This window comes from Hemicordylus capensis, chromosome 1 (genome assembly GCF_027244095.1).
Source record: "Hemicordylus capensis ecotype Gifberg chromosome 1, rHemCap1.1.pri, whole genome shotgun sequence".
Lineage (NCBI taxonomy): Eukaryota > Metazoa > Chordata > Lepidosauria > Squamata > Cordylidae > Hemicordylus > Hemicordylus capensis.
The window spans coordinates 124,864,892-124,935,093 of NC_069657.1; the positions used below are offsets into that span (position 1 = coordinate 124,864,892).

Here is a 70,202-nt window from a genome sequence, read left to right on the forward strand (position 1 = left end):
GTGGGTCATAAGAACAGCCATGCTGGACCAGGCCCAAGGCCCATCTAATCCAGCATCCTGTTTCCCACCAGATGCCACTAGAACCCACAGGCAGGAGTTGAGGGCATGCCCTCTCTCCTGCTGTTACTCCCCTGCAACTGATACTCAGAGGCATCCTGCCTTTGAGGCTGGAGGTGGCCCACAGCCCTCCAACTAGTAGCCATTGATAGACCTCTCCTCCATGAAGTCATCCAAACCCCTCTTAAAGCCATCCAGGTTGCTGGCTGTCACCACATCTTGTGGCAGAGAATTCCACAAGCGGATTATGCGTTATGTGAAAAAGTACTTCCATTTGTTGGTCCTAGATTTTCCGGCAATCAATTTCATGGGATGACCCCTGGTTCTAGTGTTATGGGAGAGGGTCCCTATCATGCATACAAAGCATCCCAAGCCACACACCCTACATCTGTTGTCAGATGCAAGGGGGCAGGGCAACCTATCTACCCCCCCCCATCCACATGGCCCCCCTTCTTTTTTCTTTTTGAAAAGATACCTTGCCCCGTTGTTGCTCCTGCCTCCCTGGAAACCTCCTAGTGAACTGAGGAGGCTGCCCCGCCACTGCTGCTGCTGAGCCACCACCCCACCGATATTTCTCATCTTCACTGCCAGGGGTTGTGGGGTGAGCTGAGCGAAGCAGGTCACCCCCTGTGAAAAGCAGCAGCGAATGCTGCGGCTGGTGGGCCTCTTCTATGCGCCTGTGCAGTTTGGGTATGGGTGTTGCATGTCCATGAAGCCACAGGCATGTGACGTCCATACTCAAACTGTGCAGGTGCGCAGGAGAAGCCCACCCGCCACTGCCACGGGGGGGGGGGCTGTTCCACTGCTCACCCCTCACCCCGCAGCAGTGAAGATGAGAAATATTGGTGGGGTGATGGGCAATGGCAGGGTGGCAGTGGTGTTGCCCCCCCCCAGATCACTGGGATGCCTCCCAGGAGGCATCTGCTTGTAGGCCCCTTGTGGGCCCGCTGACCCCCCGGGCCCAGGGACATTTATCCCCCCTTGTCCAATGGACACCAAGCCTATGGCTGGATGGTCAAGAATGCACATTGACATTCATTTTAAGCTTCTCCGGCAGCCACAATCCTGAACCAGAGATCGAACATAGGATTGTTTATTTGTTCTTCCTGTATCTCCTTAGCCTTCATTTCCACACAAAGACAGGCGATAAAGCTCTGTCCTATTCTGAATCAGCCTTGGATTTCTCCCTTCAAATTGCACTTTGGACAATGGCCGAGTTCTCACTGAGGCAGTAAACCGGCAACTCACATAATGGAGTACTCCTTTGTGACAAAAAGTGGGTTGTGGTACTCCTACACAAAGAAGACTAGCATGCCAGGAAACATCTGAACTAGAATCTCTCTCTTTTGGCCTTTAGACTTCCATGTGTTTTTGTATTTATATGGAAGAGCATTCAGGCACTGTGAGCCCTCACCTGCATTCTGAGGTAGTACAGTCCAGACACACGTTTACCACCTCAGTGAGAACTAAGCCAGATTAATGACACTGGGAGCGGGGTCTATAATGTAAGAGATTCATTTAAACAAGGTCCTAGGTCTTCATGTGGGTGATAACCATTTGCATTAAAACAGCTGCCAGAGGATGGATGAAGCACCTGCTGTGGAGAACAGCAGCTGGAGTTCATTTTGGGTCCAAAGGGCTGGGGCCAAGCAGACGGGCTGCATGTGCACTAATCCAGTACCATCACCACCTCCACCAATGACAGGTGCCCCCTTGAAGAGGGAAAACTATTTGGGGAGGAACCCAAGTTTTATAAGAAGAACAAATCCCCAGCTGGCTTAATCAGCAGAGCTCCAATTACTTCAAGGGAATTACAGTGACTTCCACAAGTGAGGATATGACCCATTCCCCTCCAGTTGCTGCCTTGGCTCATTGCTATCCATTGTGCTATATTATTTCATATCCCTCTTTGATGTGAATTGGTGTGTGTTTTTTTAAATTATTTGTTTAGAACAATTGACGATTTTATAACTAGAATAATATGTCCATTCTAGACTAGTTAGTATTGTTATGCATTGCTGCTCAGTGGCTGGCCTCTAATTGTGAACTCCTTTCCCCTTTGAAATAAGGGTACAGTCTCTTCCTTTGCCTTGCAGCCTGGTTCACAAGGATATTTTGAGTGAATAATCCTATGCACACTTTACTGGGAATAAGACCCATTGAACTCAGCGGGCCTTACTTCTTATTTACATGGACATAAATGTGGCAAAGAACACCTGAGTGAAATATCGACATGTAAAATATTCCCTTAGAAGAATAATGTGACCTTGGTAAGAATGTGAACATCAATCCACACAGAATTTAGCAGTACCATGTTCGTATACAGACAAATTGAAAATCAGGAAGAATTCCTGGTGCCAACTTTTTAGATGGCATCTGTAGCTGTGCAATTTTAAGTGCAATTAAAACTGCAGTAGTTGACAGGTTGTCCCCATGCTGTGAAAAAAGTCACCCACTAATTCCTGAATATGCAGTCATTAGTTATTCTGTGACCAGCCCATGTAAACAACTGATTATGTCCTTCCCCTTTATCTCACTTGTTGGCTGCACAAGCCACCCTCCGCCACCAATGCTCTTCCACCTCTGGCTTTTCAAAGAAGACCACTCTTCCTCTTCCACTCCCTTCCTGTGGCTTTTGAAAAGCCAGTGGCAGGAAAGTAGAGGAGGAGAAGGGTGGCGGCGGCAGATGCATCACCACAAGCTAGAGTTTGGGGAAGTGTTATTTTTCTTTCATAACAGATTAGAAAACGTAACAGGATAGAAACTGGAGTCCCTGAATTCAAGATTTTCCATATGACACCTTGCAAAGCAAAGCAAAAGGTGCCTACAAATGCTGTTTTGTTCCAAGAGTTCAGTTCCCCGGCACAGCATCCCTCCTGTGGTTTTTGTTGCTAGTACTGTATTTACCTTATGTTTCTTGTTGTAATGTGAGCCTTTTCATGACAGAAAACCTTTTTCTTTCTTTCTTTCTTTCTTTCTTTCTTTCTCTCTCTCTCTCTCTCTCTCTCTCTCTCTCTTTCTTTCTTTCTTTCTCCATGCTAACGTTTTTGAGCACTTTTGTTGAAAAGCAGTATATAAATATAAATAGCAGTTTGACTATGTACATTTATGTATTTTTTTGTTTTTTATATGTCTATCCCACTCTTCCTTCAAGGAACCCAGAATGGTGTACATGGTATCTCACAAGAACCCTGTGACATAGGTTAGGCTGAGAGATAAATGACTGGCCCAGAGTCACTCAGTGAGTTTCATGGCTGAATGGGGAGTTGAACTCAAGACTTCTGTTTGTGGTATTCTCATTTTGAAAACAGAGGCAAAGTAGAAAGCCACTAGCTCTTCAGTCAGTCATGGAATTTCTGCTGCTACTTTCAATCATATGAATCTCTCTCTCTCTCTCTCCGTTCAGTCATGTCCGACTCTCGGTCACTCTATGGATCAATGCACTCCATGCCGTCCTATCTTGAACAGCTTCCTTTAGTCCGCCATGGTCATTCCAGTGTCATTTTTTATAATATCCAGCCATCGAGTACAAGGCCGTCCCATCTCCTTCTCCTGCTGATAATTCCCAGTATAATTGTCTTTTCGAGTGAGTCAGCTCGCATGACATAACCAAAATATGTCATTCTGTGTTTGGTCATCTTAGCTTCTAGCAATATCATTGGTTTAACTTGATCTAAACCTTCCTTATTTGTAATTCTCACTGTCTATGGGATACGCAACAATCACCTCCAGCACCACATCTCAAAAGCCTCCATCCTTCTCCTATCTGCCTTCTTCAAAGTCCAAGTTTCACAGCCATATGAATCAGTGGTGCATAATATCCCCAGCGTTTTCAAGTGTTGGGATACCACAAAAAATAGAGAATGTTCTGTTCTAGGCTCATGTTATGAGCCCGACATGCGGATATATGTTTTATACTGAAAGTGCATGTACCAATGTACTGTATATTGTGTCACATTAAGCCTGAGGGAAAGGACATTAAATGGTTTAAATTTCACAGGCTTCTATATATAAACCACTGGTTTCAGATTATCCAATAAGGCTCTTGATTGAGAATTCTGGGCACAATCCAGCATGAACATGTCTTGTGCGAGCTATAATGAAATGGTTAAGAATAAGATAAACGATAAACCCTACAATGAACACCAGCATCAAACATAAGAAGTCCTCAAATGTGAATCAAGCAAACCTGTCTTGGAAAAGTGCTGCTGTGGATACCATAGTATAGCAGAAAGGAGTTAGAAGGCAGGAGGGTCACATATACATTGATGGAGGCTGAGCTGTCAGTGACTGACCAGGAGAAGGGTCTTGGGGTTGTGGTAGATAGCTTGTTGAAAGTGTGTGGCAGCTGTGAAAATGACAAATTCCATGCTTGGAATTAGGGATGTGTACGGAATGGATTTTCTGTTCTGTTTCAAGCTCGAAACAAAATGTGGACTGCTGAAAGTGATCAACCCAGTTGTTTTGATGGAACAAAACTCGAAACATTTCCAATGCTTTGGCTGTAGGGAACAATGGGGAAACTCAAAACACCCCATTGTTCCCCATGGGTAGCTCCTGCTTGCAGCCATGGCTGGCACACTTTGGGGGGTGGGGTCCCAGTAATGCACAGTGCATTATTTGGGCTCCAGGGGTGGGGCGACCTGGCGCATCCTGGCACCCCAACCCCAGAACTGCTGGATGGGCCACAGGGAAGCCACTACTTGTCTGTGTGGGCAGTCTGCCCACCCAGGGAAGGAAACGTGACTGTCTGCGGACTACCCCAGATCTCTTCTCACTGATCATAAGAAGAGCTTCCCTTTTCTAGGATCTGCTTCCAGTCATGCAGAGGGAAACCCTGAGGAGCAAATTCTGACTTAGTTTTGTTTTTTGTGGGGAAAAACTTCTGGGAGGAGATATGGATTATTAGGTTCAGTGGGAGAATTCAGTAAAATGAGCAGGGTCTCTTCAAATGCTTAGGGACCCTGTCTGCTTCATTCTTTGGCTGTTTGTAACATCACAGAATCACAGTATCTCAGGTTTCTACCATAGACTCTAGCAGGTAGCCTCCTGGAAGTTCTCATCTCTGGAATGGAAGTGTGCATTCACATATCAGCCAAATTTACCTGAAGTCCCTGCGAGCTTCCGAGAAGCCCTTCACACACAATTCTGGTTTTTCATTGTGCATTTGAGTGTAGCCCGATTTATATTTTAAAAATCCACTTTTTGTTTTTAAAAATCCACTTTTAAAAAATCCACTTTTTGCATCAGTTTTTGGGGGCAACTTCAAACTCTCAGTAAAGCCTTGCAATAAACCCACAGTAAAGCCTGCTGTCTGGAAAAGCTCCTGGAGCCCAGAGTGAGCTTGTGTTTATTGTGTCACCAACCCAAAGCCAAGACTGCAAAAACCATGAGGAGAACCACCTTGCTTTGCTAGATGCCAAGTCTGTTGTGATGAAGCTAGTTGACGGCAGTCCCAGGATAGGATGTGAGGGTGGTCACTGTGCCCCCTTACCACCACTGCACGTGTGTGCCACTGAGCACACTACCCTGAACTAGCCATGCCCCTTCCGCCTGTGCATCAGCACGCTGACACAGTGGGTGTCACCAGTGCTGGAGGTCGACATGCACTCCCGGCCAGCCAGCCAGCATTTTCTTCACCAGCCTGACTGGGTGTTTCTTTCCTCTCCCATGCAAGCTGGTAAAAAAGCTCCCACCAGCTGGCTGGGCCACACATCCATGGCCTGCATCAGCAACACCCCCTGCACCAGCGTGCTGATGCAGGCAAAAGGGGCGTGCCCAGCAGCAGCACATGACAGTATCTTTGGGGGTGTACTGTGGGGTAAGGGGTGTCCTGGGGCAGCAGGGGATGTCACCAGACCCCTGTGGCCCAGAGACATGCCCAACAGTGGCCGTGCCACTGCAAGGATGGCTTTGCTGTAACATTACCACTAGTCCATCTGCTGTTGGCTTGAGCTATGACTGATCCTGAAGTATTTACATTACAGGAAAGTTGACTCTGTGAAGGCCACCTTACTGCCTTTCCCCAGCTCTTCCCTGCCATGTATTGTAGCAGGAATGAGGCAGATGATTGGGGAGTGAGCCAAAAATGGCATAGGTGAGAGAAATACTCAATGATGCTACCTCTCTCTGTTATCCCTGCTAAGATAAGATGCACCTTTAGAGCAGTGATTCTCTTACATTTAGCAGGGGGAGAGCAACTGTTCCCATCCAACCCAGCAGAGAACCCCTTCAGTAGCTGTTGTTGGTGTCTACTGTTACAAACTATTGAGTCAGGGTCTTTGGTCCCAAGGCTTGTGGGATGCTGCGTGCAACTTACTGGGTTATAGTCCCCACTCTCGGAACTTATGGGGCACTACTCCTGACAACAGAGGCTCTGCCCGACCCAAATGGGCTTCACCAATAGGGGTAGTTTCACCCAGTCTTGTGGGATCCCAGAGGACCCTGCCAATGCAGCCAAATTAGACTATAGCTCCAGGCTTATGGGGACATGCAGGGAGTCTTGCTCCTGGCAATGGATGCTCAGAGCAGCCCAAGAGACTAACAGGGCTTCACCCATTGACTCTTCTAATGTGGGAGGCATGGTCAGTGTGGGTGTGTGAGGAGACACAAGGAACCAGACCAGGGATGTCTTTTGTATTTTGCTTAGGAATCAAATGCAAAGGGTCATAGAAGAAATGGGATCCTGGCAAGCTAAGGCTGCTCCTAAATAAATGCAAAGCTTTCTAACAGGGAAAGGGAGAGTGAGGACAAGAGAAGTTCATTACCAAGGGGCAGGAAACCAGTGAATGGCCAGTTCACTGTACTTCTGGCAGGCAAGATGCTGGGGTGCAAAGACAAGATGGCATGCATGCAACTACAATGGAGAGGGTTAAGAGATGTCTTCTGGACCTGCCCTCTGATGCTATGGACCAAATCCCCAAATCTTATACTTTTCTCAGCCTTTGATGGTCTTGCGGGGGTCAGCCCTCATACCCGTCAATACAGTTATGCCAACTCTGACACCAATCCTGTGTGTTCTGGTTTCCGAAAATATTATTCCTTTCATCCCCTCTCATCCTGTCAGCATAACTGGATCTTCATCATTGTCCTATTCTCCTGTTCCCCATGTCTCAGTACAGGATGTTCAAAGGAGTTGTCACTTACTCCACAGCTCAGGTCTTTGGCCTTAACATAAGAACAGCCCTGCTGGATCAGGCACAAGGCCCATCTAGTCCAGCATCCTGTTTCACACAGTGGCCCACCAGATGCCTCTGGGGAGCCCACAGGCAAGAGGTATGTGCATGCCCTTTCTCCTCCTGTTGCTCCTCTGCAACTGGTATTGAGAGGCATCGTGCCTCTGAGGCTGGAGGTGGCCCACAACCACCAGACTAGTAGCCATTGAAAGATCTGTCCAGCATCAATTTGTCTAAGCCTCCTTTAAAGTCATCCAAGCTGGTGGCCATCACCACATCCCATGGCAAATAATTCCATAGATTAATTATGTGCTGTGTGAAAAAGTACTTCCTCTTGTCGGTCCTAAATTTCCCAACCTTCAGTTTCACAGGGTGACCCCTGGATCTAGTGTGTGTGTGTGTGTGTGTGTGTGTGAGAGAGAGAGAGAGAGAGAGAGAGAAATTTCTCTCTGTCCACCCTCTCCACTCCATGCATAATTTTATACACCTCAGCCACGTCTCCCATTAGTCACCTCTTTTCCAAGGTAAAGAGCCCCAGATGCTGTAGCCTAGCCTCATAAGAAAGGTGCTCGAGGCCTCTGATCATTTTGGTTGCCCTCTTCAGCACCTTTTCCAGTTCTACAATATCTGCACCACAAATCTATGGTGCACCCATATCTGGAGTACTGCGTATAGCTTAAGCTGTACGCAGTACTCCAGATATGGGCACACCATAGATTTGTGTAAGGGCATTATAATATTAGCATTTTTATTTTCAATCCCCTTCCTAATGATTCCTAGCATGGAATTAGCCTTTTTCACAGCTGCCATGCACTGAGTCGACACTTTCAATGAGCTGTCCACTATGACCCCAAGATCTCTCTCCTGGTCAGTCACCAACAGCTCAGATCCATATGTGAAGTTGGGTTTTTTTGCCACAATGTGCATCACTTTACACTTGCTTACATTGAACCGCATTTACCATTTTGCCCACTCTCCCAGTTGGGAGAAATCTTTTTGGAGTTCCTCACAATCTGTTTTGGATTTTGCTACCCGAAATAATTTAGTGCCATCTACAAATATGGCCACTTCACTGCTCACCTCAACTTCTAGATCATTTATGAACAAGTTAAAGAGCACTGGTCCCAGTACTGATCCCTGGGGGACCCCACTTCCTACCTACCTCAATTGTAAAAACTGTCCATTTAATCCTACGCTCTGTTTCCTGTCCTTCAACCAGATCCAAACATGAACCTGTCCTCTTATTCCACGACTACTAAGTTTACTCAAGCACATTTGGTGAGGAACTTTGTCAAAAGCTTTTTGGAAGTCCAAGTAGACTATGTCAGCCGGATCACCTTTATCCCCATGCCTGTTGACACTCTCAAAAAACTCCAAAAGGTTAGTGAGGCAAGACTTTCCCTTGCAGAAGCTATACTGGTTCTCCTTCAACAAGGCCTGTTCTATATGCTTAACAATTTTGTCCTTAGGTATGCTTTCCATCGATTTACCTGGCACCGCTGACCATCCTGCAATTTCCTGGGTCCCCCCTGGATCCCTTTTTGAAAATCAAAGTCACAGTGGCTACTTTCCAGTCCTCTGGTTCAGAGCCTGATTGTAGGGACAAGTTACATAATAATAATAATAATTATTATTATTATTATTATTACATTTATATCCCGCTCTTCTTCCAAGGAGCCCAAACCGGTGTACTACATACTTAAGTTTCTCTTTCACAACAACCCTGTGAAGTAGGTTAGGCTGAGAGAGAAGTGACTGGCCCAGAGTCACCCAGCTAGTACTATGGCTGAATGGGGATATGAACTCGGGTCTCCCCAGTCCTAGTCCAGCATTCTAACCACTACACCACACTGGCTCTTTTGCTAGGAGATGGGCAATTTCACATTTGAGTTCCTTCAGAATTCTTGGGTGGATGCCACCTGGCCCTGGTGATTTGTTAATTTTTAGTTTTTCAGGACAGTTTAGAACATCTTCCCTTGTTACCTCAAACTGGCCCAGTTCTTCAGCTGCTAAACCTGAAAAGCTCAATTCTGGAGAGGGTATACGGACAGTATCCTCCGTTGTGAAGATAGATGCAAAGAACTCATTCAGTTTCTCTGCAATCTCCTTGTTCTCCTTAATAATCCCTTTCATGCCCTCATCATCTACATGGCCAACTGCCTCCCTGGCAGGTTTTCTACTTCTGATATATTTAAAGAAGTTTTTGTTATTCCCCTTGACACTTCTAGCTATATGTTCCTCATTTTGCACTCCTTCTTGTCCCCTTGCATTTCTTTTGCCAGAGTTTATGTTCCTTTCTGTTCTCTTCATTTGGGCAGGACTTCTGTTTTCTAAAGGAAGTCTTCTTCCCTTTTATAGCTTCTCTGATTCTACCATGCTGGCGTCCTCCTGAACTTGGTGGTACCTTTCCTCCTTCTTTGTATACATTCCAACTGTGCATCTAGAATTGTAGTTTTAAATAAGTTCCATGCTTTCTGGAGTGATTTGACCCTCCTGATTTTCCCTTTCAACTTCCTTCTTACCAGTCCCCTCATTTCTGAGAAGTTTCATCTTCTGAAGTCCAATGCATCTGTGTTGGACTCCCTTGACAATTCATCACTTGCATATATGCTGAATTGGATCACACTATGGTCACTGCTACCCAATGCCTCTGCAATTCTGATATCTCACACCAGGTCCTGCACACCACGCAGGATTAAATCCAAAGTTGCCATCTCTCTAGTTGTTTCTTTGACTAATTGTTCTAAGGCACAGTCATATAGCACATCTAGAAATTTGTTCTCTCTTTCATTACCTGAAAGTGAATTTATACAGTCTATGTGTGGGTAGTTTAAGTCACCCATTATTACTGCCCTGTCTGTCTTTCTTGCCTCTCTTATCTGTTTCTCCAACTCCAGGTCACTCTCAGCGCTTTGATCCGGAGGGCGATAGCACATCCCTAGTAATACATTTCCTTTCAGTCCTCGTAATGTTACCCATAATGATTCTGTGGAGGACTCTGGTCCACCTAGGTTTTCTAGCTTATTGGAATCTATCCCTTCTTTGATATACGGTGCCACTCCTCCACCAATCCTCCCCTCCCTGTCTCTTCTATAGAGTTTATATCCAATAATAATCATGTCCCACTGGTCCTTATAGTTCCACCAAGTTTCTGTTACATCCACTATATCTATATTTTCATCAGTAACCAAGTACTCGAGCTCACCCATCTTGGCTTGGAGGCTTCTGGAATTGGTATATAGACACCTATACGGCAAGTCCCTCGCCTGGTGTTGGCGTGTGCTATCCCCCTTGCCATCATTTGACCTATTTGGCAAGTTGTCATGTGTTTCTTTCGCTCAACTCCTGGCTCTATTCTGTCCCCTTCTGGTTTATCAAAAACATGCTCACCCTCACACCTTAGGGGATTTTGCTTGCTGAAGCAGTCACCACTCAGTTCCTGCCGGCAATCTCCCAGGCATCATTTTAAAAGCTGCTCAGCGAGCTTCTTGATTTTATGCACCAGCAGTCTGGTTCCATCTTGGTTCAAGTGGAGCCCACCCCTTATGTACAGGCTTCACTTCCCCCAAAATGTATCCCAGTGCCTAATGAAATGTATCCCAGAGCCTAATGAACTCCTGGCACCCGAGTCTCATCCACACATTGAGACCCCTCAGCTCCACCTGTCCCACTGTTCCTGTGCGTGGAACAGGTAGCACTTCAGAGAACACTACCCTGGGGTCCTGGACTTCAGTATGCTACCTAGCAGCCTAAATTTGGCTTCCAGGACCTTCTGACTGTATTTCCCAACATCGTTGGTGCCAGCATGCACCACGACAGCAGACTCCTCCCCAGCACCGCCTAACAGCCTACCTAGACACAGCGTGATGTCGGCAACCTTCACACCAGGCAGGCAAGTAACCATGCGGTCTACATGCAGGTCACAGACCCATCTCTCTATGCCCCTAATGATCGAATCACTCACTACTAAGAGGCACCCACCCCCTGGAGGAGTATCCTCTGTGTGAGAGGATATGGGTGCATCAGCCAAGGAAGGGGGTCCCTGCTAAGGGAGTGTTTCATTCTTCCTCAGACCAATGTCCTCCTTCCCTGAAACTCTCATTCTCCATGACAGCAGAAGCGCCATCAGCCTAAGAGTGGAATGCCTCTACCACATCCTCTCTATCTCATCCACATTGTATTTATTTATTAATCAAATTTGTACACCGCCCCAAACTTTCGTCTCTGGGCAGGCATACCTCTCTGCCTCCCTGAGGTTCTCCAGGTCAGCCACCTTGGCTTCAAGGGAACAAACTTTTTCCCTGAGAGCCAAGAGCTCTTTGCACCGAGCACACACCCACAACTTCTGCCCTTCAGGCAGATAGTCAGGCATGCAACACTCTGTGCAATGCACTGGGAAACAGCCCCTCCCCTGCTGGCATTCTACCGTCATAATTAGTTTTATTCGCTATTTAGAGTATATGGGGCTTGAAGCTATGTACTGGGTACAGTGCTCAGCTAATTAACGATTTTTATTTTTGTCCTCCAAGCAAATTACAAAAGTTGGGTAGGACTCACCTTATTCTTGCACTGGGTGTCTCCCCTGTGATGAATTGATTGAAAAGCACTAATTGTCAAACAACCATTACTTCCCTTCATGGCCCTTTGGCCACCAAGCCTTTAAGGGCCCTTCAAAATTGGGGATTTAGGAGCGAGAAGGGTAAGGGGTAAGGTTACAATGGGACTGATTTACCATATAGAATGCATATGCCAGGTATCCAAGACATGATACATTGATATATATATATATATATATATATATATATATATATATATATATATATACACATACCATGGATATAAAGGTTACGGGCTTACCCTCATTATCTCCTAAGCTATGTCTCTAATACGTAAATATAACTAAGAAGAAGCTTGGGGCGCCACTAATTTAATGCTCATATACTGTGGTTACAATCTTGCAAGGCCACTCATGAATCTTTCAACAGGTTCAGTGTCCAATATCCTTGGTATAACTTCCGCTCCCACCAACTGCTGCTGACACAAACAATCCTGTGTTCACACTCAAGATGAGCATTTGAAGGTTACAATAATGGAAATAATCAAACAAAAGCTGAGACAGCAAGAATACCCATGAGAGCTGGGGGTGTGCATAACACTGCCTTGTTTTGGGACAGGGGACCATCTATTTGATTTATTATTTATTTTTCTATGCAAACTGTTTTGGAAAAGCAATATGTAGACCTTATGTTGAAAAGTGATATAAAAATATTAGTGGCAGTAGTAGTGGTAGTGGTAGGAAATTTCTTTAAGGCAAGAAATAAAGGGAGGGTTCTGGACCTCTGGGAGTTAGTTCTTAAGCCTGCCTCATCACTCTTGTCCAAGCTGACTTCTATACTGCCTTTGAATGGAAAGCACCGGAACCACTACTTTGAGGAACTTGACTGACATCATTGACATATTACTCTTAAACTGGGACCTTGGGAGAGTGGGAATAAAAGCATGTATCTAAGTGGCAGGGAAAATATTTTCTGTTGTTATTTTAATGGATGTGTTCTTGGTTGTAATCATTTGTAGCCCATGCAATGTACCCATCTGGTCCACATATTCATATTTTTTTTATTTTAGAAAAAGCATCCTAGCATCCTAACGTGATTACAAATCTGGTGATTCATAAGACTTTCATACTGCCTTTGACTCCGAGTTTTTTTTGTTTTTTTTAAATCTCTGCACCATAAAACTGAGCTTTGTAGAGCAGCTGCACATCTTCTGTGCCAAGTGGAGATGCGGTAACTAATCCAGAAAATGAACAGAGCAACCGTCTTGCAGGATAAGTTCTTGAAAACAGGCAGCAAGTTCACATGGGTGTTGAAATAAAATATGACCCCAAAAAATTTATCCTTTCCCTGAAGTTTAGCATCAAGATTGTGACCCTCCTTGCCTCTGCACTATTCTGCAGTGCAGTATTTCAGAGGCTATTCAAAAGTAGACTTTTCCACACTTAAACACAATTATCACAGGAATTGTGCAACAAGGAATAACCTGTCATCATCAGGGTTTCAGACTTTGTTCTGACTATAGCAGAATGAAATCAACAGTGTTCACTCCTGATCAATTTGGATTGATCTTGCATTGCTATGAGGCCAGTACACAGCCAGCATGAGGATCTGTGCTAGTACAAAGGTGCTCTGTGGATTATATATAAAATATTTGGTTACAAGCATCTCAAAATTTGCAGTGGTCTCCAGGCAAAAACTCAGTGGAGTTTAATAGGGTTTTTGCCAGCACCATCCTTTGAGGATAATGGCATAATTCGGCTGTAATCATGCTACCATAAAAGCTTTTTTTGAAATAGGTGGTGGTATGCATATTTAAGACAGATAATCCTGGAGAGAACCTATCTAGGAGTCTACACCAACTTGACAACTCTTAATAATTTTAAAAATGCATACTTACACATGAATTTCAATACATACTTGCAAGTATATGTACTGAGTGCCTGTTACTATAAGGAAATAAAATATAATCCTAGCTATAATATATGTTCTCATTTTTATCATCTCAAGGGAGTATCTTAAAAGTGTGCAAAGCTGTTTGAAGGAGACTGTAAAAAAGATCCCATTCATTTTCCCCATTTGAATTTGGATATTCACAAATGTCCTGTGATTGTTGATGGAATCATTGCAATAATTAGAGCATATAATGGAATAAAGATTTACACAAAAATAATTATGAATGAATTGATGAGTACTATGTTTTAAAAATGCATTTAGTTCAAGCAGAAACTCAGTGAACATAAACTTATCAAATTTGAAAGCTATTTAATCACACTTCACTGTTCAAATTCAGTTCACTGACTTCTGAATATGCCTGAGGGACCATTCCTTTAACAACAGTTTGGGAAAACTACACTCATTATTACACATGATAAAGTAAATAGGTTACCACAAAACACAGGTTCTCAGCAATTCCATAAGGCACCGCCACCTCCCCAAGATTTTTTTTATTAAGCTAAGATTGATCAATTGTCAAAGAAAAGAGCCAAAAGCTCTGGCCTACAGTGTAAAATCATGGTCTCAGCTTAGAGACAAAGAGGCCAAAACAAAAGGGAGCAGAGTTATATGAACCAACAGTATGCTTCAGCTTCATATAACTGAGATTGGGTAGACTTAAGAGAATAATAGGTGATGGCCTCTGTGTAATGACAAACTAATACTCCCACTAGCAAATATCCACTTCCCCGAGGAGCTCAATTCAGACATTATGCTGTACAAGTCTACAGATGTCTGTACACTCATAAATGTTGGTGTGAATGGCTGTATTTGTGTTCATTTTAAAAGTGAACCTGGATACAGACCCTTCAAAGGCATAATACAGATAGGAAGTTTACCTGCATTCAGCATAACATGTGGATGACTGTACCTGTGTACAGATCTGTACCTGTGTACACCGTACACTAATTGTACAAGTGTTAAATATAATGTGTGAATTTACAGAGATCTGACATAACTGGCCCTATCTACCCCCAGTACAGTACTGCCAGTGACTGTTGCTGGTGTCTATCTTGTGTTTCTTTTTAGACTGTGAGCCCTTTGGGGACAGGGATCCATTTTATTAATTAATTATAAAATTAATTGTAATTAATTCATCTATGTAAACTGCTTTGGAAACTTTTGTTGAAAAGCAGTATATAAATATTTGTTGTTGTTGTTGACTTTGAGAACCTAATAGGTGGCAAAACCCAGAGGCTGCTATTCTAAACATTTGTGATTTGTAACCACTAGTGATTTGGCATCGCACCCTAAGTACTTATATGCTGATGCAGCAAGAACCAGCCTGTAAAAACAGTCTTAGCATTCCTTAACAACATGTTTCTGTTATGGGTTAGAAAAGCTTTATTGCTTTAAAGGAAGGTATGCAAAAATTTGTTTCCTAGTAGAATCCAAATTTTATGCCAGTAAATAACCTTGTATATTGAATCTGTTTCACACTAGTAGTATGCTTTAGATACCAAATAAAGAAAAGATGTGCCATAGAGTCATGTGGTTTTCTTTGGTAGAATACAGGAGGGGTTTACCAGTGCCTTCTTCCATGCAGCGTGAGATGATGCCTTTCAGCATCTTCCTATATCACTGCTGCCCGATATAGGTGTTTAGTCTGGGAAACATACCAGTGGGGATTCGAACCAGCAAACTCTTGCTCAATAAGCAAGTTACTTCCCCTCTGTGCCATTAGGTGGCTATGATTAGATACAAAATACTGGCTATTCCCACAATCGACGGAAAGCGGGATAAGGGAGTGTAGCCCTCTTCCCGTCGATCGTGGGAACCACCAGGCTTACGGTCGAGCCCAGTGCTCCCAAGGTGGCTAGCCCGCCTAGAACACACTCCCTTTAAACGAGGTTGATGGAGCGAGTGCTCCATTAACCTCATTTTGTTGCTCATGTTTCGCTGCAGCGAGCCTCCCAGCCTCGTGGGTCTCTCCAGTATGTCATGCGCACTCACGCGGGGCATCCTGGAACTTCTGGGGGCCATTTGGCCGCTGATCCCCGCCACCCCTGCTGGTTCCATGGCAGAGCCGGCAATCATGTGGGTGGCCAATCTGGCCACCCAGGGTTCTGTGTGGCTAAAAAGCCGCATGAAAATTATAAACTACAGCTTCACTGTGGCAAACCAGGAGAAGGTTTCTTGCCCTGGACCTCCACCAAGTTCATTGGAAAATCCTATGACAGAGCAAACCAGTCTCCTATGAGACAAAACTAACTTAAAATCCTTTTAAAGAGTGTGTAGACTGAGAAGGCACATAGGTAGGGATACAGAATGGAGCTCGTTTCCAGCCCAGATCAAGTTTAAAAAACAAACAAAATCTATTTTATTTAAGTAGATATAAAATGCATGAGAGTTTACAGGCAAAATGGTTGAAATGCACAAGCAAGGTCCCTTTCTTCCGGTCTGGTGTTAAACAGGAGGCTCAGTAGATCTTAGGTCTAAAGTTGCTGTTCAGAAACCAAAAGCTTGCATCATGGTGGAGCCATGCAGCCTGGTCTCAGCTAACAATGCTAAACTAACACAAAAGTAACATTATGGAAGCAGCAACCTCAAGAGTCCCTCCGATGACAAATCCTACCTAACTCACCTTCACAGAAAAGCTGGCTGTTTCCTTTTTAGGGAAAAGTTTGCAAATATGCAGTCTAATGCAGGAAGAAATACATCCAGGTAGTAATTGCAATCTTCCTCTTGGAGACAGGCAAATCATCCTAGGATCCAATTGCTCAACACTTATTTCAAAAGCTTAATGTCTTCCCCTGATAACAGAAGGTTTTCAAACAATAGAATCAATCATTTGCTGATGTTCCAGTGCTTAAGAATACTTTGAGGTTTTTAGGGAGACACATGGAGATCACCTGATATGCGACAAGGTAGTACAGTAAAAGACAGGAAATACACAGGCCAGGCCAGCAGAGGCGTAACTAGGGGAAACGGCGCCCGGGGCAAGCACTGAAATGGCACACCCCCCCCGCGCCCCCCCGCCCTCCCAACATACTACATTATACTTAGGTTTTTCCTCACAAGCGCCCGCCGCCGCCGCCAAGCCAGGCCACTGACTGGCCGCCAGGCGCCAGCAAAGCAATGGGGGGGGCACGGGCGGTGCGGAAGGGACCGCTCGTGGGGGAGGGGGCGCCGACGCACTCCCTTGACTGCTGCAGCACTGCTGCACTGAGCAGGAAACATTTGTATTAACAAAAAAAATTCAAAAAACATTTTTTTAAAAAAAATTTGTCATGGCGGCGCCCCCCACGTGACCAGAAAAGATGGCGCCCGGGGCACGTGCCCCCCCTGCCCCCCCTATAGTTACGCCTCTGCAGGCCAGGCCAGGCCAGAATGGCTTTTAGAATTGAGGGATTGGGCTGAACAACGGCCCATTCCGTTACATTCACATTTGTTCCAGAGTCTTTAACTGTACAGTGCTGCTCAATATGCTCTTCACCCTCCACAATTAAAAATAGCTGAGGAAGCCATTACTTTTCTAAGGAAGAAAGCCAATGCAATAGATTGACATTAATGCTGATGCTCATATATTTAAGAAAGCAACCTTGGGCCTAGAGTCTTGCAGCCAGAGCTTGGGCTCATTTATGCATTGCATTTTTAAAAAAGCAGCTATTGGCTCAAACTAAATTTGCCTGCATGAAACTAATAACGTAAGCTGAACTATGTGTACAACATGTACCAGTGATTCCTTGAGGGGGGTGAATCAAGCAAATCATTCATGTGCAATGATATGCACTGATCTGACAAGTGCTCAGTCAAATTGATTTAATGTTAACATGACCAGGGGTCTGAGAACCAGAAAACTGGATGTAAACCACTTCACACTGTATCACAGAATTTTAAGGTTTAATTGTAAGGAAGTTCATATATATATATATATATATATAGAGAGAGAGAGAGAGAGAGAGAGAGAGAGAGAGAGAGAGAGAGAATATGTATACACACACATATTCTTTCTTTCTCTCTCTCATTCACTTGAACACAAGGGTGTGTGTGTGAGAGACTGGGACTTACTGGAGAAACAGTAAGTGGTTTCCTAAGGTCAGTAAAGAAGAGAAATGCAAAGAGCAAAATCTGGAACTACAGACCACTGTCATGGCAGCCACAATGGTGTCCATCAAGCCATATTAATACAGTATGTCATATATATAGCACTGTAACTGTAGTTGAAGCAGGGTACCTTAGTTACATTAACTAGATGGAGGTTTTAGCACAGCAGTCTCTGATTTTGGACCATACATGCTGATAGTCTATTGAAATTAGCAGCCACCAGCACTGGAACTGATGTTGTACCTGTCTAGCTTGTTGCTGTCCTTGTGCATGCCATTCACAATTTTTGCCTGTTGCATTGACCTTGTGCTCCAAGGCCAATGAAAAGTATCCAGTAGTTACTTTTCCTCAGGATGGCCTTGCACACAAAGTGGGAAGCCAGCTGTAAAGGTTATGCAGACTGTGTTGACATCACCATAGCGTGTGACTTGTCAGCTCTGTGGGGGACCAGTATGGGCTGAATGCCCCTGCAAGGGAAAGACAGGAATCAAAGCGCTATTTATGAGGTTTGACCATTCCCAAGCTAAACTTCTAGACATGTCTGTAGTATACCAGGGAGTAGCACTATTGAGACAGAAGGCAAAACACCTGCATTGGTTGTGTCCAGTGGTTCCTCTAATTTTTTCCCCCATCTCTGTGTGGAATGAGTTTTGTTCTGGGTGGCAGTATCAAGGCACTGTGTGTGCAGATGCATTCATAGTGGGGCCTTTTCTAATTCAACCTGAGCGAGATCTAAAATTAACTGAGCAGACATCAGAAAACTTGTGAGCGTGCGCACGTGCACACCCCTTAGAGAGAACAATGGTTGTGTCTAGACAGGCAGAATACTGTGGTAGTTTTTGTTGCCTCATGGTAACTGGGGAGTACAAGAGGCACCATAGCAGCTGTGGGAGGAAGCTTCCCCACCAGACAAGTAGCTTGCGCCATTGCTGGATCCCTGTAGTAACTTGAAGGAAAGGAACTTCATCCATCAGTACAAGCAAATATACTTCAAACCAAAGAAAGTGCTTTTCTTTATTTACCATCTTCATCATCACCATCATTGTCAATCAATATACATAAGTATATCTCTCTATATAATGAATAATGCCACATGGGCTTACTTTGAGTACCCACTGCTGATCCCATGTGCGGCAGCTCTCGCGAGAGTTTGAAGATGTGCCGGATAGTGACGGGGATGATAGTGATGGGGATGGGCAGCCAGCCGGAGGGCCGGGAGCTAACAGCAGCGGCGGGTGGGCAAACAACGGTGCCAGACATCAGGCGAGCGAGGAGGCAATGGTGGCAGAGGCAGGCGGGGACTGGAAGGAAACTGCGGCAGAGGCAGGCGGGTGGGCAGGCAGGCAGTTGAGGAAGAAGGAAACGCCAAAGGGGGCAGGTGGCCGGGCAGGAGGGAGGAAATGGGGCAGATGGGAGAAAGCTGCAATGGTGATACAGTTGGGGGGGGGCGGAGAAAACTAGAGGCACAGATTCTTTGAACCCATCCGGTCAATTATAGCTACACCCCTGGTAGGAAGAGAACAGGGGCTGAATTTGTGAAATAGGCCTTGGTGCCAAACACTAGAAAATGTAGTCTTTACTCTGCACTAGTAACAGTCTGGGTGAGAAGAACACACATGGCATAATTAAGACTAACTACATATGTAATATTCTGGAAGAATACATTGAAGGAATTGAATGGAAAGGAGTGTCTGTGTTCACAGACTGGCTCTTTAAGTGGATCATTCAACTGTATTAGCAGAACTTTATCTGGGGACCCTAACACTGGAGTTCTTGGATGACTTGTAAGCAGGATTCTTGAACTGCTGGATATTCAGCTCAGAAAATCATCATCATTTCTTTTCAGGTAAGGGTGCATAGGATTGCAGTCTTTGCGTCATTTGTCAAACTGTGTAAGATATAATAAGGGGCTTTCTAAGGTACAGTGGTTCATGAAAGGTGGGGTGATGAGAAAAAGCAAAGTTCCGAGGGAAAGCAGCTCTAAACGTGCCTCTTCAGGCCCTCGAGGGATTCTGTCAAGGCCAGTTAATCACCTCCTCTGGCGGGAAAGGGCGTTCTGCAGACTGTACGCGGCGGCCAGGTGCGTGCCAGGTGCCAGCAACCCGCCCAGCCTCAGCGGCTTGACCCGAGAGCTATATATAAAGCTGTGGGAGAGGCCTCCGAGCGCGCGCTTCTCTCCTTCGTGAGCCGCTTCCTGGTCGCCTTCAAAGCTCGAAAAGGCTTTGATGTCCCAACTTCGGTGAATTCCTCTGTGACGCGGTGGGAGACGACAAAAGTCGGCTGAACTCGGGTTCCCAGCCGTGCCTTGCCTTCCCGAAAGAGGACCGCGGCTGTTCCCTTGGACGGAAGAAGAAAGGCCAGCAGTGAGACGGCGGCGGGCCGCAGCAGACGCTTGCCATGGCCGAGCCCAGTCCGAAAAGGCTGAAGAGTGGCCTGCCCTTATGCCCCATCCACCGACAGGGCAGAGCGCTGATCAAGCTGGCGAAGCAGAACTTCCCGGCCGTGGTGGAGGAAGGCCTGTGCGGGGCCACCAGCGCCCTGCTCGAGGTCTCCTACGTCTTCCAGATGCTGGTAAGGCCACCGCGCACCGCCAGGGCGCAGCTCTTGGCTGCAGTCTTGCACCGACGCGCACCTCTTGGGCGGCAGCAGTAGCAGCAGCAAGCAGGAGAGGGGGCTGCCGCCGCCACCTTTCACCCGATCTGCCTTTGCACAGATTCCTCTGACGACCACCCACCCTCGGTGCCCCTCCCCACCTGAGAATCGCCTCCTCCGCACCACGGCGCCCCTCCCCACCTGAGAATCGCCTCCTTCTCCTCTATACCGTCATGCCCCTCAACTGGGTGCTTTCTTTCCCGGTTTTTTTTGGGTGAATGGGTGGTTTGCACATGTGACATGCGCCATGTGCCTCTCTTGGTTTCTCCTGGCAACAAACTCGCAGCTGAATGTGTGACACGAAACTTTACTGAAAAGCATGATGATGCGAGATGATATGAAAGTTCTAGCTGGGACGGCTCATTCACAATGGATGCAAGCTATCGGCTGAGGCTTCAGCCTTCAAGAGATGAATATGCATCTGTGAGCTTACCCTTATTTTCTAAAATTCAAGCCCTCTGACATGGGAATCCTTCTAGCATCTGTATTATGTCTGCATGGTCCATCAGTGGCAAGGGAGAGGCACTTTGTGCATGTTTGCGGGCTGGGCACGCACTCTTTTTTACTTCCATGTTCTGAAGCTAATCCTGTCCTGGCACTGAAAATAGGCTGTGATAAACCATAGTGAGCTCAGATAAGTAGGCATAGCTTTTTCTAATGTCACAACCAATATCTGCTTGTGTCTTTTGTCTCAACAAGGGCAGGCATTGCATGCCCCTAGTGTTATTTAACCCCCACTCTTTCTGCATGTGTTCACATGCACACACACCCACCCACCCACCATACTGACAACTCTCATATTTCTATAGCTGTCCTGTCTTGTCACCCACTGTTAAGTCCTATGATGGAGGTCTGTTCCCTTCCCTCTGCCATGCTTCTCTGTCATACTGTATTTAAATATGCTTTTAAATTCCCTCTTCTCCATGTGATAATCTCACCTTTCACACGCTGGACCAGCCTCCTGTAATGTTGAACTGCCCAGTTCTGGATGGTGACAAGAAAGAAATGATGACATTTCTAATCTGGATGGGTAGTAACAGGTTGTGTACATGTGTATTGTATCTGAAATAATGTAGGTCATCTGTAACATTATCTCCTGAATAACAGGTTTCTAGGTCAATAGGAAGTATCTTAACAATTTAGAAACTCCCCATGCGCAAGTGAATCAGTCAGTTCCAAGCATCTTATTCCAGTGCTCTTCATTGTAAGGCTTGGGGATGAATGGTGACCCCCATCAACCCTGAGTGCTGCTGCTGCTCCCCAGGCTATCTGTTTGTTGGGCCTGTGTGAAGCTTCAGCACATCCCCCTGGCATCTTGCATTTATGACCATTCTCACCTTGCAATGCAAGTACCAGTGGGAGTGGAGAACTCCTTTAAGGGAAACTGAGCCCTCTTGAGCCCCTGCACCATCTTGGGAGGTGTGCACAGAGTGCTAGGAAGTATAGTCCTCCCCAGTGCTTCCTCCTAGAGCTTTTAAGAGAAGGCTCCATCTCTCTTAAAGAGCCCTCCAAGTAATGAGAAAAGTGCAGTACTGTGCAGAGGACAGCACCATGGGAAATGGCTCTCGTGTTGAGGGTTTTTTGCCCTTGCCGAAAACTAGTGAAGATCACTATCTTAAATAGTCATACTTTTATAGATATCTTTATTTTGGTCATTGACCAGCAATAATAAACAATACTTTTATGATCTCTGAAATTACTACATTGCCGTTTTCACTATTTGTTCAAAGGAAATAATGATTCCACATTTTCTGTAAGGAAGTTTGTCAACTGATGCAAGTTCCTGTTTTCTTGTGTAACCCTGCCTTTTTTGAGCTGACATCTATTATTTTTCATATCTGCTTTTGATTTAAACCATTTTTGATTTAAATATTTTGGACAAGTATTTCAGTTTAGTGGGTCTTCCTAAATTTCATGTACAGATAGGATTATTAATTCTGTGGCAGGTTGGATATGTGAATGATCAAACAGTCTCTAACAGACTCAATTTGTATATGTTTTGGAGCAGTTTGGACTCTTCTCCCCACACCCACACCCCACCCCGGTGAAGATGACATATTTTAAGTGACCTTGCATATTACAGGAAAGTGATACGAAGTTCTAACAGTTATAAAGTAGAGCAGAAGGGTTGAGAATAAAGGAGGAGGGAAAGAACTGGACAAGCAGAGCCAGTTAGGTGGTGAAAGGGTTGTTCAGGCAACCTTCAGAATGAATAGAATGCAACAGCCAAAGGCAATACAAGAAGTAAGGAAATGAAAACTGACTCATAGCTGAGTGTTGGGAAACTATGATGACATCTTTCAGCTGTCACTACATTCTTTCTAAAAAGAGAAGGAGGCTGTTGACAACGCTGCCTGATTAAATGTGAGAATCACAGTTTAAGATGACAATATCCTGAGAAAATGAAAATGTATTTTGTTGCCACAAACAATAAGGAAAGTTGTGGATGTCAACCACTGTTCCCTCTAAGGCATGCACAAGTGCACACACTCACAAGTTTTTGGATGTCCGTTCAGTTCATTTTAGATCCCGCTCAGGTTGAATCAGGAAAGCTCCACTCTGAAGGCAAGTCCTTGATACTGCTGCCCAGAACAAAACTCATTCTGCACAGAGCTGAAAAAAATTAGAGGAACCACTGATGCCAACCATACATGCCATATTCTCCACAGGCACAGAATGAACTTGACCATTTGTTGGAGCATAGTGTGAACTTAGATGTTTCTCATATATTGCTAATGCTTTTTTTTCATGTTCAGATATTGTCCAGACCACAGGGAGTGCTCTTATCACACACATAATTGGCCAAAATCTGACTGTCCCCTGTTGCCTTTCTGCAGTCTTCCTTAGCCATTGGCTATGCTGCAGTGATGTCACTGAATGCTATGAGATTAGTCACTGAATGCTGATAAACAGTGTAACTTCCATGAAGGAAGTACAATTATCACCATCATTAATAATAATAATAATAATAATAATACAAACAGACAAACATCTGCCACACAATACACCAGATATAACTGTAGTCGAGAAGAAAGAAAAACAAGTCAAAATAATCGACATAGCAATACCAGGGGATAGCAGTATAGAAGAAAAAGAAATAGAAAAAATCACCAAATACAAAGATCTACAAATTGAAATTGAAAGGCTGTGGCAGAAAAAGACCAAAATAATCCCAGTGGTAATTGGCGCCCTGGGTGCAGTTCCAAAAGACCTTGAAGAGCACCTCAACACCATAGGGGTCACAGAAATCACCATCAGCCAATTACAAAAAGCAGCTTTACTGGGAACAGCCTATATTCTGCGACGATATCTATAACAATTGACAATAAAATTCTGGCATCCCAGGTCCTTGGGAAGGACTTGATGTCTGGATAAAACAAACCAGTCAATAACACCTGTCTGACTGTGTAAACAAGAAATAATAATAATAAGTCATGATTACTGTTAGCTACTCTGGGCACCTTGTGGGTTGCATATACATTTTTATTTATTAATGGCTGACATGATAAGCACACTAATGGAGCCATAATGATCCATGGCAGGGCTGCCATGAAGCCAGAAAATAGCTCTGGTGCTTTTAAAAATTGTGGGCTGTGCAAGCAGCATTCAGTGGTGCACTTAGGTAATTTTGGAGCCTGGACCTAAAGGCCTTTGGAGCCCCCTGCCCCCGCTGCAAGTTAAGCATGATTTTTTAACATGTAGGTTCTTGAGGGCACAATCCACACCATCCAGGACAGACTAAAGAGGATTTAAGGGGCCCCAGGGGGTGTGGAGACCCTGGACCTCAGCCCCGAAGTCCAGGGGTAAGAGCACCTCTGGAAGCATTACCGTATTGATCCCCATTAATACAAATGTGTATAAATGTGGTAGCACAGCTTGCACAGCCACTGGTTATATAATTGATTGATTGATTAAGTGCCATCAAGTCAGTGTCGACTCTTAGCGACCACATAGATAGATTCTCTCCAGGATGATCTGTCTTCAACTTGGCCTTTAAGGACTCTCAGTGGTGCAGTCATTGCTGTTGTAATCGAGTCCATCCACCTTGCTGCTGGTCGTCCTCTTCTCTTTCCTTCAACTTTCCCCAGCATTATGGACTTCCCAAGGGAGATGGATCTTTGCATAATGTGTCTGAAGTATGCAGGGGCTGTATATAATGTAGGGCAGGCAGGGCACATGCCCCGGGCGCCACTTGAAGGGAGGGCGCCATTTTAAAATGATTTTTTAAAAAATGGCTGCCAAAAACAAAATGGCCACCATGCATGCTCAAATGGCCTCTGTGTGGTTCTTGGCCATGTCAGACCTCGCAGAGGCCATTTGAGCATGCAAAGTGGCCATTTTGTTTTCGGCAGCCATTAAAAAAAAATATTTAAAAACTGTCCACTGCACATGCTCAAATGCCTCTGCGAGGCTCTCGGCCATGTCAGGCCTCACAGAGGCCATTTGAGCATGCACAGTGGCCATTTTGTTTTTGGCAGCCATTTTAAAAAAACTTATTTTGAAAAATGGCCACTGCACATGCTCAAATGGTCCCTGTGAGGCCATAGGCCTTGCCAGGCCTCACAGAGGCCATTTGAGCATGTGTGGCAGCCTCCAAAATGGCCACCACACCAATCTTTGCAGGCCCAAACAAACCCAAAAACCAGCCCGGAATGGGCTGCGGCGTTGTATTAAGAGGCCTGTGGGGGAAGGGGGAACCTTTGCAGACCCATCCATGGCCTTTAGGAAGCCCCCCGAAGGGACTACAGGTAATTTAATATAATATAAGTCACTGTACACATATTCAGTTTGGCACTATGTACAGAGAATCAGGGCTTGTGAATACTGAGCTGAACCTTATGAGCTAGGATTGTATTCATTTGCTCTTACTTTGCTTCTTGTGATGAGTGAGTTAAATGTGATGTCTTAATAATATGGCTATTAATAGTGAGTTTGTTTTTGAATCAGTGTGAAATCCTTAATATTAAGGCCCACTGGGAGTTTCTTGCTCTCTTTCTCTCATTTTAACTGTCTTTCTGAAACACTAGAATATATTCCAAGCAGTGACACAGTTTACTCTGCATAGCCCTTAATTATTGTCAGAGTATCTGGGAAAAGTCAAATTCTCCATTTATTTTTAAAACTTATGTAATAGTGATGCTACAATGCATAGTAGAAAATTAGACAGGCACTTCTGTTTAGTTTTCCAAGTACACCTCCACATAGTATTTGGGTATTTCATGAGCCCCAGCATACTGAAATTTGTAGTTTTCCAGCATTTTTTCCAGCATCTGGAGCTGCCCGGTGGGAGCACATCACACGCATTCCGAAAGAGTTGCACTGGCTGCTAGTTCATTTCCGGGTCCAATTCAAGGTGCTGGTTTTGACCTTTAAAGCCCTTAACGGTTTGGGCCCAGGGTACCTGAGGGACTGCCTGCTCCCAAGGGTTGCTGCCCGCTTGACGAGGTCATCTGAGGGGGCTCTGCTCCAGGTGCCAACAATGAGGGAGGCTAGGTTGTCATGCACTCGGGACAAGGCCTTCTCTGTTGCTGCCCCCAAACTCTAGAATGCTCTCCCAGTGGGTATCCACTCCTCAGTCTCCATCACAGTTTTTAGAAAGCATGTCAAATCGTGGCTTTTTACCCAGGCTTTTATACGATTGTCTCCACTGCTGCTTCTTGTATTTTGTACTGTTTTTATGCTTGTGTTAATTATTTTTTTTAAAAAAAATCAGATTTGTTTTTATACTTTTTAGCTCAGTATTTTAATGTGTCTTTTTTGTAATCGTGTTTTTAAATTTTGTTGTGAGCCACCTTGGGATTTTCTTAATGAAAGGCGGGATATAAATTTAACAATAAAAACAATTTTTTAAAATGGTAATAAAAAATGTAAAACATACCGATGTCTAGTCATATATACCAACAAATTACAAAACAGCAAAATCCAATATAAAACAAAATAAATGGTAGGCAGTAGCATGGGGAATAGGAACTTAAGGAACAGCAGCAGTTTAAGGCCTTATTCTTGTATTATGACAGTGTCATGATTTCCATTTCCCCAGGTACCAACCTGTGGTTTGGGTAACAAACATGCAGAAGCCATGTGGAAAAGGCAGTCTTGTGTGGGGAGAACCACATTGTCACCAGAGGCTGGACTGAGGGTGGGGAGGTGAGGCAGTGCTAAAGTGATTCTTCCTGTGTGATATTTTCTTTCCACATTGTTTCTACCATCTTTCATTACAGGAGTTATGTGTGAGATTTCATTATGGGGAAGTAGCCGCCTTGCTGCCTGCATGATCCCTATGTGCTCTAACTTTCCACTCTCTTTCCAGTTGCTGCTTCTTGGGCAACACAGCTTCTAATTTTCTGCAACACAGACTGTGTCTAAAGATACAGTACATCATCGGGCATTCCTAACCTTTACAAATATTTGTGACTGAAATATATGTATTATGATTCAGCAAGAGAGTTCCACATGCATAAGCAACTTTGTGTGCAAGTTGCCAGTACAGATCTGCATCTGCATGAACATCCTTATTCCCATTGCGATGTTCATTTGAGCCCTCTTGAAGTGGCTGGATGCATCTTTTGATGTGAATGGGCATACACTTCTGCATGCAAAGCCACCAGTTGTTGTGCATGCCTAGTTGCCCAGGATTGCAGCTGGAACAAGCTATGTATAGTCCTTTGTTTTTATATATAAGGTTCTTTTAAATTTCACACACACATACACACACACACACACACACACACACACTCAAAGTAACTAATTTGAAAGAATATTTCTCCCTATGACAACATGATAGAAAGACAAAATGTCCTAAACCACTGAAGAACTAGGACTAGAATAACTGTTCCCATCATTTTTACTCCTAACATGTATAGGTATTGAAATATTCTCCCTTCATTTTGTAGCTTGAAACTAATTAAACATTCTGACCTATGTATTTTTCCAGCACTGTTGGTTCTTTGTATATACATTGCAGTGATGTTCTCTTTTGTTTTGTTGGCAAAATGCAGGGTGAAATCTTTGATCATTCTGATATGGCTTTACCAAATGTTTCGAAATTCTTCTGGGACCAGGCTAAAGAGGAGAGGGAAGCAGCAGAAGCTCTGATACAATACCAGCATAACAGAGGAGGCTTATACTGTACCAAAGTTATCCAAGTATGTGGCAAAAACTGTCTGTGAAAAACATCCTCTTCTTCCAGAAATTATTCCCTCAGACTACACCTATTATAGTATATTTGTCTTCATGCCAAATTCTTGTCTTCATACTTAATAACTATTAATTTAACAATGCAATTTCCTTTCATGCTTACACAGAGTCCTATTTTTGAACATATTGTTATGTCTACATGAAGACATTTAGCTTATATCTTACAGTTTAAGGATAAGGAAATGAAAACAATTTCCTTTGCCCTCATCCTGTGTGACGGCACCACTCACTGGGAATATGAGTTGTTAGCTAAGAAAAATGAATATTTCAAACCCTACACCAGTGGCGGCCAGTGAGGGAGGTGAGATATACCTTTAAAAGTTTTTTAAGCATGTGCTGACCATGCAAATGGCTGCCGCACATGCACAGAAGACATGTGAGTACTATAGGTGGGGCGGCAACTACATGGGATGCCAGGCTGAGCACCACTGCTCTCTCCAGCATCCAGGCACCATTGGTATTGCCCATTAAGACTTTTAAAGTTATCTCTCGCTGCCCCCCTTCACCATCCTCACTGGCTACCAGTGCCCTACACGAATGTGAATCCATGCTTCAACACCTCCGTTTTCATTTCTGCTGAAAAAACACACTGTGACTGACCTAAAGGCCGTCATCACAGGTCTGGTAGCTGGTCAGGTACATTCCACAGGCCAGTCTCCCACAATCATCTCACCTTTTATTTGGTTTCTTGTCAGCTATCCTTGGGCACCCACTACTTTTATACATACAAAAACCTATGTCTTCTGTCCATCTAAGCCAAACACAGGTGGCAGTTTATGAATGTGGTTGCATCTCTGGGGGTATGTCTGGCTTGTTGTGTCTGAGGGGCAGAGCTACAATTGGGAAGACGTGTTCAGAGAACACGAGCCACCCAGCACCTGACAGCTGCCTCTCACCTTCCTCTGCCAGCTGCCCACTCCTGCCCCCAGCTGCTCACTCGCAGCTCGTCACTGCCCACTCTACCGCACCACCTCTCCACATGCAGCCAGCCCCGGGTGGTGAGAAAGGAGGTAAGCCCCAAATGGGGCTTCCTCCTTCCACCCAGCCCAGGACGGTATGTAAATGAAGGACATGCATGTGCATCCTTTATATACAACCAGTTCCAGGTCAGGTGCAGGGAGGAAGTGACCATTTGGGCTTTCCTCCTTTCCCACTGCTCAGGAGCTGGCCGGTGGCAATGGGTTTGAGTGGTGAGTGACAATTCCACTATCTGAGCAGGCTGTCCATGCAGGGCTGAGGTACTGCTGGCAGGGCTGTTCGTGGTAGTGGGGCATGCGCACTTTGCACACACACTGTCACAGATGGGGATGAGGGCCACGGGGAAGAGGGGTGAACACAGGCCCAGCCTCCCCTAGCTATGCCCCTGTTGTGTCTCATAGTGCCTGCATAGGTAAACTCCTTGCTCAGGAGAGCCTCTGCCAGCTGTACACTTGGAAAATAGTTATCCCCCACCACGGTCCTCAGGTTCAGATGAACACAGCCCCTGCACACATGATAATAGCAGGGCTGCTGCAGCCCCTTTTGGGGGCTGTATCCCACTAGGAGAAATAGGAAAAGACCAGAGATGTACTATGGATGGTTGATCCAATGATGACAGGCTTATTGAAGCTGACATATTGTGGTTGCTGTTGTTGTAATCATTATGGCTTTGTTCTAGTGCCTAAAATCTGTGCTTTTGCAAGGTCAGATGCTTCTGAATGATTTATTTATTCCAGACAGGAGGTCTGACATTGTGGGAGGGGCTGGTTTCATCTGCCCTAACTCGGGATCACAGAACTATGCAGTGCCTCAGAGAATTTTCCAGACACTATAATCTTTCAAGGTTACTTGAGCTTGCAAGGAGAAACAAAACTGAAGTTTCAAAAAAAAAATCAGTGGGGCCATTCTGACAATCAGCAAAAATTGGGCTAGCCGCTGCTAGCCCGATTTTTGCTGATCGTCAGAACCACCGGGCTCACAGCTGAGCCCGGTGGTTCTGGAGCGGCTAACCCGCACCTGTAGCCCACCCCTTAGCCCGGGCTTGCGGAGCGAGCACTCCGCAAACCTGGGCTATCTGCTAGTGAGTAGCTGCGGCGTGGCGCAGCGCGACGCCACAGCTACTCATGAGTAGACCCCTGACCGGGAAGTGGAAAGCCGCCTCCCGGCTCCGGGGGTCTCCCCAGTATGGCGCAGGGCGCAGGGCATACTGGGGCTTCTGGGGGGCGTTCAGCCACGAGCTCCCCAGCCCCTGCTGGCTCCGTCTCGGAGCTGGCAATCGTGTGGGCGGCCGATCCAGCCACCCAGGACTCCCTTCCCGCTCACAGCCCCAAACCGGGTCTCACGGATCATGAGACCCGGTCCAGTATGTTTTGTCCTATCCTAAATGGCTTAACATGGGGATGGGACAGAAACTAGACCACCATAGAAAGTCCATTCATTTTGAGGTGGTTTGGGGGCTGTGTCATATTTTTATTAGTAACATAAGCATTGTACCTGGTGAGGGGCCATACCTATGGATATATTGTATAGCAGAGTGCAGGTAAGAATATGACAACAACAAGAGCATAGCTTGAAGTGCAGTGGTTTGCTAGTTTATACACCTTTATGCATTCAGGGTAGAAATCTACCCCAATATCTGGATGAGGGTTAAAAAAGAGAATGAATTTTCTTAATATGTTGACAATATCCAGGTGTGTACAAGGCATTCACATTCTCAGGACAGCTTCAGATGTCATACAAAAACCCTGACAAAGGAAACACAAATGGGTGGCACTTCTTGGGTAACCACCAAAGGGGAACTCACATGTATCCCCTATGATGCAATGTGTGTACTGTATCTGCACTTAGATAACATGCATCTTTTTCTCTTTTCATGCTACTTGGGAAGTATAAAAAGAGAGTGCAACTCATTTACTTTTCTACTGTCAGTGTTTCTGTGTAACATTCAGAATTGCCCGAGTTCCTTGACATTAAAAATAAAGCCCTGATGTTGAAAATAAAAGGGTCAGATTTAGAACTGGGTATAAATCTCTTTGTCATGCCATTTACCCATCACTAGTTGCACTTGTTTCAATTTCTATATTTAACTAAGGTTAGTTAGCCCTAACCTTTTTCTGTATCCAGGACCTTGAAAGCATATATTCAGAAACTAACTTTAAAAATGCTGTTGCCTTGCCATCTCTAGCAACTATGTATACAAACTCAGCTTGAAGCACAGTGTTTTTATTTTTCTGTTCCAAGACAGTGCTCTTGGAACAGATCTAACAGAAGAGATTAGAAATTCTAATCTAATGGTCTTCCAACACCCCAAGTGAGCGCAATCCACTTTCTGTCAAAATCAACACCAATGCTCCATTTGGTCTATATATTGGTTGTGGGCACAATGCTCCCCCCCGCGCGCACACACACACACACAGAGGTGCAGCATCCACATGTGAGAAAGCATCATGTATTTGTATCCCACCCTTCTTCTTGGGAGCTTAGGATGGAGTACACGTTTCTCATTTTATTTAAGGTCCCTCTGGATCTGTGTTGCACCATGGAACTTTATTCTCATTCATATGAATTATTACAATCTAGCCTAGGGCCTCATTATCTTATTGGCAGTACAGTTATGGAAAGAAAGAGATAATCTCTACCAGTTCTTCAGAGAGTTGGCTAACATGATACAAAAGCTTGGTTTCTATTCTTCTTTGTATATATCAATATTCCAGCAGATCTCTCCCAGCAGTTTCATGTAGATATTAAAAAGCATTGGAGACAGTATGGAGCCCTCAGGGATGCCATATAATTGTTCATGTTTTGAAGAATAACAAACTCCAGGTGACACCATCTGGAATCTGCCTGAGAGGTAGGAGCGTAACCACTGCATAGCAGTGCCTCCCACTCCCAGCCCTCTCAGATGGTCTAGAAGGATACTTCTGAGAGATCCAAAAGGACCAACAAATCACACTCCCTCTGTCAATTCCCCATTGGAGCTCATCCATCAAGCTAACCAAGACAGTCTCCACCCCATAACCCACTTGAAAACCAGTTTGAGATTGGTCTAGATCAGTATCCTCCAAGACTGTCTGGACCCTAAGGTTGAAGACAGGCCTATAGTTGCTTAACTCTGATGATCCAATGCAGGTATCCTGCCCTCCCTCAGAGGAGCATTTATAATATCTACCAGGCCATCTGCAACAACCCCCCGCTAGATAGTATAAGCCATGTTGGACGAGAGTCAAGAGAACAGGTAGTAGGCCGCACCGCTCCAAGCAGCTTATCCACATCATCTGGAGTCGCAAACCAAAACGGATCCAGCAAACTGAAAGGTGTCCAGCACAAGAGGAGTTGCTGTACACCTCCGCATTAGGATTTGCAATAATTGGGTCTGTGTGTTAATTATTACTAAGTCTAAGATGGCCTAAATACAAGAGAGTTTATCCATACAAAACTCATTTAAAACATCACAGTGGGTAGTTGATAGTTCCAGATTCTGATTCAAGGGAAGAGGGGCATGTACTAGCCCTCTCACAACAACTCCAGTGCGTGTGAGCTTGCAGATGCAATACGGGCAGAAAAGAATCACTTCTTTGCCGCACGTATTGCCTGAACATAGGTCATAGGAAACTGCCATATAGTGAGTCAGACCATTGGTCTATCTAGCTCAGTATTGTCTTCACAGACTGGCAGTGGCTTCTCCAAGGTTGCAGGCAGGAATCTCTCTCAGCCCTATCTTGGAGAAGCCAAGGAGGGAACTTGCAACCTTCTGCTCTTCCCAGAGCAGCTTCATCCCCTGAAGGGAATATCTTGTAGTGCTCACACATCAAGTCTCTCATTCATATGCAACCAGGGCAGACCCTACTTAGCTATGGGGACAAGTCATGCTTGCTACCACAAGACCAGCTCTCCTCCTTAAAAGGTCTTCAAATGTGCTCTATGTTGTAATCTGTCAGAGTTGAGTTGAGTCTTTCACCACTTGAGAAAGAGAAAATTATTATTTACCATCTTTATTTTTCTCTGTCTTTCAGAGACCACCCAACGTGCTTATTAATGGTGTGGCTGCAGCTCTGGAAATAGCCCTAGTACAATGGAAGACAATGGCAGGCTATTTTGAAGAGCTTTATGCTTTGAGTATCAAGAATTCAGATCCTCACAGTGCAAGCACAATTAAGAAGCAATTTCTAGCACCTAAGATCCGGAAGATCAAGTTGATGGGAGATCTAATTACCAATGCTCGTAGGCTTAGGAGTGCCCAGGATGGCAGAGGTGACCTTGAGAACTATCTAATAGACCGCTTGCAAAAGGAATTAAGGATTGGGCCAGATTCAGAAGCGCACTACAGTCTCTGTATACCACTTCAGAAATGTACAGGAGCTGCAAAGGACCTACAGCCAATGCCAGAGGAGTTCCCACATTACAGGAACAACGTAAGGCCAAAGTACTCAGGCCTGCATTGCTCACTCTCTCAGCCTCGGTGGAAAGGATTGCGGGAGGCATATCGAAAGCATGAGCAGAAATGGTTTTAGACTGGGTGGGGTCAATCTGCTCAGCAGCTGTAGGGCATGCGTATATCATTAAATTGGTCCAAGATAGATGTCAGGGGGTTGACTTGTGATTTGTGAAATCTGTTGTGATGTCAGAAATATGAAATCTGTGCAGTCATATTTGGATTAGTAGTTTTTGTTTTTTTAATTAAGATTTTTATTAATTTCTAATACATAGAGTACAAAAGGCAAGGGAAAAATTGAATCAAAAAGATAAAAGACATCTCTAAACTATATACTATGGTAAAGTACAATTGATGAAATACAGATTTACTGTGTATAACAAGAATTGATCGTGTGAAAGCAATCAGATTTAGGACTGGTTTATGTATTCTTTCAAATATCAAACCGATTTTCAACCAACAGACATTAAATAATTACTTCACTGCAGCTTTTCTTTAGTACATTCTAAAAAAGAGCCAGGGAGAGAGAAAAAAGAAAAAGAGGGAATCTTAAAATTATTATCTTAGAAAAGATTAACATAAAAAGAAGGATTAGTACTTTTGTTGGTTGCACAGGCTTAAGAGGACAGTTGTTTCACCTTTTGCAGAACTGGCTTGCACTGAATCCATGAATTTCTACTTCATCCAAAGATTGTCCTAGCCCAGGAGAGAAAGTAAGCCAGTAGAAAGTAGCCCTGCAGAGATGCAAAAAGTCCCCCGCTAACTGAGCAAAAAGGTACCTTTTAAAAGTGGCGATTCTCTTTAATTAGCAGGGGAAGATCAATTGGCCCTATCCATCTCCAGCACACGATCCTTCCATCGGTGCTGCTGTCTATCTTATCTTATGTTTCTTTTTTGAGATTGTGAGCCCTTGGGGGACAGAGAACCATTTTGTTTGTTTGTTTGTTTATATCTATGTAAACCGCTTTGGGAACTTTGTTGACAAGCAATATATAAATATTTCTCATATTCATATAAGTCTTCCTCCAGAGTCCCAGTGGGATGTGTGGGGAGGGCATAATTTTTGCTGCTCTCTCCTCCCTCCAGAGGGAGTTTTCACATGCAGCAATCTGTCCTTGGAGGGTGCATGACCCTCAGGGACGGATTCCTACATGTGAAAACTCTGTCTGGAGGGAGGAGGGAGCAGCAATCCTAAACATGTTTATTCAGAAGCAAGTCCCATTAAGCCCATTGAGTTTTACTACCTAGTAAGTGTGTTTAGGATTGTAGCCAAAGAGCATCTGTAATAATGCAGCTTTTTCTACTATGAAGTAAAATTCACTTTTAAAACATTCCTTTGAAATAATAGTAGAGTTTAATCTTTTAATGGTGGTTTTGTCAGACCTTATAAGATTAGTAAAATTCTATTTTAGTATAAATCAATGTATAAGATAGAAAAATACTTTTTATTGCTACGCAGCATATATAAGACCAATAAAATTATTTTTTTTATCTTGGTACAATTGTGTTTAGATATTTCTATAAGGTGGTCTTTTCATATGAGGGGTGTTTACTGTGCATTCACTATGCCCACTATAACAACAATAATGCAGGTTTTACATTTTTAAAGATTGAAATAAAATTTACTCATTCTCTGCTTCTTCAAGAGAAACAGTGCTTAACACACTGCAGTTGTGGTGTGCCACTCTTAGCCGTTTTTGCACATGCTGCCCTACACAGCCAAGAGAAGACACCAGCTGTATCAGTGCAAATCACTGAATCTGATTGACACACATGATTTCCTAACAAAGGGAGGATGGTTCTCAAAAATGTGCTGTATGATGGATATGCATAAAATATGTTGCACAAATGCCTTGCATACAGTGTATTTCCAGACATTTTTTAAAAAAATCAGTTATTCCTTTACATACATCATTACTTTTCTGTCTGAACAAACAAGCGGGGGGCGGGGGGGGAGAACAACCTCGGCCCATAATGGTCCTCTGCTGGTCTGTTCAAAACCCCATTTCATTGGCTGAAGGTTCACTTCCACCTCTTAATCACTGTCCCTCAAATGCAAGTTCTCCAAACACTGGCTGACATGCTGCACAAGGGGACATGGGTGGCTTGAGAACATTCAATATGCCCGCTATAGCAATAATGATGATGAATGCTTACACTTTTAAAAGCATAAAGATGTAAAAAGTGTAAAATGAGAAGACTCATTCTTTGTGTCTTCAACAGAAACAGTTTAAGCCTGCACCCCTGCACATGTGTGAACATTTGTGATGGGGCTGCAACACAATGCAGTAGTGCCCAGCAGTAAGGGCTCCATGCACTGAGTTGCATACCACACCACCTGCTGGAAATAAATAGGTGGTATATTGGCACACAATAGCTGGTATCATCAGCATATTGCTCTGCACACAGAAAACTTACCACCAAACGCAGCCCCATCGTGGCTGTTCAGATGAGCACAGGAGGGCGGGTGGTACTCAAGCCTCCCATGTCACCTTGTGCAGTATGTCAGTCAGTGTTTGGAGAACTTGTACTTGATGATTAAGAGGTGGAAGGTCATACCCGGATGTTGCTTTGGAGTGAAGACGTATAACACTGCCAAGTTCTGTGTGGCAGTATGTAGGATCTTCTGGGCCTTGACTGCCAGTCCATACCCTTGCATCAGCTCTGCATAGCTTTAAACTGCTGGCTATTTTATCTTTTCTAGTGTTCCTGTTTATTTATTTAACACATTTGTATACCACCCAAAACGCAACATTTAGATATCTTATTTTATATACTCCATTTTATTATTATATACTCCATTTATATACTCCCATTTTAGCCATGGCTTTTTGCATTTTATATATTGCATATTTTATATGCTCATAATACTTTAAATCTAGCTGTTTATAAAGGGTTTAAATAATCTCAGCTGCCCTCTTTTCTAATGTGTAGCAGCTCTATAGTATCGCAATATAGTTTTATAGTATTAGAGTAGTAACTTTAAAGTAGTATCATTTTATGGTTCCATAATTTGCTTCTATTAACCATGCTCTACTGTTCTGTCTTATGCTGGTCTTGGACCATAATAAAGATGATTGATTGAGATGGAAGGTCCTTCCACATCTTAATCTTTAATTTGGTCCTTAAACTCTTCTCTGTAGATAACAAAATAATTTCCATGCATCTTGTCCATAAACATTCAACCATTTCTGCAAGGAATTTAATGGCCCCTATCGCTTAAATTTTTAGCTTGTGTAAAATATTTCTGAGTGTAAGTTCTAGAATATTCTTGTCTTTACAGATTGTGGAAGAACCTCATTGCTCTGCAACACAGATTCAACTATGTCTGTTTTACATATTGATTGACCATTACACTGGCAATGCAAACAGGAATATAGTAGAACCAATCAGAAATAAAGGTTCCTACTAAAATACATTTAGCTTGGATCTGTTACTCCTTAAGACCTTCTAACCTAATCTTATTATCAAGACACATACAGAGTAGTAATATCTTTTACTCTCTTCATATAATGCTTATAGGAAAAGTAGATATTAAAATAGGCATTCAGTTAGATATAACACCCAGGATGATTTTAAAAATACAAGTGTGTGAGCTTGCATTTGTGATGCAAGCACTCCAATTATCTGATTACTTGGCTGATTCCAAGGCAGACCATTTAACTCCAAACATAAAGTGGAATCACTGGTCCCCCCCCCCACTGAAGACAACTTTTTGCAGAACTCATGGGGGAGATCCACCTACAAATACATTCAGTACATATTCAGCTGTTCCTAACACAATGATCCTGGTATGTTCAATATTCAGCCTTCTCTGGATGTATGAAGAAGGGGCAGCTGACTGTCTTCATGGGAATGGTTCCTCCACCTGCACTGGATGATACCAGCAAAAAATATCAGAAACAGCCATGTGAATCACCTAGACTTACTCCACCATAGTTTAAGGATTATAGTTTCAGCCATTGCTCTCCAGCTGATAAATGTTCACACATTATTGCATGGTCTTTTTGTTATCACAAACATTAAGCATTGGGGGGGCGGGGAAATACATTTTTTGCTAGTCCAGTCACATTTATGATAAGTTTGAGGATTTCAAGCTTTTGAGTGACTCCATTTGAATGGTTGCTGATATACTACCTTTCCTCTCTGAAGCAGCTGGAATATATAATACAACACAAATGAATGTGTTTTTAGGGGGTGGGAATCAATAACAAACCATGCTGGGGCATATTACTTTTCAGCACCAAGGGGAAACTCAGTAAAAATAATGCTTATATTTTGTTTAAGGTGGTACAAAGTCAGAATTAGGTTAGGTTTAGCTAGTTTAAATTTCTTAAATTAATATTTTAGGATAAATAATATTTCAAATAGAAAAAAATGATCATATAATGTAACTAAGCTTTTGTTTCCATGAGCTTAAACATTATTCAGATTCTAAATTAAAATCAAAAGCCAAAGAATTGCATGAAAACATTGCTATGAAAGATCTACAGAGTTATTTATTCAGGCATTTTCATTTTAAAATGTATACTACATCCTTCTCCACAGACTTAAGGCTGAACTTTTAAAAAATACAACAATAAAAAGATCATAAAACCAGCAGAAGAAAAAAGCAGAGAGGGAAGAAACCACTAAAAAGAAAAACTGTGAAAAAGTCAGGGGTATCGGAGAAGTTACTCTGAAATAGAAGCGTCTTCAAATTCTTTTTAAAAATTGCTAGGAAAGATGAGTGTCAGGAGTTCAAACGAGAGGGGGCTACCATCGAGAAGTCTCACTCATGCATTTCTGCCAACTGAACTTCAGAAGGTGATGAGATACACAAGAGAGCTTATCTAAAAGATCCTATAGGATGGGTATCTTCAAGCAGGAGAAGGAGGTCCTTCAAATAACTTGGTCCTAAGTCATAAAGGGCTTTAAAAGTCAAAAACAGCACCATTTGCCACCAGGAAATGTACAGTTAAGCAGTGTAACTGGTACTGTAGTGGTGTGATGGTGTGATCAAAACCTCTTGAGTTTTTTAAGAGTCATGAAGCTGTATTCTGTAGCAACTGAAGTTTTTTCAGCTGCTTCTTGAAGGATCTTCAAGGGCAGTCCCATGTAGAGTGTATTGCAGTCATCAAGACAAGGTCTTGATCAACCATAGCCAAGTCCATCTGATTCAGAAATGGGCACAGCTGACACAGCAACAGAAGCTGGGCAAAAGTAGCCCTGGCTACAGATGACATCTGATAATCCAAGTGTAAGGCTGTGTCCCGTGTACTCAAGCTGAGAACCTGCAGTGCAACCCCATCAAGAGCAGGGAAACAACTCAATCAGTGGATCTCCTGACCAGGAGCATTTCTGGCCAGAATTAGTTTCAACTTTTCACATTCATCCAGCCCATCACTGACTCCAAAAACCAATTAACAACTGCCACAGCCTTTCAAGTGGGGGATAGTAACAAGATGTGCATTTGGGTGCTGTACTGATGACAACCCACAACTAACACTCAGATTATCTGCTCCAGTAGTCCCAAGTAGATATTAAAGAGCATGGGGGGCAAGATAGAACCTCATTGGATGCCATAGACCAATGCCCAAGGCATCAAGCCGAAGTCTCCCAGCATCCAGAATGATACCATGGCTGATATGAAAAGCCACTGAGAAGTCCTGAAGAATGAACAGGGGTGCACTTTCCATGTCAAGCTCCCACCATAAGTCATCCACTAGAGCAAGCAACCAAGGCTGTTTCACTACCAAAACTTGGAGGTTTTACAGAGAGGGCTCCCCCCTTCCCCGAATCCACTCCTGATTGGAGTGTGCCAGTCCACATATTCACAGAATTTAACCCGACCTCCCTGCAGGCTATCAGGGACCAGGACAGACAGGGCTTTGTTTTTCTCTGAAGGGAGGCCTGCGAATTCTGGCTTAGCCCAAGTTATATTGTAAAATATAAGGGATTTGTAAAAAAAATCATCTATTTCTAGCAACTTTAGAAATACTTTGGGGCTTCTGCTTTCTCTGAAGATGTTGATGGCAGTGTTGATGGCTATGAGAATGGTCCATCTAATCCCTCGAATTAAAATGCCTCGAATCTGCTGCGAAACAGATTAGTTGTGGGTTGTCATCAGTACAGCACCCAAATGTACATCTTGTTACTATCCCCCACTGGAAAGGCTGTGGAAGTTAATTGGTTTGTGGAGTCAGTGATGGGCTGGATGAAGGTGAAAAGTTGAAACTAAATCTGGTCAGAAATGCTCCTGGTCAGGAGATCTACTGATAGAGTTGTTTCCCTGCTCTTGATGGGGTTGCACTGCAGGTTCTCAGCTTGAATACTGCTGCGAAGCAGATTCGCTCTTCAGATACCCCAAGGCATAGAGCCATGTGTGAAAATCCTCCGGGACAGAAGCCATATTGAAAGGGTCCAGCTTGAAAAGAGTCCAGGGCCTTTCCCAGACAGCAGGCTTTACCACGGGATTAAAAGTAAAGGTAAAGTGTGCCGTCAAGTCGATTGTGACTCCTGACACCCAAAGAGCTCTGTGGTTTTCCTTGGTAGAATACAGGAAGGGTTTACCATTGCTGCTGTCTCCCACACAGTATGAAATGATGCCTTTCAGCATCTTCCTATATCGCTGCTGCCCGCAGATTAAAAGGGATGAAACACTGCGAGTTACAAGGCATATTGGATATTTCATATTTGCCCCCAAACCCAACACTAAAACTGGAATGTTTTACCCTGGGCATAAATCAGGCTAAGCGCCAATGCACAATGAAAAACCCAAGATGTGTATGGAATGCTCCCCAATAGTTCACAGGGACTTTGACGTAAATCTGAATGATATGTGAACGCATACCTGCCCTTCCAAAATAAAACTGCCATCTGGCTGGGCTCCAGCAGTCTCCTCCAGGAATCCCTGGAGCTGAATTACCACTACACACAAGCTGAGAAGAATCCATAAACACTGGACAAACAGAAGCGAATGTAAATTCATTTGTTACTATGTCTGTTAAATCCGAGTCATGAGAATTCAAGCAATTTTATGTGCGAAATGCTTAGCATTTTTGTACTCACCTGCCTCAGGAGGACTGGTGGAAGTTAATTCTTTCTGTGAGCTGGTGATTGGCTCACACTGGTCACCATTTTCTCTCTCTAGAATGTGCTAGGAAATTAACTCATAACAATTATGCAAGCTCACTTCCTGCTGAAAGGACAGGGAGGGGCGCCTTGGAGGAGGGGTAGCACTGTATGTTAAAGAAGGGATAGAATCTAACAAGCTAGAAAACCTAGGTGGGCTGGAGTCCTCCACAGAAACCCTGTGGGTGACTATACAAGGCCGGAAAGGGAACGTGCTACTGGGGACATGCTATCGCCCTCTGGATCAAAATGCCGACAGTGACTGGAAGTTGCAGGAGGAAATCAGGGAGGCGTCAAGGAGAGGCAGGGCTGTAATTATGGGTGATTTCAACTACCCACACATAGACTGGGTAAATTCACATTCAAGTCAGGACAAAGAGGTCAGATTTCTAGATACGCTAAATGACTGTGCCTTAGAACAGTTGGTCATGGAACCAACCAGAGAGAAGGCAACCTTGGATCTAATTCTGAGTGACACCCAGGACCTGGTGAGTGATGTCAGTGTCATTGACCCTTTAGGGAACAGTGACCACAGTGCCATCAAATTCAGCATACATGCAGGGAGAGAATCACCAAGGATGTCAAACACAGACATTTTGAATTTCAGAAGAGGAAACTTCTCCAAAATGAGGAGTATGGTAGAAAGAAAGCTGAGGGGGGAAATCAGGATAGTCACTTCACTCCAGAATGCATGGAGTTTACTCAAAACCACAATACTAGAAGCCCAGTCAGCTTGTATACCCAAAAGGAGGAAAGGTATACCACTAAGTCCAGGAGGATGCCAGCGTGGCTAACGGGTACCGTCAAAGAAGCCATAAAAGGGAAGAAGACTTCTTTTTGAAATTGGAAGTCCTGTCCAAACGAAGAGAACAGAAAGGAACACAAACTCTGGCAAAAGAAATGCAAGGTGACAATAAGGGAGGCAAAAAGAGAGTTTGAGGAACATTTAGCCAAAAGTATCAAGGGGAATAACAAAAACTTCTTTAAGTACATCAGAAGCAGGAAACCTGCCAGGGAGGCGGTTGGGCCATTAGAAAATGAGGGAGTGAAAGGGATTATTAAGGAGGATATGGAGGTTGCAGAGAAACTGAATGAGTTCTTTGCGTCCGTCTTCACGGCAAAGGATACTGAGTATATAACTGTTCCTGAACCAGGCTTTTTAGGGATGGAGGCTAGAGAGCTGAGTCTGATAGAAGTGACAAGGGATGATGTTCTAAACTGTCTGGAAAAACTGAAAGCTAACAAATCACAAGGGCTGGATGGCATCCATCCAAGAGTCCTCAAAGAACTCAAATGTGAAATTGCCGATCTCCTTGCTAAAATATTTAACTTATCCCTGAAACCGGGCTCTGTACCAGAGGACTGGAGAGTAGCAAATGTAACACCGATTTTCAAAAAGGGATCCAGTGGTGATCCGGGAAATTACAGGCTGGTTAGCCTAACGTCCGTTCCGGGCAAATTGATGGAAAGCATCCTCAAGGATAAAATTATAAAGCACCTAGAAGAACAGGCCCTGCTGGGAGTGAGCCAGCATGGCTTCCGCAAAGGTAAATCTTGCCTCACCAACCTTTTGGACTTCTTTGAGAGTGTCAACGAGTATGTGGATCAAGGTGATCCAGTTGACATAGTCCACCTGGACTTCCAAAAAGCTTTTGACAAAGTTCCTCATCAAAGACTCCTGAGGAAATTTAGCGGTCATGGGATAAGGGGACAAGTACATGTGTGGATTGCTAACTGGTTGAAAGACAGGAAACAGGGTAGGTATAAATGGAGAGTTTTCACAATGGAGGGAAGTAAGAAGTGGGGTCCCCCAGGGATCTGTACTGGGACCGGTGCTTTTTAATTTATTCATAAATGATCTAGAAGCAGGGGTAAGCAGTGATGTGGCCAAATTTGCAGATGATACCAAACTCTTCCAGGTAGTGAAATCCGAAATGGATTGTAAGCAGCTCCAAAAGGATCTCTCCAAACTGGGGGAGTGGGCGACAAAATGGCAAATGCGGTTCAATGTTAGCAAGTGTAAAGTGATGCACATTGGGACAAAAAAACCCAACTTCAAGTATACGGTGATGGGATCCGAGCTGTCGGTGACTGACCAGGAGAAGGATCTTGGGGTCATGATGGACAGCTCGTTGAAAGTGTTGAGTCAATGTGTGGCAGCTGTAAAAAAGGCAAATTCCATGCTAGGGATCATTAGGAAGGGGATTGAAAATAAAATGGCTAACATTATAATACCCTTATACAAAACTATGGTGCGACCACACTTGGAGTACTGCGTACAATTCTGGTCACCACATCTTAAAAAGGACATTGTTGAACTGGAGAAGGTACAGAAGAGGGCAACCAAGATGATCAGGGGCCTAGAGCACCTTTCTTACGAGGCAAGACTACAACACCTGGGGCTTTTTAGTCTAGAAAAAAAGACGACTGCGGGGAGACATGATAGAGGTCTATAAAATCATGCATGGCGTGGAGAAAGTGGAGAGAGAGAGATTCTTTTCCCTCTCACACAACACTAGAACCAGGGGTCACTCCATGAAATTGCTTGCCAGAAGGTCTAGGACCAACAAACGGAAGTACTTTTTCACACAACGCGTGATCCACTTGTGGAACTCTCTGCCACAGGATGTGGTGACAGCCAACAACCTGGATGGCTTTAAGAGGGGTTTGGATGACTTCATGGATGAGAGGTCTATCAATGGCTACTAGTCAGAGGGCTGTGGGCCACCTCCAGCCTCAAGGGCAGGGTGTCTCTGAGTACCAGTTGCAGGGGAGTAATGGCAGGAGAGAGGGCACGCCCTCAACTCCTGTCTGTGGCTTCCAGCGGCATCTGGTGGGCCACTGTGCAAAACAGGATGTTGGACTAGATGGGCCTTGGGCCTGATCCAGCAGGGCTGTTCTTAAGTGCTTATGTTCTTATGTTGGTGCATTCTATAAGGAAAAAATGGTGCCTGGAACATATCAGCATTTCAAGTGCTGCTGAAGTAATCCCTGCCCACAGAGGTGCTGTGAAAAATAACATAATTAACCCCTCCGGTGCCACTCTTAATATAAATTCCAAGTCATCAATGGTGACCAAGTGAATAGTTAACAAGACTAAACTCCTATTCAGACATTAAGTTCTACATCTGTACAAGTGTCTATACACATGTTCATGTTTTTGTGTGAATGATTGTGAAGCTGGGTACATGCAGGGAAAGATAGGAGGTTCTGTACATGCATTGAACATAATATGCTAATAAATGTATCTGCATACAGATCTGTACCTGTGTATACTTTCACAGATTGTACCTGCATTGTGCATAATATGTTAATAGAGCTTCAGTTAACAGGTTCACACATTTAAAAGCACAATCAACAATTAAAACATTAAATCAATTTAAACTACTCAAAAATAAGTATCTGTATAAATCTTTAAAATGTATGAACTAAAAGCCTGATTAAACAGGTGTGTCTTCAAGTGTTTCTGAAAACCAACCAGAGATGAGGAGACTCTAATTTTGTTTGGGAGTACTTTCCAAACTCCTGGGGCAATTCTAGAGAAGGCCTGGTTTTGTGTTGCCTTCAAATGAGCCAGTAACAACCACAACTGGACATCCCCCAATGATCTTGGGGCAGCTGAGTTCATAAAGATGATCTTAATAGGCAGCGGAGTTCATGAAGAAGAATTCATGAATACCTTGTTTAGAATGGAAGTGATGTGGTGGCGACCAACCTGGTTGCCACATTCTGCACCAATTGCAGTTTCTGGACTATGTGCAAAGGTAGCCCAACATAGAGTGCATTGCGTGCACTGCAGTAGTCAAGCCTGGAAGTTGCCAGCAGGTGAACCACTGTTTTTAAGGTCTTTGATCTCCAGAAATGGATGTAGCTGATGTATCAGTGAGACCTGATAAAAACATACTCCTAGCCACTGCCTCAATGAGAGATACCAGGGAGAGGTTTGGTTCAAGAAGTATGTACAGTACTTGTCCTTTCAGGGAGAGTATAACCCCATCCAAGACAGGCAGATCGGAACCATCTCCTAAGTTCCAACCTCCCACAATAAGTACTTCTTTCTTGCTTAGATTCAGCTTCAGTTTGTTCTTCCTCATCCAGCCCATTACCAATTCCAGGCAGGCATTTAGGGAAGTTAAACCGTTTCCTGTTGGCTGACATGGAGAAATAGATGTGTGTCATCAGCATATTGATAAAACCCTGCACCAAATCTCGTTATGATCTCTCCCAGCAGTTTCGTGTAAAAACAGTCTTGGTGATGGAATGGTGCCTTGAAGGACTCCCATATCTTGCTTTGAAGAGCATCAGTCTCCAAGTGACACCATTTGGAATCTACCACTGCAAAGAAGTGCCTCCCATGCCCAATCTCCTCAGGTGCTTCAGAAGGATACCAAGGTTGATGGTATTGAAAGCTGCTGAGAAATATGAGAGGACCAACCAAGTCACACTCCTTCTGTTGATTCCTAATTAGAGATCGTCCAATAGAACAACCAAGGACATCTTAACCCCAAAGCCTGTCCAAAAGCTGACTCAAAATGGGTCAAGATAATATGCTTCCTCCAAGACTGTCTGGAATTGAGAAGCCACCACCCTCTCAATCACCTTGCCCAGCCATGGGAGGTTAGAAGCAGGTCAATAGTTGCCTAACTGTAAGGGATCCAATGCAGATATCTTCAGAAGGCTCTAATAATGAAATAATTTAACTTTTTAACTTTATTAATTTTTATTCTATATTGCATTTTATATTTTATGTATTTTATTAACGTTGTAAACCACTCTTAGCAGTAGTGCACTGAGGGGGCAGGGTATACATAATGTTATTTTAAAATATAATAATAATAATAATAATAATAATAATAATAATAATATAGCCTCCTTGAGACATCCTGCCCTTCCTCAGAGAGATATTAACAAGACCCTCTCCAATAACCTTCTGCTAGATCTATAGATCTATAGGCTATGTTGGGCAAGGATCAAGAGAACAGGCAGCCAAATTTAGGACGGAATAAACTTCTTCCTCAAGTAGCAATTTTTTTAAAACACATATATATTGCTACTATGGGTCCTGTGTCCCCCCCCCAATACAACAAGGGAGGATATAAGTCTATTGAAATATATGGGATGTTAATACTTATATCTGTTAAATAAGTATTTTACATATCCCAAAGCCCTCTGAAGCTCAATTACTACACAAGATATACAGTTTTAGTATAATTAATGTCAGTTCAAAATTATGACTGCTTTTCTGAAATGACCCTTCTAGTCTAAAGTTGTTCTCTGCAGCTTCAGAATTCAGTTGTTCTCTGCTAGCAAATAAATAATGGAACCCTTTATTCACAGGGCTCCATTATTCACTTTCTTCCAAAGCAGACAAGAAATAATCTCCCAACGGTGAATCTTGTGTTATCTTTGATTCATTTCAGTGCTCAGCATATTGTAAACTACATTGTGGTGATGTGGACGGATTGTTTGAGTTTGGCCGCAGAAGTTAGGGTTCACATCCCAGCTAAGAAACTCATGGAATAGCCTTTGGGAAGTCACTGCCTCTTGTCCTAACCTACCACATAGGGTATTGTGAGGATCAAACAAAAAAAACCCTGTCTTGAGTTCACTGAAGAAAGAGTGGGATACAAATATGATCAATAGAATCCCTGTTTGTTTGTTTGTTTGCTTGCTTGCTTGTTTGTATGGGTGAATCATTGTATAATATTACACAGGCCAGAATGCTTACAATCCAAAACACTTATTCTTTGTACTAAATTGTACTATTAGGACATACTAAATAATATAGTATTCTGAATACAATTAAAAACTTAGCAAGAATGTAGAAAGAGAAACTCTCAGTTGCTTTTTTTAAAAGCAGGATTACACCTGTTGGATACTGAAAGATTGGTTTAGAAAGAGTGAGGGAGCATCCCCTAGTGGACTTAAAGCGTAAAAGAATCCTGAAAATCCTAAGGATAGGCAGAAAATCAGACACCATTCTCTGTAACCTCTGCAGAGGAATCCAAAAGAAGCTCCTTTATTTTGGAACCAATCTGAGTGCTGAGTGACAAAGTAACTATCTGCATGGAGTTTAGGCACTGGTTCTTGAGCCCACCCTGTTTAAATCTGATTCAGACATATGAGCTTGCTTAAACACTCATACACACACCATACATAGAGACAGAGATAGTGATTTAAAAACTGGCATAGAATTATTACTTCTACATATAAATGTGCTGACACATTTGTTATAATTTGCTGTAGTGGGAAAGATAAAGAGGAAAGGAAAATATATCTATCCCAAATTCCCTTGATGTGTTTCTGTGAAAAGAGAGAAAATCAGTGGGTGGTATATCACAAACTACTGTATTGAACAGTACAGCCAGGAGTGTGAGGAAAAACTGCTACTATATTCACTACAAAAGGATACTTCCCTCTATGTGTAGATTTGGATTCACCTTGAGACATTCCATTCTAAGACCTAGGATGCAGGGGTGACCAACCTGAGGCTTTCCAGCTGTTGCTGAACTACTACTCCCATAATCCCCTGTTGCACTTTATGTGACTGTAGTGATGGGAATTGTAGTCCACTGATAGTTGGGGAGCTTCAAGTTGGCCACCCCTCCTAGAGTGTCCAGCCCTGCTGAATATACAAAGTGTCTTCTGCTGCAATCTTGTGCATACATAAGTGGCAGCAAATCCAGTTGAAAACAGTGGGTCTTCCTTCTGAGTGAACATTCATAAGATGGGGCTATTAATCACATTGCCATTACATTTTCGGGCATTTCTGCCTTCAAACTGATGAGTGGACAGGATTTACATCATTCTCACACTTGTGGAAAAGTTGTTATATTCCTTATAAAAACGAGACCATCTTTCTTCTCCCCCTTCCCTTTTCCCCTCCCGCTTCCTCAGGGGCTCCTAGCATACTAGGAACATAGGAACATAGGAAACTGCCATATACTGAGTCAGACCATTGGTCTATCTAGCTCAGTATTGTCTTCACAGACTGGCAGCAGCTTCTCCAAGGTTGCAGGCAGGAATCTCTCTCAGCCCTATCTTGGAGAAGCCAGGGAGGGAACTTGAAACCTGCTCTTCCCAGAGCGGCTTCATCCCTTGAGGGGAATATCTTGCAGTGCTCACACATCAAGTCTCCCATTCATATGCAACCAGGGCAGACCCTGCTTAGCTAAGGGGACAAGTCATGCTTGCTACCACAAGACCAGAGCTGTGGGGTAATTCACATTGATGTATGGCTGGATGAACAAATGTGATTTTTAAAAATAAATAAATAAATTCATCTCGTGCAGGAACACATCTATACCATGTGATGAATCATGAAGCTCGACCTACTCAACACAACTACAAGTCGGTGTGATATAGTGGATGGAGCACCGGATTAAAGGTAAAGTGTGTGGTCAAGTCAATTTCGACCCTCTGCCGCCCACAGAGCCCTGCGGTTTTCTTTGGTAGAATACAGGAGGGGTTTACCATTGCCATATCCTAAGCAGTATGAGATGATGCATCTTCCTATACTGCTGCTGCCCGACATAGGTGCTTCCCATAGTCTAGGAACATACCAGCGGGGATTCCACCCGGCAGCCTTCCGCTTGTTAGTCAAGCATTTCCCCACTGTGCCACTTAAGGTGATAGCGCCGGATTAGGACTAGTTAATAACAAGTGGGGGCGAGGGGAGGCTTCGGTTCGAATCGCTATTCAGCCATAAAGCGCGCAAGCTCAGTGGGTGACCTTGGGCCAGTCACTCTTGCTTCAGCCTAGCCCACCTCACAAGGTTGTTGTGACGATAAGATGAAGGAAGGCGAGGAGGAGAACGCGTGTGCCTCTCTGAAGAAGGTCTGGTAAAACCAATACTGATACTAATAATTGCCATCTGACAACCAGGAAGCACAAGAAGCCTATTATTTCAGCGTTGTCCAGAAAACACTTGTCCGGTTTTTAACTTGTTTTACCCACTCCGTTCAAACAATATGTATTCCTTAAACCCCGCTCTTCAGCGTGTTTGTTCGAAAGTAAGCCCCACTGGGGACTTATCTCTACGCAATTCTATCGCAGCCTTAACTGGAATACTGAAGGCGTGAATTTGGAAGGCAAACCAGCATTCAGTGGAATACTGAAGGCGCGCTTTTCATGTCCAACTGGGTAGACAGGAGAAAGAAGAACCGGCTTTGCAAAGCGCTGCCTTCCAAGAAACCCCCGATTTACTTGCTTTGCTCTCGCCCCGCCTACTTCTCAAACTAGGGCATAGATATGTCATCGGAATCGCTGACACGTGAACGGAACAAAGGCTCTCTCTCAATCCATGATTCCTGGGGGGAAATGCCACACGACATCAGGCTGGTGTGTGTTCTAAGAGTTTAGGGCCTTTCCCTCCCGTCGCCGCGTTTTCCTCCCCTCCCCACACGCCCAGGCTAGGATTTTACATTTGGACGTCCTCCCTGATGCAGACATGTCGGTTGGTTGAACCTCAATCCGCTCGTTCCCCTCCCTCTCCAGCCCTGCGAAACAGTTCATACGCAGAAAGAAACATCACAGTACCTCTATCCGGATTTTCAATGCGTGTCTTATTATCGCATTCAGATTTAAGCTGGGTGCGATGATCGCACTGCGAGCCATAAGTCTGTTAAATCGAAATTCAGGTTGCTAGCAGGACTTTAATTTAACCATACTAAACTGGCCTAAAAGCAGATTCAAATGCCCTGTGCGATCGGTTGTTATTCCTCTATTTTTCATCTCCACTGGCGATGCTTTATTTTTCAAAAGCCTCTAAGAGTAATCAAGAGAACCCAAGCCACAGGTGGTGCCCTCCGTTCTGACGGAGAAAAAGACTTTAAAAGCTAGCAAAATAGGGAGGGAGGGGAAAGACCCGCTTTCAGATATTCCAAGAGAATTATCCCAGATCCTATGTTTCAAAATTCTGCCTGCAATTTGTCCGAAAGGCTGGTAGGGTATATGGTCTCACATCAGGTAAAGCCATTAACTAGTGACGTTTAAAACGACATCGCTTTCATGTCTTCATAAAGAGTAGCTCTCTGTAACCCGGGGCGGGGGTAAGGGTGGGGCTGCTCGTTTTGATCTACCCCTCCTCAAATCACAGCAGCAAATTTAATCGATTAAATAAAAGGCACAATCCCGCCAAAGATAAGCATTTTTTATTTCAGTGGAAGAGAATTTGCTTGATTCATGCTTTTGAATAAAATAAAAAGTGTTTTTAACTCTGGCTGGATCGTGCTTATAGGGCGAAGAAAAGATCCTCTGTCCCATAAGCTGCCTTTTAGTTATGCTTCGCTACAGGATTTATGCTTGTGTACATTGAGGAGTTGAAAGCGATTTTTAAAATAAACGAAATTGAGCGAAGCGAGGGTTAAGCGCCGATAGATTATTAGACATACAAATATAGATGCAGAAATCTTTTCTTTTTTTAAAAATACACACACAAGGTAGATAGAGCACTGCTTGCCAAAAGAATAAAAATATAAGGATAGGAGGATGAAACAGAATAAAACAATTCCACCAATGCGTTTGCTCTGATGGGGAAGTACACCAGAAATCCTACCTACTAAAAGTTACTTACACATTTAGAGAAAAGAATATTCCTTCAAAAGGACTCCACAAACTGTTCAACATACTCCGCGTTATAGTTATTCAGGAACCCAAAAGACACGGGTTACAAACTTTTTTTAATCAATTGAAATGTTTTTCATATTTTGCTATATTTGAATTTACTTTAGAGATTGAGGTTTCTGGGCGGGGAGGTAGTTGCTTGAGGAGAGAGAGAGAGAGAAATAAACTCGAATACAACAGAAATTGCTACTAGACTTGCAACATCTGTTAGCCCCCCAATTGCATATCTGCGCTTATTTCAAGTTATTCAAAAAGCCCGACAACAACTAAAAACACTTTCAAGCGAATTCAGATATACTAGTACGATCCTTCAAAAACACAAGTTGGTAAAGGGTGGGAGCAGAAGAGCTCACGCAGAGAAGAGTTAACACACTAAAGATGATCCGCCTGTGACGCTTATAATTCTCTGGCTGCAGTTTGACATTTGCAAAAACTTTCCTCCAACTTTTGCCGGACGGGCTCTGTGGCTGCCATCCAATCAAGAAGGGGCTTGGCTCTTTCTCCTCCCCTACCAGCTCCTTCGAGTAACTGGCTCTGTGGAGCCAAGGGGATAGGCCGGCAGGTGGAGAAGAGGTGGCCGTGGAAAAATGCCCACCCTCCCTTCTGCCATAAATAGAGCCACGAGGAGTGCTATGTGGATGGCATCCGGGAGGGGCATTGATTGCACTTTATCTATGGCGGGCTGAGCAGAGCAAGGGCGAAAGGGGGACAAAGAAGCCGCCCAAGTGAATGAGGCCCCCTTTCACCATAGGCAAGCCTCTCTCTCTCTCTCTTCCAGATCATCCCTCTGTTTAAAGAGGCTCACTGACATTTCGCTTTGCTGGAAGGGCGGCTCCTCCAAACTGGAGCACTAGGGACTGACTGACCGCCGCGGTGCTGGGCATAGCGGCCACCTTTCCCTCCTTCCCGCCCGCACTCTCGTTTCATTCCTGCTCCTCTGCCCGACCTCCCGCTCGCGGCGGCCCTCTGGTTGCCCCCATGGACTTGCTAGGCCACATGGAGATCACCGACGGCTCCCTGTGCTCCTTCTCGGCGGCCGACGACTTCTACGACGACCCCTGCTTCAACACGTCAGACATGCACTTCTTCGAGGACCTTGACCCGCGGCTGGTGCACGTGGGAGGCCTGCTGAAGGCCGACGAGCACGGCCACCACCACAGCCACGAGGACGAGCACATCCGGGCGCCCAGCGGGCACCACCAGGCCGGCCGCTGCCTGCTCTGGGCGTGCAAGGCCTGCAAGAGGAAGACCACCAACGCCGACCGCCGCAAAGCGGCTACCATGCGCGAGAGGCGGCGGCTCAGCAAGGTCAACGAGGCCTTCGAGACGCTCAAGCGCTGCACCTCCACCAACCCCAACCAGCGCCTGCCCAAGGTGGAGATCCTGCGCAACGCCATCCGCTACATCGAGAGCCTCCAGGCGCTGCTGCGGGAGCAAGAGGACGCCTATTACCCGGTGCTGGAGCACTACAGCGGCGAATCCGACGCCTCCAGCCCCCGCTCCAATTGCTCCGACGGCATGGTGAGTCTCGAGTGAGGGCGCGCCGGCAGTCGGTCGCCTCTCCCCTGTGTCTTATCGTACCTGCCAGGATAGGCTGCTCACTTGATATCTGCCCGGTTGCTGTGCTTTCACAGCAGCATGACAGGCAGAAAATCAACAGGTGCCTTTTCCCCTCACTGAGTCTATACTGGAAATCTTGCACCTCCTGAATTGCTGCCCGTCTTTCAGGGATTCAGGCGCCCTGCCAGAGAAAAGGATGGCAACTCTAACTTAGGTAAGGATTTCCCTCTGTACCTTTACCTCTAAGGAGGAAATTGGGAAGCCTCCAACTGTACCCTTAGCAAAATCCTAACTTCAGCACTGAAATCTGTTCTCAGTGTCAGGACAAAAAGCACTGACATGTGAAGTCAAAACTCGCACCTTGAGCATGGGATGCCTATTTTCCTGCTGTTATCTCTGAGAAACCCCAATTCCTAGCTAGAAGGGGGACCAGGGCTTTCTGATGAAAGGCCAAAGCTTCTCAGCAGGCATCCTAGCAGTACCTGTTTTGTTTTGTTTCATAAGAAATTGTCCTGTCTTCAGCACTAGGAGCAAAGAAGAGAGGTTGTTTTCTGTACTCTGATTCCTGGGGCAGAGAAATTGTTGTTGTTTAATGCAGTCCCTGGAACTGAAGGAGACTTGTGCAAGACAAGCCATCTCCTGCCACCTCGTCATCATTGTGACATCTCTTTAATGCTCTTGAGCAGAAGTCCGCTTCCTGGAAAGAGGGAAGTCCTGAGGGAAGTCACTTCCCTCTTCCTGAAAAGAGGGAAGTGGGGACATAGGAGATTTCTTCCCTACCTCTTATGGACTGGGGAACAGAATAGGGCTCCCCACTAGTCTCTCAGTGGACTTACAACATAGGAAGGAAGTATCTCTTTGTCCTGCTCTTAGTACAACAGGACATTAGTTTTCCTTTGGAGCCATAGTCAACTAGTTAAGCTGCAATCCAGTGCATATTTACTTAAGAGTAAACCTCAGTGGGACTTAATTCTGAGTTAACATGCATATGATTTGGCCATCTAAGTGACCGTATTGTTTCTTCTCCCAAATAACACTGATACACGTCTGAAATTCCTTCTGTCTTCTCAGGGTAAAGTGCTTTTGTTTGTATAAAGAGAGGATGATTTCTGGAAGAATTAAAAACTTAGAGTCCCCCTGATTAACACAGGCACTGAACTTCTGACTTTTCTTGATTATGAAATCTAATCATCAAAAGAAAGAGTGTATGCTTATCAGTAATCAGACTTTCTAATATTGGAATGCTTGTATTTAGTTTCATTATTCAATTAATAATACGTTTTATACCACCAGACAGTGATTGTGCCCTTTTACTTCACAATAACCCACATGTATGCAATAAAGAAAGATGGATTTTTGAGAAAGTAGGCAGTTGGTAATATTACACTCTGATCTCATTCTCCCCCACAGGAATGGGGCAATCCAGAATGCCTACATCAGTGCATAACTGAAAGGGACAATCTTCTCTAGAGCTAAAGATATGCTATTACAAAGGCAGTGTGGAAAAATGATTTTTAGTAACTGACCTGGGACAACAGTGGAGGTGGTAGTAGAACTGTAGGAAGATATTCAGGGACTGGTTACACCTAGGAGTGAGGTACAAATGAGCAAGGATCAAATTGTGTATTGTTTTGTATTGTGCTTGTGACATAAGTGTATGCCTTAGCTGGCTAGGGAAAAGGAGTAGGAGAAAAGAGCCAGAGACAAATGGTGTGTATATTCATGCATGTCTGGTTAGTAGACAACACCAATAGCAGGGGCAGGGAGAGAGACATAGGAGAAATCAGAGGGGTTTTGTTGCTGTTTTTTAATCTTCCCAGTCTGCTGCTTAGGACTGGGGGAAAGGGGAGAGTGTGTATTGGAATTCACTAGCCAAAAAATTGGCTGAAGGACAGTAGTTTCATTGGATGACATCTTGCCTAAATTACTCAATGGAAGTCCTTCTGAAATTAATTAGTCTTTTAAAGTAATTCCATTGGTAACTTAGTCTGGAATCTGGATGTCAGCCACTGTATCCCTTTTCTTGATGAATGTTAAGGAGTACATAACTATAACAACATGTGACCAAGGCCTCAATTTTTCTGAGATCTGAATGTGCTGAAGTGGCAACAGTGTTGGGTTTGGGCATGAGATGTAGATTCAGAATCCTAAGTCATGAAGGTCAACAGCTCACCTCACCACATTGCCAAGTTTCAATATAATCTGCCTCAAAGGGTCGTTGTAAGGACAGTTCAATGAATGTTATATAAATGGGGGGGGTGTGGATTAAAAGAACAGCTCTGCAGATGATAACCCATTAGAGTAGGAATTCTACAGTTGCCGAGTTTGTTGCATCGACTGTCAAATGCAATTAAAAAAACACATACATGCTCATTGCTAAAGGGACTTCAGCAGAAAAAAGTGCTTTACGAATATTGTTTAAAAAAAAAAAGTGTAGAGCATGGTGCTGTTACTTGAAGGGCTGCATATCAACAGAGATGTTATGTTAAACCTTTAAGGTGGTTTGGCTCCCCTTGATAATTAAAACACTAGATTGTTATACTGGGTTACTATTATACCGGGGTTTTCTGCAGCAAACATGAAAAATGTCAGCACATGTTTAAGCATTCCTGTATACATACACTCACAGGCGGGATGGCTCCGATTAGGTCATGATTCTGATTTAATGTATTATATTGTTGGGTCTTGTTTCCAGCTGGATTACAGTGGGCCCCCTTGCAGCTCCCGCAGAAGGAACAGTTATGACAGCAGCTACTATACAGAAACACTAAATGGTGAGTAACTGCCTTGGAAGAAGGAACCGCTTATTCTAGATTAAGATCTTTGAGCACAGTATATGTTAGAGCAGCACAACTTTGCTCTCCTACAGTTGTTGGACTACAACACTCATCGTCCCAGCTGTTGGCCACTGTGGCAGGAGATGCTGAGAGCGGTCATTCAAAAACAGCTGGAGGCCTATCCGTGAACAAGCACATGCTGTCTGTTCTTTGTTCCTCATATATGGACACGATGAAGCTTCTTCTTTATGGGAAACATATTTATTACTATTTTGTGTGTTTGTCTGTATAACCAAACATGGAGCCCTTTCTCACGATCCACAAGAAGGGCTCGAAGGGGCGAGGGGAGGAAGCCTCGGAAACGCAGATGGTCCTCTTCCCAGCAGATGGTCCCGCCCAGCTCTTGTTGCTGGGCGGCTGGATCGGCTGCCCAGACAATTGCTGGCTTCTGCCAGTAGTTTGGAGGGTCAGGGTGCCGGTATGTGTTGGCCCGCCCCCCGAAATTTCCATAATGCACCGTGCAGTTGTGTGGTGCATTATGTGGATCTCCCCACCCTGAAACCAACTGGGAGCTCCCCAGTCCACCAGCCCCAGCTAGGGCTGGCAGATGATCAGTAAAATGGTGTTAGGAGAGTGCTCACTCTCCTAACCATGTTTAAAAGGGTGGCTCCGGAGGTGGGTTTTCTACCGAGGCGCTGCCAGGATCAGGGACGATCCTGGCAGTACACACACACACACACACACACAGGCAAAACAGGGCTGGGCTTCCTTAGCCCAGTTTTGCCTGTGCGTGTGAATAGCTTCATTATGCTTTTAATTTTAAACCATGATCTAGACCAGGGACTGGCCAACTCATAACCTTGGATTTCAACTATGCAATGATTTGCCAATTTCTGCTTCCCACTGTATGGCTTTTAAATATAGTTTATTTGGTATTAATTTCCATTGAGACTCCTTTGGGCCAATTGTGTGGTGTGGGGGGGTGGTGTGTGTGTGTGTGCGTGTGTGCGTGTTGGGATTCTGTGAACAAACTGCTTCTCCTGGGTATTGCTTCTTAGATTCACTGATCTCCTTGTCCTTAGATTCAAAGCAAGGGAAGAGTTCGGTTGTTTCCAGCCTCGACTGTTTATCGAGCATTGTGGAAAGGATTTCTACAGACAGCACCGCCTGCCCCACCCTGCCCACAGTTGAAAGTGGGACCGAGGGAAGCCCTTGCTCACTCCAAGAAGGGGCCAGCTTGAGCGACACTGGAGCCCAGATCCCCTCCCCGACTAGCTGTTCTCAGCTCCCTCAGGACACTAGCAGCCAGAGTGCCAGCAACCCTATCTACCAAGTGCTATAAAGCCGCAGCAGACAAAAACTGCCATGCTGGGAGTGCTCAGAAGAAGCTCCCAAATCTTCTTAAGTCTTCCAAAAATCAAACAAAGACAATACTGGGGGTTTTCTTATCAGCTTTAAAGCATATCTAATAATTCCTTTGACTATTTCAAGCTTGTATTACTTCAAAATACACTTATTTATTGGTTATAAACAAAAGCTATTTAATTTGTATAGCGGGAAAACTTGTGTACCATGAAATGGCCAACGTTTAATCTGTGCTTTGAGAAGGGGAAACTTGCTTTTGAGCATCTCCTCTGATCATTTGAGAAACAAAGATCAACTCCTGTGCTGAAATCCTGCAAACTGTTAGGCTGCTAAACTCCTATTGATTTCAGTAGGATTTCAGCAGCCTAACTTCAGGATCGCAGCCTTTCTTTGCAATTCCCCACAGAACATACACATACACATATATGCAGAAAAGGTTGTGGACCATTTTTTAGAAAAATATGTGTTTTGTATACTTGTAAATAAGAGTTGCTTTGCCCCCTCACCCCCACCCCCAAAAGATTCCAGCAGAACTACAAAAAGCATTTACGTATTTAATGTTGCTTGGTTTGTCGTGCCAAACTTTAACTTTATATATTTATACAATGTGGATGCTGAGAATGTTTTCAACAGTATTCTAAATAAAGATCCTTATTTATAAAACTGCTGGAGTAATTCTGACTTTGGCTAGGGGTTTCAGTGTTGCCGACTTTCAATACTGTATCAAAAGGGGGGGAAATCTTGTTTAGATAGGTTGCAGATGCCTAAACAACCAAACTAGAAGTTATTTTAAACATTTTGTTTGGTCCTCCTGTATATTTGTTTCCTTGCTAAATAGCAACAGGAGAGAGTCTTTCTCTGGATTGGGACCACAGTGTGGGAAACCTTCTGCTCTTGCCATGGTCCCAGTATGGACTGGGCACAGTTGCTATTTGTCCTGTTGCCACTGGCACTAGCAGCTGCTTTGCTCCCCAAGGCAAATATCAGCAGATGTGAATCAGGACTGTGATGAGGGCAGAGGGCTAAAGCCCCTCCAACTGCAGCCTCAATCTGGATCAGGGTTCTCCACTGTTCCAAGTTAGCAAATGCAAACAAATAACCATGTGGGGTCAAATGGCATGTTTACAGGCACATTTCCTTTGGCTCTGAGTTCGAGGAAATGTCAAGGCTGCATTCCTACACGGGCACAGCATAAGTGGAGGAGAAGCGCATGCACAGCCAGAGTGAAAGTTTTTCCTGCAGGCTGTCACCCAGTGGAACAGGCAGGCTATGGGTTTTAAATGGAAAATTGGCTTGCTGGTTCTTCAGTGTGATTGGCAGGTGTGAACTCTCACAAATTATCACATACAAAACACAAGTACCTTATCAAGTGCTGTCAAATTTAAAATATTGGACTCAGATATAGGCTGTGCATATTAAGAAATTATTCAAGTATTCTCCAGATAATATCTGGGAAATACTGAACATCAAAATTCATGGAGGAGAATTTTTGAAAGCCTGAGTGGTCCAAGACAGTTTGCTGCCTGAAGCAAAGGGCAATGTAACATCCTCCCAACTGTGAGCAGGTGCTCAGCACTCTCAAGCCCTGCTGCTTCAGTGAAAGGACACAATGCTAGGAAGCCAGGTGGCAGCCGCAGGAGCATTCCTAGCTGGTGCTGTGAGGGTGTGGGGTGGGGTAATGGGGGCCTGTGGGGTGGCACCCATATTAGCAGAGTGCCAGTGCCTGCCATTCTCTGCACCCCTCCTCATGTCTGAAAAAACTAACTCACCTTGCTTCATGGAGCAATAAGTAAATTTGGAAGTAAATAAAATTCAGCTCTGCTTTGGATATCAGCTAGTTCATTCCACAATCACTGTTAGATCTCATGAAACTGTGAGAATACTCTGTTTACAATAGAGAGAACGACATCCATCCACTACAGCAACTCTTTTGTTGATTTCAGTGGCTATGAATCGCAACCACAATTCATAAAGTTTCAGCACAGTTTCTTAAAATTACCTCCATTCAATGCCCAAATTAGAGGAGGGCTCATGATTTGGCTGAAATTGTGGAGGGATCACAGCAAAATGACCCCTTGGTCGTTTGGAGCCCCCCTCCCCAGAGACAGAAGCAGCAGCGGGAATTTATTTATTTATTTAAATGAAGGTGAGCCTCATGGCGGGGGCTTCCCAAGCCCTTCAGGTCCCAGCTGCTTTTGGACTCAGGTGCACCCCTGATTGGCCACTATGGCTGGGAGTGATGGGAGCTGTGGTCCAACAGCAGCGGGAGGGCCAAGGTTGTGGGGCCCTGACCAAAGGCCATTGGCACTGCAATCCTGTTCATGCAAGCCTATGCATGTTTACTCAGAATAGAGTCATATTCACATCAGTGGGGTTTACTACCAAGAGGATGGTGAGGGAGTTAATCTATTTCCAAAAAGATTGTTGATGAGGTAAAGCAAAAAAAAATTAAATAAATAACTACATAATTAATGGTGCAGTATTTCTTACATTTTGTTAAATATATTACAGTGAACTTGTACATTCTTACACAGAAACTATTTTCTTACTGCCGTAAGTTGCAGTAAAATCCCGAACTGTTATTGCACAGCTTTCTTTTTCTTTCTATAGCAACATTTGCTGGAAACAAGTGAGATGGCAGTGCATAAAACTGGAGCCCCACAGCTCTGAGTCAGAATATTTGTGTGTGACAATGAACACCCTGTTCCACAAGTATTCCTGTAGATTGAATTTCAATTATTTATTTTAGCAACCTAAGTTTCCCCAGGCTGGTTCTAAAGTTACCACAGAGAATACGCATTTCACACATCTCAAAATAGACACCTTAAAACACATGTACACACACAGGGCTGCTTCAGATGTGATTTCCCCCCACCCCCGTACTCAGAGGGGGGGAAACAATGTAATATCAATATGACAATGTCAGTTATAAGGATGCTCAAATTATCTACCACATAACCACATGGCTTCATCAGAGGGAAGGGAGGGAATGCCACACACCCCTCCACTGAGCCTGGATCCAGCTCCAGCTGAGAATGCCCCTTCCTCCCAGCCACCAGCTGCTAATACCATCAGAGGGTGGAGAAGCATAAATCAGGCACCCTTCCAGTGTGCTACAAACCCAGCTAAGAACCTCCTCCCCAGCGATTAGATTTTAAATACTGTGACTTGCGTGGGATACAATTTTTTTTTTTTTGGAGGTCGGGGGGTCTGAAAGAAAGGATACAAATATAATTAATTAATAAGAAAGCAATGTGCTGGGAGTGTATTTTATGGTCCCGGCATATCACTTTATTATCCAAAGTAAATGGATTGGTCTGGAACAGAGCCAGTGATGGCATATGGCCATTTACCACTCAAGGTCAACCACCACAAGCTGCCTGCCTCTCCTAGCTGGCCCCACCTGGGCAGGAGGCAACTCTGCTGCTTGGAGGAGGGGAGAGAGGCAGCAGAAAAGAGCAGCATAGAGGAGAGGCCAAATTCAGTGGAGGGGTACTGCCAAGGGACACTCTACACTGCCGCATGCCATGCAAACACCCAGCAGTGGCAGCGTGTCCAACCGTTGAAGCTGGCAATGACGGAGAAGTCAGCAGCCCTGGACCAGTGAAGGAGGCAGAGGTGGAGTGGCGGTGGAGCGGTGTCATCACCAAAGGAGGGGGAAAACTCGAGATAAGGCGGTAGCAGCACAGATCAGGTAAAGATGGTGGCAGCAGGCAAGTAAGGTGAAACCCGTGGGTGGGGTGGGGTGCCCACACTTGCTGCCCCTTGGTGCACTTGTTATCTGAGGGTCAGGGCACCGACAGCTTCTCCAGGTCCCACCGGCTCTTCTACCCACCAGCAGTGCGTTTCAGTGAGGGCCCGATTCCGGCCTCTTTGTATGATCTTTGGGCAGGTGTGGAGGCCCTTTGCATCACCACAACCATCATTTGATGCCTCTTTGCAGATTTCAAAAGCACAGAGAAATCTCTTCATAGGTTTTACAGATCAAGGAATTTGAATTCTGTTCATGGTTTCCAGGAGTAGTCCAAGACATTTTGTTGAGATGAAGGACAATATCACACACACACACACACACACACACACACACACACACACACACACACACCCATCTGTTCAGCAGACCATGTTCAGCAGACCATGCTGCCAAGGCAGTGGTGGTAACACACGAGCACTCTGACCATGCCACCAAGCCAGGCAGCAGTAGCAGGGGTGCTCCTATCTCATATTGTGGAGCAGGGGGAGAAGTGTGCCCCAGTGAAGAGTGTGCCCCAGTGGGGCAAGGAAGAGCAGTGCTAATGAACAGCAGACTGGTGCCTCTGGTGGCATGGCATGGCCCAGCACTCAGCACTCTCTATGACCCTCTCCACACCTGTGCCTGAGACAAACTCTTCACCTGCTTCGTGGAAGGGCAACTTCTGGTGAGCTCAAATGTTAGACCAAGCCCAGATGAATGGGGGTTCTATGGAGTTCATGACTTCTGGGTAGAAGGAGAGGCTTTGCTGCCCAATCCGCACCAGGTACGCCAAGCACCACGACCCACCCACAAACAGAAACTCTATCTGGACTGTGTGGTTTATTTTTTAAAAAGGGAATATATTTGAGTAAGCAGCCAACAACACCTGTTTTAGAAGTAGAGGTCAGAAAGGCCTAGATCTGAGAAAGATTTTTTACATACACAAATACATGCTTCCAGAAGCTAAGCCTAAAAAGCTTTTGCCTCTGCAGTCCAGCAATGTGGGGCATTCATATCATGTGGGGGGCGGGGGACAACAAGCAGTAGTAGATTACTTTGTTTTGTTTTTTTACCTGGATGTTTTGTAACATACTGTGCATCTAAGGCAGCACTTTCTTTTCAAATATAATGAAAAGGTTAAGAAAACTACAGAATGGTTGTGTCATTACTAATACGCATGAAAAGTGCAATATTGGGGACCATGCTTTAGAAAGTCCATAGCAGGGCTGTAGCTAGGGGAGAGGGGGCCTGTGTTCATCCCTCTCTCTGGTGGCCCCCCAGAGTGAGGGAGATCATGAAGGATATAGGGAGGGATGGAGCTGGAGGGCCCTCAGAAGCCAGGGGCCCGTGTTCTTTGAACCCTTTTGCTCAATTATAGCTACGCCACTGGTCCATAGAACCCCAAAGCCTCCTAATGAAGATTCTTCCAGTCCTTTAGAAATATGTTGGTGGCAGTCATGACACAGATTTCAAGAACAAGAGCTGACGGTTTCTATAAAGAACCCAGAGGAGCAATGAAGTACAAGAAAATCAATTTACTTATAGGGGTCTGGCCAACTACATGCTATATTACATACATAGTTTGGATGACTGTGTTACGTGCATAGCTTGGAGGGAATGTGTGAGTAAGCTGGCGCTGGAGCAGCAGCGGTGGCAAGAGATGAATGGGTGGGCCAAGCCGGATGCATGGTGCCTGCAACAGCAAGAACAGGGGTGGTGGGACGAGATGGATAAGAGGGCTGACATCAGCACAGCAGTGGGGCATGGGGCCAGTGAGGTGGGGCTGCCCAGTGAAGGGGAAGAGAGGAGAATGTGCCCAGGACGTGGAAGCAGAGAGAAGGCAGTGGCAGTGGACCATAGCCGGCAGGTGTGGTGATGTTCATCATGGCAACAGGTGGGGTACCCATGCTGGCCCATGAGTCCAAGTGAGGTGACATTCACAGGTAGTGAATGCACCGCCTGTGACTGTCACCTCATCTGGACTCATGGGAGAGCCATCACTCTTGGGAGTGATTATGCCTGAAAGGTAGCCTATTAAGGAATTTAAGTACAATATTTGTTGAAGATATGGGTTTGAGTTTATGTCTCTGGGTGAACTAACTAACTAACCCCTGCTAACTTGGCAAAGAGGCACCTTTTAATATGGTGATTCTCTTTATTTAGCAGGGGGAGAGTAACTGGCCCTATTCACCCCCACCACAGTACCTCCAGTGACTGTTGCTGGTGTCTATCTGATGTTTCTTTTTAGATTGGGAGCCCTTTGGGGACAGGGGTCCATCTTATTTATTTATTATTTCTCTGTGTAAACCACCCTGAGCCATTTTTGGAAGGGCGGTAGAGAAATCAAATGAATGAATGAATGAAAGAATAGTGTGATTCTCTGTGATTGATGCTGGGCTTCCTAATTGGAAGAAATCCATGAAAAAAACCACAAGTTAAACCTAGAATTGTGTGAGGCTTCTCAATCACTCTGTGCACACTGGGATTCCAGAACACCTATGAAGGACATTCCAGTAGTGGCAGAAATACCCTTACCGCATCTCCAAGTGGAATATCTGCAAGGATTCATGTCAATAATTTTAGACATACCGTCAAAATGTGGCGTCTGTTATTTTTCTCCAAGTTAAAGTGTGGAGAGTCACATGGAATAAAATTTATTTACAAGCCCAATAATTTACAAAAAACATGAAAATGTCTTTATTTTAATTCAATAGGGCTAGGTTCTAAATATGAGAAATGAGAAACCCATGTAGAAATCTCTTAACAATTTCCCTCTGAGCTGATCAATTGTATGGCAATAAAAGCAGTAAGGCACTCACGAACATTTTAGCAAGAACAGAAAGAAAAAGTCATACTCTTTTTTTTAAAGAGCATGTGCAATAAGTAAATACAGAGGAACAGATAAGTTTGCAGTAAGTAAAAGTGCAATAAGTAAAGACAGAGAAACAGGGAGCTGTTTAGAGGATAGAAACCATTTTCCCTGACCTCTGGAAACCTTGTGAAATCCAAAATGGTTTCTGAATCTTCAGAAATCACTGGAGAAATGGAAAAAAAACTTCTTTCCAAAATCTTGGGACCTAATAACCTTTTTAAAAATTAATGTTTCAGTGAAATATATTACCAGGAAGCCAAACATCTCTGAAGCTGAGGGCAATCACCAGTAGGTCCCAGTCATAACTCTAGCAAGGGAGTGCAGCAGAGGATACAGCCAGCAGTGCAAATCCTACCTACAATATCATAATGAGTCACTTCTAAATAATTGCCTAAGTGTTTTAAGCTTAGTATGAAAGATTAGTCAACTTCAGAAACTGCAACTACACTCAGAGCTTTCCTGGTAATAGGTTTAGCAGGGGACTTACCCTCACATTTTCCTCCAAAGGTCAAGATTGCAGTCATTTCTGTATGAATATGACTGATGTTCAAACCAGCAGAGTGCTTTATGTAAGCCTCAACAGATGATGTGGATGTTGCTGAAATGTAGTGTCATTAGACAAGCAAATGATGAAGAGTACTTAATGCTCTGTTCTATTTTGAGTATACTGTATCAGAAAATGTGAAAGCTAATGAAATCCCTAGTAAAGAGAGCAGATCATCCCCTACAACAGCAATGTCATTTTTCTGTTAGCAAATGTGCCACAAGCCAAGTCCACAAAGCAGTACTATTCCAATGTGTGCTTTAGGACATACACAACCCACCCTGCCTCATGCTTTGGGGTGATTCTATCTCTACTCTGTGCAACAAAGAACAGGTAGCAACACAGCACTGGATACCAGGAGTATTAGATCTGCCTCTATTAATATATTTCTACAAAGTTTTATATACCACTTGGCTACCTTCAAAAAGGCAATCAAAGCAGTTCACAACAAAAATAATAGAATAAAATAAAATAAAGCAATTAAAAGATGAATATCTACGATGTCACCAGGCCTGTGAGCGATCTTGCTCCTGTCTAGGCATGCCACAGATGACAAAGCCCTTTGTGACCTATCCTGGGCCATTTGTGACCCTCCTGCCACAGATTGGCTGTGTCTTAAAATTGGAAGGCCTGAGTCATTGCGCTCATTCTGTTATCAGACTGTGCTGCCCTGCACCTGAAGTAAAACCAGAACTTTACAACTTCTGAAGAAGACCCTCCTTGAACCATCATTCCACCAGCATAGGGAGGAATCTGCCCTTTGCCCTCATGAAAAGGGATAACAACATGCCCCTTTTGCCCCCCCCTTTATATTTCTGGAATGGATTTCTCTCACTCACACACAAACACACACACACATTCATTCATTCATTCATTTAAAAACTACACTTTTCTGGTACACGGGGATAGCAAATGGATGCAGGAAAATAGCATCCCCTCCGGAATTTGCTATTTGAGGTAATGATTTCATGTTGTTTCAAAAGAAGGCTGGCCTTTTTATCTGCACAGAATAAATGCCAACCGCATGGATGGGAATGACCATTCTGTTCTCAAATTTTTGCTGAGCTGTCCTATCTTGTATGTTAGTCCTTGGTATAAATATAATTTAGGAAAGAAGACAGGGAGGAAGCAGCTGTAGATTATGGTTTCAAGACACATGATAAAGCAATCTGGCAGAAGCTAAGCAGACCTGCGTTGGGCCAGTATCTAGATGGAAAATCACCAGGCAACCCCCATGTGTGCCATCCTGTTATAACCCTAGCCCTGCACCACTGCATGGAATATGACCTTGAGGAGGGGGAGCAGTCAAGTAGCCAGCCTAGGTTCAGTATCAGTCCCAAGCCCTGATATCAGCCTGAGTGTGCCAGCTGGGAGACCCCAGGAGCTGAAACCGTGGGAGTGGCACACACTGAACTGGCCTAAGACTCCACCAGGATGAAACGCCTTCTTCCACATCAGATATCTCACACTCCCCCAAGCCTGCACAGCAGCACCAGCAAAAGCTCAGGAAAGACTTGATAGAGAGAACGAAGAGTCTCCAGGCCCCAGGGCTGCTCCTTTAAATCTCTCTGCTCTCTAGGCAGGAGGTGGAGCCTGGGCAGGATAGTCTAAGCCTGGAAGTATTTGAGACCTCATCCAGCTGTAGGTCATGCCAGAGCAAATTGCTCACTGGGAGCTATCCAGGGTGCTGCAACCCTGACTACCCTGCCCTGCCCTGCACCAGCCCATCCAGCCACTCCACCCCACCCTGCCTCATAAGTTTCTGATTTTGGAACAGAGAACAGCCTGAGTTCTATGGTGGGGGGGGGGCGTTGGCAGAGTGTGACATACATTTAATAAATAAATGAGTACTTACATCTGTTTCAGACAAGATGAATTCTCTACATAGAAGCCAAAGAAAATTGTATGAATCCCACATGCAGTTAATAATATATAGTGACCTTTACGTTTCTATTTCATTAGACTTTTGGTAGCTTCCCAAATGTAATGCTGTGTAAAGTTTCCAGGGCCTATTTGGGTTCGGCCCACTTTGACTTACTTAAACCTCCTTTGACCCAATAAGCAGCAGCACTAGATGAGGTCCAACAGGGGATTGAAGTAAAGCCAACCAAGACAAAATTTTCAGCCCCCAGCCCTAAAAATACTTACCAGGACCATCAGGGGACAGGACCCAAGCCTCTATTCTACTGCTGTGGCCATTGCTGCAGCCTCAGAAAAGACAACTCCCAGGAAAACCAATGCCAGCACTGGACTCCACGGAAAAAGATTTTTTAAAGTCCTTTTAAAAGTCAAGCTGCGGAAAGTAGCTGCTTGCTTCCTTGAGGCAGGGAGCAAAGAGGTAGAATAGAAACTTGTCTCCTGTCCTCTACTGGTCCCAGTAAGTCACTGGAGAGGTGGGGATCTAAGCAAAGCTTCTGAGAGTCAAAGGGTTCGGCCTGAAGCAAAACAGAGTAGGCTTGTGCAAATTCAGATTTGAAAATTCAGATTTTATAGGAAACAAGTGAATTTTAGCCCGTTGAAAAACGGGCGCTAGTAATGCTTTCGGCCCCTGCCGCCGAACCGCCCTCCCAGCTGCCCGATCCCACCATTTGTACAGGAAAGAGGAGCTCGCCAGCTGAGCGCCTCTTTCTGCAAAGGCTCTTCTCAAACTGGCGCTTTGAGCGGAAAGGACGCCCTTTCCGCTCAAAGCGCCAGTTTGAGAAGAGCCTTTGCAGAAAGAGGAGCTCTGCTAGCGAGCTCCTCTTTCCTGTACAAATGGTGGGATCGGGCAGCTGGGAGGGCGGTTCAGCGGCGGCATTTTTCAGGGCCAATTTGGCCCTTAGTAATTTGGCGGGGGGACGGGAATGGTGGGATCGGGCCCCAAGGTTTCCCCCCCCCCCGCCCGGCTTTACTGGCGGCGCCAGGCCTCGGTGGCGGCTCCGCCACCACCTCGGCCAGCTTCCCCACCGCCTCTTCCCCCGGCGCCTCTCTCCTTTATTTGCGGCGGCCGCTTCTGGCCCCGCCGCCGCCTCACCTGCACTCCCGCTGCCAGTTGCCCCGTCGCAGCCATCGCCACCTCTGGCCGTGGCCACGGCTGCGCCGCCTCCTCTCCCGCACTCTCCTCCTGGCGTAGGCGGCGGCCACTTCTCCTTCTCCCGGCCCCAACATGGCCGCCGGGTCCTGCCGTTTGTGCCTCCCTTGCCCTGTTCTGGGCATGCCCAGAACAGGCCAGGCACGAACGCACACTTGGTGTCCGTCCACGGACGGACACCAAGCGTTTTATTAGAGAGGATTGCCCCAAATCAGTCAAAAAAATATATCAGTAAATCCAGATTTGAAAATTCAGATTTTATAGGAAATTGCCCCAAATCAGTAAAAAAAAATTGGTAAAACCCAAATCTGATTTTTTTTAAAGGCCCAGTAAGGTAGGGATTAATTCCAAAATATTGAAATTTTGGAAATACTTCGGAATTTCAGAATTTGCAAAATTGAATAGGATTTTTCACCATAAGGGTGAATTGGGAAATAGAAAAAAAAAATCACTAAAAATCACCAGTTGGTCCTAGAGTCTTTATACTTGCTGGGGGTGGGGCAGGCCAGGTCTCCCTGTTGTAAATTTAAAGATAATTGGTAAATACCCTGATTTTTGGTGATTTTTTTGAGACCTTTGTATAGAAAGGATACAAATGGTGAAATCTGGCTTGTTTCAATCCAGAACATCTGAAACTTAAGATTCCCCTTGGACCATCATTCCACCAGCATGTGGAGGAATCTGCCTTCATTGGCAGGACCCTGGGTGTCCCCCCCCCCCAAAGCTATAGGTCAATCCCCCAGTTTTTGGTAAATTTTTGAAACTTTTGTACAGAAAGGATGCAAATGGTGAGATCTGGCCATAACTTTACAACAACTTCTGAAACTGAAGATCCCCCTTGGACCATCATTCTATGTCCTTGGACCAGCATGTGGAGGAACCTGCCCTTTGCCTTCATGAAAAGGGGGTAACAGCATGCCCCTTTTGCCCCTCATATAATTCCGGAATGGATGATCATACAGTTATGAAATCTGGCACACATAATGTCCACATTGGTAGGACTCTGGGTAAACCCCCCCGCCCATCGCTATAGGCCAATCCCCCAATTTTTGGTGAATTTGGGGGTGGGGGAGTTAAAATGGCTAAAAATGGTGAAACCATTTTATATTCTCTCAAGGATGTGGACAAGATACTTGGGACACTGCACTTCACCACCTGTTCTCTCAACCCTTGCCCAACATGGAAATCTACACCACCTGTTCTCTCAACCCTTGCCCAGCATGGCAATATAGCAGCAAGGTTATTGGAGAGGGCCTGGTTAAGATAAGAACATTAAAACATAAGAACAGCCCTGCTGGATCAGGCCCAAAGCCCATCTAGTCCAGCATCCTGTTTCACACAGTGACCCACCAAAAGATCATTAACGCTTCTCTGAGGGAGGGCAGGATGCATGAATTATGAAAACGCCTGCATTGGATCCCTCAGAACGGCATAATTATAGGCTTGACTCCAACCTCCCATGGTTGGGCAAGGTGATCAAGTGGGTAGTGGTGTCTCAGTTCCAGGCAGTCTTGGAGGAAACGGATTATCTGGACTCATTTCAAACTGACTTTCAGGCAGGCTATGGGGTTGAGATGGCCTTGTTTTGCCTGTTGGATGATCTCCAATTAGGAATTGAGTGTGACTCTTAGGGAGTGTGACTCTGTTGATCCTTTTGGATCTCTTGGTGGCTTTTGATACCATCGACAATGGTATCCTTCTGGGATTCCTGAAGGGATTGGAAGTGAGAGGCACAGCTTTGCAGTGGTTCCGCTTCTACCTCTTAGGTAGGTTCCAGATGGTGTCATTTGGAGACTGTTGTTCTTCAAAACAAGAGCTCTGGTATGGAGTCCCGCAAGGCTCCATACTGTCTCTAATGTTACATGAAACTGCTGGGAGAGATCATCAGGGGATTTGGTGCAGGGTGTTATCAGTATGTTGATGACACCCAAATCTATTTCTCCATGTCAACATCATCAAGAAATGGCCTAACTTCCCTAAATGCCTGGCTGGAGGCAGTAATGGACTGGATGAAGGAGAATAAACTGAGGCTGAATCCAAGCACGGCAGAGGTACTCATTGTGGGAGTTCAAGACTTGGGAAGTGGTTTAGATCTGCCTGTTCCGGATGGGTTTGCAGTCCCCCCAAAGAGCAGGCACGTAGTCAGGGAGTACTTCTGGACCCAAACCTCTCCTTGATTTCTCAGGTTGAGGCAATGGCAGGAGTGCTTTCTATCAACTTCGGCTAATTTGCCACCTATGTCCATTTCTGGAGATAAGCAACCTCAAAACAGTCGTGCATATGCTGGTAACATCCAGGCTTGACTACTTCAATCCACTCTACGTTGAGCTGCCTTTGTATCCAGTTCAGAAACTGCAGTTAGTACAGAATGCAGTAGCCAGGTTGGTCTCTAGGGTTGCCCGAAGAGACCATATTACACCCATATTAAAAGAACGACACTGGCTGCCAATAAGTTTCCAGGTGAAATATGAAATGCTGGTTATTACCTATAAATCCCTAGATGGCTTGGGTCCTAGATATTTAAGAGAGCGCCTTCTTCTTCACCAACCCCACCACCCTTTAAGATCATCTGGGGAGATCCAGTTGCAGTTGCCATCAACTTGGTTGGTGGCAACTCATGACTGGGCCTTTTCTAGAATTGCCCCAGGACTCTGGAACACGCTTCCCAATGAAATTAGAGTTTTCCATTCTCTGAATGTTTTTAAGAAGGACATAAAAACTTACCAGTTTAGTCAAGCTTTTTGTTTATAGTTTTAAAGCTTTGGTTTTAGGGTTTTTATTGTATTTTGAATTGTTTTAATTATGCTAATGTTTTAATGATTTTATATTGTGAACTGCCCAGGGACTTTTTTTTTTTTTGTATGGGATGGTTTATAAATGTACTAACTAACTAACTAACTAACTAACTCAATCAATCAATCAATCAATCAAATATCTGAAGGGCTGTCACACAGAAGCAAGAGGATTCTCTGTTGCTCCTGAGCACAGGACTAGAATCAATGGGTTGAAACTAGAGTCAATTTAGGCTAGACAGGAAAATACGTCCTAGCATTGTGACAATGGAACAATCCATGTGTAATGGTGGGCTCTCCTCCTCTAGAGGTTTTTAAACACAGGTTGGATAGCCATGTGTCAGGAGGAGAATTGTCCCCTCTGGTAAGCAGGGTCTGCCTTAGTTTGCATTTTAATGGGAGACTACGTCTAAGCACTGTAAGATATTCCCCTTTGGGGATGGGGCTGCGCTGGGAAGAGCATCTTCACGCTTGCATGCAGAAGGTTCCAAGTTCCCTCCCTGTCCTAGCATCTCCAAGATGAGGCCAAGAAAGACTCCTGCCTGCAGCCTTGGAGAAGCCACTGCCAGCCTGTGTAGGCAATACTGAGCTAGATGGACCAATGGTCTGACTCGGTATAAGGCAGCTTCCTATGTTCCTATGGATGCTCTTGCAGTTTCATGCACTGAGCAGGTGACTGGATTACAAGGCTTTCCCTGTATCTTTTTCCAACCCTAAATTTTATGAGCATGATAAACTACACATAGAACTTGTGGCAGTTCTGTAAGAAATTTTATCCTATCTGAAATATTCTCAAAACTGGACAAAAGGAAACATGTTATGAGAACAGCACAAACCAAGTGTGACTTCCTAATGTGACTACAAAAACTGTACAACTGTGCCATCTGCAGAATATAATGTGAAATGTTCCTAGTTTGGAAGCTCTTATTTCTCAGCTGGTTCTGGTAATCCAACGTGTTTGACAGATTAGAATTATTAGCATGAGTATCAAATTCATGGATTTGGGTAAAATGATAATGGCATGAATGCAATATTATTCATTCCACTTATTTGATTATGTCTTTGGGATAGACTAAAAGTCATACTTTTTCATCACCATCAATAAGGGTACACACTTTAAAAAAGATACTGGCTGACATCCTAATTTACTCAACAGAAGCCCCTTTAAAATTAATATGATGCATTAGTCAGTTATGAGTAACTTGTCCTATTAATTTAAATAGGACCTACATTGAGTAAGTTAGTCAGCATGCCAGGCACTGACATTTTCCTGCCTATCTAAGGACAGGGAGATTAATTCCAGCCCCAAACTGGACAACTGCAATGCTACACAGGACTGTGTTCAACAGGGCAGGCAGCCCTATGGTGATGTTAGGGACTTGCCAGGACTAGTGCACAAGTTGAAAGGCAGCCCTGATGGCATAGCACCAAAGGGCTATTGCAGAACAACTTAAAATCACATCTGGAGGTAAAGGGTGGAGGAGGTGAGGAGAATGGAAGAGGACCATCTCTCATCCTGGAAGGCTAAAGAAGGCAGTATGGCACTGTGTTAAAAAGTATGTCAGAAGATGGGTGATTGACAAATGTTGAGAAGCTGGGGAGTTCCAGTGATGGGGAACAGCCCCCCACCAAAAAAGCATTCAGAGCAAGCAAAAGGAAGATGATG

General features: G+C 44.4%; 2 protein-coding genes across 2 annotated transcripts; both read left to right on the forward strand.

Annotated features, from left to right (window-relative positions):
- The first annotated feature begins 20,081 nt into the window (after nt 1–20,081).
- Nucleotides 20,082–33,472, forward strand: LOC128340891 (ferritin light chain-like). The gene is made up of 3 exons (XM_053286693.1): nt 20,082–20,398; nt 27,478–27,624; nt 32,668–33,472. Exons 1-3 carry the CDS (start codon nt 20,225–20,227, stop codon nt 33,163–33,165), a joined length of 819 nt encoding a protein of 272 aa, XP_053142668.1. The 5' UTR covers nt 20,082–20,224; the 3' UTR covers nt 33,166–33,472.
- A 16,886-nt stretch (nt 33,473–50,358) lies between these two features.
- Nucleotides 50,359–56,188, forward strand: MYOD1 (myogenic differentiation 1). The gene is made up of 3 exons (XM_053286692.1): nt 50,359–51,344; nt 54,079–54,157; nt 55,243–56,188. Exons 1-3 carry the CDS (start codon nt 50,802–50,804, stop codon nt 55,500–55,502), a joined length of 882 nt encoding a protein of 293 aa, XP_053142667.1. The 5' UTR covers nt 50,359–50,801; the 3' UTR covers nt 55,503–56,188.
- Nucleotides 56,189–70,202: the final 14,014 nt, after the last annotated feature.

Coding starts and splice junctions, on each gene's coding strand:
- MYOD1 (XM_053286692.1), top strand. CDS start 50,802: ATGGACTTGCTAGGCCACATGGAGATCACCGACGGCTCCCTGTGCTCC. Junction 51,345..54,078: donor CCAATTGCTCCGACGGCATG/GTGAGTCTCGAG, acceptor TCTTGTTTCCAG/CTGGATTACAGTGGGCCCCC. Junction 54,158..55,242: donor CTATACAGAAACACTAAATG/GTGAGTAACTGC, acceptor CCTTGTCCTTAG/ATTCAAAGCAAGGGAAGAGT.
- LOC128340891 (XM_053286693.1), top strand. CDS start 20,225: ATGGCCGAGCCCAGTCCGAAAAGGCTGAAGAGTGGCCTGCCCTTATGC. Junction 20,399..27,477: donor CCTACGTCTTCCAGATGCTG/GTAAGGCCACCG, acceptor GGCAAAATGCAG/GGTGAAATCTTTGATCATTC. Junction 27,625..32,667: donor ACTGTACCAAAGTTATCCAA/GTATGTGGCAAA, acceptor TCTGTCTTTCAG/AGACCACCCAACGTGCTTAT.